Source organism: Artibeus jamaicensis, unplaced genomic scaffold (assembly GCF_021234435.1).
Source record: "Artibeus jamaicensis isolate MK-2021 breed Jamaican fruit bat unplaced genomic scaffold, CSHL_Jam_final contig_490, whole genome shotgun sequence".
Classification (NCBI taxonomy): domain Eukaryota; kingdom Metazoa; phylum Chordata; class Mammalia; order Chiroptera; family Phyllostomidae; genus Artibeus; species Artibeus jamaicensis.
In genome coordinates this window covers 12772913-12845001 of record NW_026521861.1, presented here as the reverse complement: position 1 = coordinate 12845001, position 72089 = coordinate 12772913, and the positions used below count along the sequence as shown (strand labels likewise).

Below are 72089 nucleotides of genomic sequence, written 5' to 3'. Positions count from 1 at the left end.
ATTTGACAGGAACATTCTTTTTAAAAATATGTATGTATTGACTTTAGAGGGAAAGAGAGGGAGGAAGAGATAGAGAGAAAGAGAGAGAGAGAGAAAATACTTATCCATTCAGCTATTCTATGTCTTTTGATTGGAGCATTTAATCCAATCCATTTATGCTTAAGGTTATTGATAGGTACTAAGTCATTGCCATTTTTGTACCTGTGTTCCTCTTTGTCTCTCTCTTTTCCTTCCTTTCCTTAAAGCAGTCCTTTTAGCATCTCTTGCAGAGCTGGTTTGGTGGAGGTGTATTCTTTTAGACTTCTTTTGTTTTGGGAGTTCTTTATTTGGCTTTCTCTATTGATTGAAAACCTTGCTGGGTAAAGTAGCATTGGTTGCAGGCCTCTGGTTCTCATTACTTGGAATATTTCTTGCCATTCTCTTCTTGCTTGGAGCGTTTCCATTGAGAAGTCAGCAGGTAATATTACTGGGTCTCACTTGTATGTTACTTCTTGTTTCTCCCTTGCTGCCTTTAAAACCACAATGAGATTCCACTTTACACTGGTCAGAACGGCCATCATAAACAAAGATACAAACAACAAGTGTTGGAGAGGTTGTAGAAAAAAGGGGACCCTAGTGCACTGTTGGTGGGATTGCAGACTGGTACAACTACTATGGAAAACAGTATGGAATTTTCTCAGAAAACTAAAAATGGATCTGCCTTTTGACCCAGCACTTCCATTGCTAGGATTATATCCTAAGAACCCTAAAACACCAATATAAAAGAATATATGCACCCCAATGTTTATAGCAGCACAATTTACAATAGCCAAGTGCTGGAAGCAACCTAGGTGCCCAGCAGTAAATGAATGGATCCAAAAATTATGGTACATTTACACAATGGAATTCTATGCAGCAGAAAGAAAGAAGGAGCTCCTACCCTTTGCAACAGCACAGATGGAACTGGAAAGCATTATGCTGAGTGAAATAAGCTGGGCAGTGAAAAACAAATACCATAAGATCTCACCTTTAACAGGAACCTAAATAACAAAATAAACAAGCAAACAAAATATAACCAAAGACACTGAAATAGAGAACAGGCTGACAGTGTCCAGAGGGAGGAGGGGAGGGAATTTCAGGGGAAAAGGGGAAGAAGTATTTACAGGAACAAGTATAAAGGGCACATGAACAAAAACTAAGGGGGGGGAGCACTGGGAGGGTGAGCTGGAATGGAAGTAAAAGACAGAAAACTGTATTTGAACAACAATAGAAAGAAAGAAAGAAAGAAAGAAAGAAAGAAAGAAAGAAAGAAAGAAAGAAAGAAAGAAAGAAAGAAAATACTGATTTGTTGTTCCACTTCTTTATGCATTCATTGGTTAAGTATTGTATGTGCTCTGACCAGGGATCAAACCCACAACCCTGGTGTATGTGTTGATGCTCTAACCAACTGAGCCACCCAGGTGACGTGATAGCAACATTCTTGAAAACAAATACTAAAAGCTTACCAGCTTAGGCAGTTCTTATAATCTTGCCTTACCCTCAAAGATAGTGAAATAGAGGCAATTCTTCAAGAGAGTTTATTCCTTTCAGGAAGGCACTTGGTATTTTATTTTAATAGCTCATAGAACTAGTTTATTTCTCAGTCATACCATGAAGAAAAGCACAAATGAACTGACAAAAGGAATTGAAGTTACTTCTAAGAACATAATGGTGAAACCAGTGATCCCTGCCATTAAGCGAAATCATGAAGAGGAGAGAAAAATAAATTTCAACTTGAAAAAAATGGTTTGGGAAACATAATCTGAAAGAGAAGTATTTGATAGGAAAGAACCGGGATACTTTCCGTTGGCGATTGTTTGCTTAAAATACATTTTCAAAAGATGGCAATGGCATAGCATAATTTTAAGAGGTTGTGGCCATTTAGCCTGACAGCTTCACACATGCAGACTAAGTCACTTGAAGTTGCCACAGTTGTAGGCCAAATAATTCAGTTCCCTGGCACAGTTTACGGCTGCAGAAAAAAAAATTGTTTGTATATGAGGAAAGTTCAAGAAAGTTGGGCAAGGGAAACGTTAAAATCAGGACAGAGGGCACAAGAAAGAATTTCATAGAGGGTACATGTAAGACCTTTAGCATATCCCTGTTGAATGAATGAACAAAGCAGCAAAGGAATGAAAATAAAAAGCAACTTCTATTGCATAATTGCTATAGTGAAAATGGCCTATACAACCTCATGGTAAAGGTCTGTCATTTTCTGAAGCTCTTTTTACTCAAAACAAGCAAGCAAACAAACAATCCCCCTCTCAAAAGTGAACTCATGTTTACTTTGAGGTTTATTATGAAGTAAAATATGTTTTTTGTGAATTGCCAAATAATTCACACAAAATTTCTGAGTTGGCATTTTAGAAAGCTTAATATTTAATCTATAATTCAGGTAACCTTTGTTCAATAGAAGCTGTAGAATTAGGACCAAAAGTCACCAAATTCTGAGACAGAAACTGGAGTACATGGGGAATTGTTTTATAAACCAAAATAGGTTCAAATTTTAGGAGGTTTTGGGAAGATTCATTTTCCCAAGTTGTTATAAAAGCAAAGAAGGGAATCATACATCAGCAGCAACCTATCAGGCGAGCTCTGGGTGAATGATATTTGAAATTCAATCTTGCCGAACCCTCTAGCTGGGTTGTACAATTTTCTCAACCCTGTTGTCTCCTTCAGACCACTAATGAGCTATCTGGGGCTGTTTATAGAGTATGTGGCAGAGGTTGGTGGCCTCTTCTCACATGGAACAGAACTAGACTCTATTGCCCAATCTCCCTTGCTGGGAAATGGACCACATGATCAACTTCCAGCCAATGAGCTGTGAGTGTCTAGATGTTGCACCAGTCCTAGTTTCTGCCATAGAAACTCACACGTGGTCCTCACATGCCTTGTCTTCCACTTCTTGATTCAGGTAAGTACATGGCCTTGAAGTACAGGCTGAGCTTGAAGGCCATTTGTTGAGGCCGACTCTTGAGAGTCACAAGATGGAGGGAGCCTTGTCTTCTCTGCTTAGAAAGAAGCCAGCCATCAACTGCAAAGACCCATTTTGAACTTTTAATGAGCAAGAAATAAATCCCCATTGTTTCAAGCCACTGATATTTCAGGGTTATAGCAACTAGCATTGCTTTAACCATTAGATTATTGTATTATATGACAATTTCTCCTACTTGCAAGAAGAGTTCAGAACCACACATTGAATCTTGCTCATAAAATCTTACCATGAGATATGGATGGAACTTACAGGTAACATTGATGCTTTGACAGATATTTTTCTAATTCTCGGCTTCAAAAACTCCCTTTCCTGCCACTTCCAGAATTACAAAAATTAACTGCTGAATTCTTCATTCTCTTTTTGCAGAGTTTAATTTTAAATGGGCATTTTCCAGTTCAGTCCTGACAGTGACCACTGTTTCACAAGAAATCTGAGGCCATAGGACACCTCAAGGTTTAGTGAAAATTTACCCTACATTGCCTGGGCCCCCAGCTGCAATGTATGTGTAATTGGAGCAGTTTAACCTGCTGGATACATAAGAGACTCCCAAACACCACAGGGAGGTGGGTGGCAGCTCCCACCAAAACTCCGCTCCCCACCAGCCTTTGTTTCTCCTTGCATTGCAGTACTGCAGGCTGGAAGGTGGGCCCTGTGGAAGGTGACAGAGCAAGGCAGTCCTTGGCCAGGTACTTCATGACCTAGAAAGTGGGTTGACTCTGAAACCTTGGACATTTAAAAATAAAAATCCCAAACTTGGAAGTTACTAATCCAATAGCTATGTTTGCAAAGGAGGTAAATATTTGATGTAAGTTTAGGTGCTAATTCTGGTAACCTTGTGATACCAAACTCCAGACAAGGGAAGGAAAGGCTCCGGGACACCTGTGCGGCCAGATGACCAGTGTGTGAACCAAACGCGGCACCATTTACTTAAGCTTCCAAGACTCCCGCCCTTATCCAGTGCAGTCTACTGCCAGGGCCATCGGTGGGAGGGAGAACCTGCTTGCCCAGGGAAGCCCCGCTTCCCTGAGCAGCAGGAGATTGTGATGATTCTGAGTTCCTGTGGCTGCACCCCTTCCAGAGCAACTGTGCTGTCAAATGTGAGGGGGTTCAGTTCACCCTGACTCAGGGCGTGAGACTGTAGTCAACCCTCCTCCGTGCTGCATGAAGATGTTTTGCTTTGTGGAACAGAATAACAAACATATCAAAATTTTGATAGGACTCATCCTTTAGTTTTATATACTTTCAAGGTTTTTGCATTTAATCTTCCACAGAACCTGAGAAATTTTTAGTGATTTTTCTTAGGAAAACAAAAAGACTCACAGTGTTTAAGCTTCCTGACCAAGGACACAGGGTTGGTAAGCAGCAGAGCTAAATCTGGAGGCCAGTTCTTTCCACTGGCCCCAGAAGACTGTGAAGCCACAGAAGGTCACGTTCTCCTGGGCCATGTTCGTCTAGACCTGAACTATAAACGTGGTCAGAGTGGGTGCAGCAGGAGATCTCAGGGTGTGTGTGTGTGTGTGTGTGTGCACATGTGGAAGACCAGGTATCTGCTCTTCCAGACAAGGTCACGCATATTTTAGGGCAACCTATTTTATTTCTATTTAGCTTCCGTACTACTAATGCAACAAAGGGCAATTTTATCACAGAAAAGTGTTATTTTATGACATTGAATATAATAATTATTTCCTTCCTGGGCCACCACAGTATTTTCCTGATTGCTTTTCTTGCCCATAGATGGCCCCCTCTTTTGTCTGTCCTCTATGCACTACTGGACAGTTAGGTTTAAATTGCAGACTGGCCATGTCCTTCTTAAAACCCCAGCCTCCTTTTCCTGCTTTCTACATCAGGACTGCCCCACAGAAACAAACAAACAAATAAATAGATGTTATATATATATGTTAATAGTGGATACACACACACACACATATATATATGAAGCCACATAAAGAAAAATACTTCAAGAATGTATGTAACCTAAAATATCACCCTTTCAACATGTGGCACTAGACACATTTTAAGGACTCAGTAGGCACTGTGGATAGTGTCAATTGTATTGGATAGTAAAATCCTAGGTCAAATTTACTTTCTCAATATCACAAATAAGATTTTAAGGATTTGGTTAGCTTCTCTGAGGTTTCTAACCTTGTTGTATAAACCTTTGACCCATTTTCCAGATACTCTGAACTCTTTTCAAGATATTAATGATGAAAGGGTTTGAATGGGATTCAGCAATATGGTACTTAGAGAATGGAGGGACCAGGTTTTCCAGATGTCACTGAGAAGGAAGAGAGAGCAAGTAGTTAGAGACATAAAATTCAACAGTCAGAGACCACAGCTTGGATACTGGGAGCTGTGATGAAAGCGGGGGAAGAGAGAGTGAGCAAAAGAAAGAGAAAATAGAAGGAAGGAAGGAAGGAAGGAAGAAAGGAAGGAAGGAAGGAAGGAAGGAAAAAGAAATTAAGCTTTTACTTTGTACCATGTTTTTGCTCCATACTTATGTTTTGGGGATCAATTTGAAATGACTTAAGGATCAGAGTGGCAGACAAAGCCAGAAGCTGTCTTACTACATGCATTTCTATAAACAACTTTGTGAGTCAAGTAGCAAAGTTCATTAAAACGTTATAAGCTGAGGGAGGTCTACTTTTAGCCATGGTGGAGCAACTGTCTTTTTACCATAAATAACAGAAAAACTAAAGAAAATATGTGAAGCAATCATTCTTAAAGATTGTACAATGACTAGTGCAGGACTGTGATGAATGAAAAAAAGAAAACCCATGGGGTAAGATCTCCAATCACTCTACCTATATGCCTGGAAGCATTTCCCGGACCCCAGCACAGGGGGTCATATTTCAGAACAAATATGACTGCATACTGCAGAACAAAGCAGACTTGGAACTGGGAAGAAAGAGAAGACTTTCTTCCTTGAGCTGGGAAGAAAGAGATCAGAGTTCAGGGAGGCTAGAGTAGTTAAGATTTGGAAAGCAGACTACTAGAGAGGAGGGAGCCACAAAGATGAAGAGCTTTAAAAATTGGCATGGTGGTCCCCTTGTGTCTTTTTGCATGAATGCTAAGTTGCACATGCAGAGTAAGAGTCCATGACGCTGGTCAAATAACAACTATCAGGGGAAGCCCAATTATTGGGAAATTTATAATTTAAACAACTCTTGGAGCTCACACACAATTGAGAGACATTCAGCCCAACAGAGTAAGATATTTCATTAAGTGACCAAGGCATTTAGTAGATACTTCCCAAGAGGCCATGCCTGGGGGGAGGGCTAATATAGCCCAAGAATAAAGGCTAACTCCAACCTAGTGTAACAAAACATAAAAACAAGCCTCAAAAAGATTAAACTAATCTACAAGTAAACTAACTGCCTGCCTTATCCAACTACAAAAATTTAAATTCATATTTTCTTTAGCAGAAGATGATAATGTACTGAATAGTGTAAAGCTATAAGTTCTCAGCATCTAATCCCAAATTACTAGGCATACAAAGAAGCAGAAAAATATCACTCATTAGTTAACAGAAGGAAATCCAGAACTGTTAGAGATGATAAAATTATCAGACAAGGACTTAAAAACAGCTATTATAAATATATTCAAGATTCAAAGAAAAACATGGACATTATGAGTTAAGGAATAGAAATGATTGAGAATGGATTTAATAGCAGATCATGCACTACAGAAGAAAAGATCAATAACCTGAAAACGTGGCAAGAGGAACTCTCCCAGTTGAAGTACAGAGAGAAGAGAAGGCTGAATGGCTAAACAGAGTCTTGGTGATCTGTGGGAGAATAACAAGCACTGGAGCACACACAAAACTGGATTCCTGCTGCAGGAGGTATGTAAAGCATCTGACAAAATCATGGCTGAGATCTCCAATATTGATTTTAAACAATGAACCCACATACCCAACAAACTCACCATACCTGAGTCGAAAAATTCCAATGAAAACCACAGAAAGGCACATTCTAGTAAAATTGTTGAAAGCCAATGATTAAAAAACAAATCTTAAAGGAAGAGGGGGATGGCGGAGACATTGGATGCTGGGAAAACAAAGATAAGAATGACTGCAGACTTCTGAACAGAAACAAATGAATAATGGCATACCTATCAGTATAATATTGATATTACACACAGCAGTTTCACAGCCCTAAAAATCCTCTGGGCTCTGCTTAGTTATTCCTCTTCCCACTCCCAACTCCTAGCAAACATTGCTCTTTTTACTGTCTCCATAGTTGGTACAATGGAGGCTAAAAGAAGAAAATGTTTCAAGGAGGACAGATGATCAATGTCTCACAGGTGAAGAATGAGAACGGACCATTTGAATGGAGAACATGAGTGGATGGAGCACGTTGGCCAGGTGGAGGCTGATAAAGAGAGAGTTCTATTGTGGTTACAATTTTCAATTTGCCCTTCAGCACTCAATCAGTGGCACAGGCATTTGGTGGACCACCAGCTGGTTTCTGAGACCCAGAATTTACGCTATTTTTTGTAACTTGAGAATCACTCTCTTCCCTGCTGCAAAGCCAGTGGTGTTCTCTCCTTACTTATCCCAAAGAATCTTTTTCAGGCTGTGTTAATGGCTCACAAAAATATCCATTATATGAATATTTAGTGATAAACAAGACAAAGAATGTGTAAAGCACACTTCCTTGTGCCAGGAATCAGTTTCTACTTTGCACACGAGTGAGGCCATCCAACTATAATTGTAAAATACAGGGTTGGCCAAGAAGTCCATTTGTTTTTTTCCATATAATGGCTCTAGTAGTGTTTAGTTGTCCTCAACTTCATTTGAAACACTCTCATTAGATTGTATTGTGACAGCTGTTATATCAGCATGCACTAAAAAAATGACCAACATTGGTGAATTTTTCTGCAGCCATTTTAATATTGAAGATGGAAAAAGATATGCAACATTTTTAGCATATTATGCTTTATTATTTGAAGAAAGGTAAAAAAACAACTGAAACACAAAAGTGAATTTGTGCAATGTACGGAGAAGGTGCTGTGACTGATTGAACATGTCAAAAGTGGTTTGCGAAGTTTCTTGGTGCTACTGATATTTTGGTCAAATAACTCTTTGCTGTGGGGCTGTCTTATGCATTAGAAGATGTTCAGCAGCATCCCTGGCCTCTAGAAGCCAATAGCGGGAGATAGCTGACATACTCAAAATATCCAAATCAATAAAGTTATTGGTGGAAAGGAAAAAACGTCTTATTTTTTGGGAAAAAAATACATGCTTTTTGGTCAACCCAGTATGTCTCTAGCACACTCAGTGAAAATTTCACATAGTGTGCCACTGATAATACGTAACATTCAACAATGTCATCTGATAAGGGCATTTGTCCAATTGCTCATTATTTTTCCATCCCAAAATACTATGCGTTGTTATCACTGTGGCTGATGGCTGGTTTCACAGGCCCCTGTGTGATAGTAGTTTTGCTGGTTCCAGACTCACAAAATTGATAAACTAGATTGTCACTGCAGTTTTTTCTCTTTAGGTGTGTGCACTTATCCTGAGCTATGGTATTTGTGTTAACTGTTTCTGTCATCAGCTTTTCTCGTCAGCGAACCACTTCTAAGCCACTGATTCTTATCCATGTGCGTGTGAAAGTGAGGATACAACTCTACAGAATCAGGATGACACAAAGTGCAAATTTAAAACAAATGTGAAACACATTAACCTACACATTTATGCGCATGCCTTTGAGTAGCAACATGATGCCATAGAGGATATCTTTCATCGTTACATAGAAGACAAGCATTGGAGAAAGTACACAAAAATGAACAAAAATGCCTGATGTCTCTGGTGTTTTGATTAGCTGGTCTGACCCCACTTCACCGGCCTCAGCACAAATGCATCAGCACAGTAGCCCATCTGGCTAATGAAAACAAGTGTTTTAATGAAGATGTATACATCTCCGGTATTTCACCTTCCCTGAGAATTAGAATAGCCTCTAGTGATCTCAATTTGGGAGGTAAAAAGCAATCTTAATAATGTTGAGAAAACATAAGTTATTGAAAGACGTTTTCCCAGCCAAGACGTGTGCAGAAGGAGTAGTTGTTCAGTGAGTATCGCCTGTCTACAGCGAGGGCACACAGATTTACAGCTCTGTTGACCCATAAGGCAAGGGGCTTTCCTAGGCACACTGCCCCCTGCTCCTCCAAGCCCACTCACACCTCGCCTCACTCCCAACCCAGCGTTCAGGAAGGTGTCCGCATGTCTCCAGTCCAAAGTCCCTGCCTGGTGACGATGGCGATGGGCAATGAGATTTTTGTCCTTTTCCTGGCTAAGTCCCTGAGAGAAGCAGCAGGTGCCTGCTGTACCCAGAAAACTCAGGCACAGCCCTGCCCTGCCTGATCTTATCTTTGCCCACTGCTTGGACCCCTCCCAGGAAAAGCAGGCTAGACACCCGCCCCTCTGTCTTGGTGTGCTCTTCACTTAATCACAGGGGGGCTTTCCCCAGGTGGCAACTCAGGATGATTGTTCTGCATTTCAGCTGCAATTCCAGTCTGGTCCTGGGAGGAGAGGAGTGTGACTCCCACCTACACTGGTGCCACCTGGAGTCCTTGCACCTGTGTTCCTCCTCACACTTTCATATTCACAAGGGTTCGCCCCACTGCCAGGGAACCTTCAGGGACAGATGTCCATTTTCATGGATCTGCAGATGCATTTGCTCAAATTCTGTGTTCTTTGTTCCCTCACTCCTGGTCCTACAGTAAGAGTTAGTGTATGTTTTTCAGTAAAGGGCCAGACAGTCAATACCTTTGGTTTTGTGGGCCTATGGCCTGTTGCTATTCCTCAGCTTGGCTGTTGTAACAGGGAGGCTGCCACAGACAATATGGAAACCAATGTGGTTTTTGTTCCAATAAAACTTTAGTTATGAACACTGGAATTTTTATTGTATATGATTTTATGTATTACAAAAATATTATTTTCTTCAATTAAAAAAATTCCTTACCCGAGGATATGTTTGATTTGAGAGACAGAGAGAAACATCCATCAGTTGCTTGCCACATGCACCCCAACTGGGGACCAAACCCACAACCTTTTCATATATAGGATGAAATTCTAACTAAACCACCAGGCCAGGGCTTTCTTTCAACCTTTAGAAAGTGTAAAAACGCCCCCCAGTTTGCGGGTTTCCGGGGGCAGATTTGGCCTGTGGGCCATAGTTCATAGCCCCCATTAAAGCAGGCAAGCTTTCTCCACTTCTGTGGTAAGAGGCATGCAGGCGCTGACCCCAGAAAGCCCAGGTGTGACCCCGACTCCGCGGTGGGCGGATGGGATCTTAGACTTGTGGCCTAAGTGCCTTGTATCTCAGTTTCCTCGTCTGTGAAATGGGAATGTGATAGAACTTACGTCACTGGGCCCGTGAGGAATAAAGGAGACAGGACGGGTTCAGCATGTGCAACAGAGGCTGGCACATAGTAGGCACTTCATAGATATTATGGTCATTCTGATGAATGTTTTCTGTTTTACTTGTGTTTTGATAAGGCTTTGCAGAATTTACTAACAATCTTTTATTTCTCCTAATTAAGCTCAATACTTTCTCTCCTCGAAACCAATAGATCTTGCCTGTGATTAATGCTACACACTTAACACATAACTTGATATTTTAATTGTGAAATGCTACATATCAAGTCTGAGTTTAATACATGCATTTAAAACTTGATTGTAAGAAATAACTAACATGTGATTAATAGCACGTGATAAAAATCAGTTAACAGAACACAAGATAACTAAACCAATTACATTTTTTTCATGTAAATGTTCACTATAACTTTGTTTAGAGAATATTAAACATGTAGATGAAAAATAAATATTTCAGATGAGGTGGTCATTTGCATAGCTGAAGTAATTAAATATAGTTTAAAGTTAAATTAGATTAGATTTCCTCTAAAATATCCTTTCCTGGACAAGCAGTTATATAAAGTATTGCTTAAGTGTATGAGAAAACTGCATGAGTCATAAAAATTACTGGAAATAATATCCCATTTTTTATGGGTGACATCATTCCCTAGTCACTGCCACACAATGACAAATACTCTTCTTGATTAAACATTCCAGGAAGGGCAAGGGCAGCCTGCAAAGGAAGGGTTGAGACGGCTACTGAAATGGCCACCTCTTCAGTGCTCACACACCACCGACTCTCTTATGACATCGGACTTGGTTACGCATTGGTGACAGTTGCTTCGTCTAGTTAGTGTCTGGGTTAGGGAACAACAATGTCACAGATTCCCACCGACTGAGTCGGGAACACATTGAGAGCAACACAGGCGCGGAGTGTAATTCATACCTTCTGAATCATTTTTCTAGTTCCCAAGAGCTTTTTCAAATAGATTATTTTAAAAAGTGTAAAAAACTTTTAGAAAAAGTATTTGATCCCTTTAGGCAAGTCAAACTCATTACTGGACAATCTGGATTCACTCAACATTAATTTCTCCAATAGTGCTGTCTTCTCTCTTCCTAGTACCATCCTCACAGAACACTGGACGTCTTGGGTATAATATTAAGTACTTTCATGTTAAAAAAAAGAACTAGATAACATAAAATATTTAGAAAGCTTAGCAAAACATAATGTCTTTCCCCAAAAGTCTCTCTATACCCATAAGGGTTGTATGGTCCCAGATGAAATGTCTGTCTCCAAAGTGTAAGAGAGAATTCTTTTTACATATGTTATTTTTTGCCCTCCATTTGGGAGGGATCTAGGCTTCTGCTGCTCAGAGGGTGATCCTTGGACCAGTAGCTTCAGCATCCTCTGGAAGCTAGCTTGTTAGGTACACCAAAGCCACCTGCACCGGCTGAGTCAGAGTCAGCATTTTCACAGGATCCGCAGGAAATTTTGAGGGCACATTCAAGTTTAAGAAACGCTGATCTAGATGGCCCCAATGTGGCACATTCCAAAACCTGACATACTTTGATAGGGAGGAGGGGAAGTTCATAAACTGACAACCAAAGAACAATAGCTGATCACCGTTGAAAATGGGTTGAGGAGCTCATCTACTTGGCCATTATGGGAACTGCCTGCCCAAATGTAGCATCAATGATTTCTCAGGTTTCTGGACCCTTGGCAGATCCAACCCTTAAACAAATATTTAACTGTCATGTTAATACCACAGGCGTGTGAATGCATTGGTTCATTGCCTTTTCTCAGTGAATGACAGTGCACATTAATACCAGGTCTGTCACTGGGTGTTTGTACGGGACAAGAGAAGTGTCATTTCCCCTGCCATCTGCTGAAGTGACATTTATATTTCAGAAGAAATCCACAGAATTTGCTTCTACCTCTCTGAACCTTGGCATTTTCCTCTGTAAAATGGGAATAGTAGCGATGATCTCATTGCAGGGTTATTGTGAGGAAAACATGAAATAACGCAGGCGAAGGCTCAGCACAGCCCCTGGTAGACAGTACGCACTCCACAAATGGCGGTTTCTGCAAATACCTAATGATTCCGGCCAATGACTGAGATTCTGCCCAAAGGGTGGGAGATGCTGGCCCCATAGAAGCAGCTCGACTGTGATGGAGAACTTCTCTCCAGCAAAGAAACCTGCTGGAAATTCCAAACACCAAATAGCTTTTCTAGGACCTCTGAAAACAACCAAATTTCCTGAACATGGATGACTTCAGGGCAGCCACACAGAGAGGACTTTAGAGGGAGATGGTTGGAGTTTCCTGAGACGTCCCTCAACCATTTAGAGATAATGGGAGCAGCATTCATGTGATCTGAATCTCCCAAGCTGACATCGCGAGCCAAGGTAAATCCCAGGCCCTGGATATCCTGCCAGGCCTCCAGCGCAGCCCACCTGGGGTTTAACTGAGTCTCCAGCACACGTGACCTAGACACTGACCCCTTTCCTTGACTGTTGGCACTGCCTAGCTTTGCCCTATTAGTTTAATTCTTCTGCAGTTGTGCTCTGAAGCTGGGACACTGGGACACATCCAGCTGAACGTGTGTGGATATGAACAAGGTCTATCCATGTCTCACTCATCTCCATATCTTTTAGGTTTACAGTCATACCTCGGTACTCATCGGCCTCAGAACTCGTCAAACCCTGTACTCATTGCATTGAGACAAGAAAAAAACCATGCCAGCCCTCAGGGCTTGCTCAGGACTCAGTACACTTGCTGAGACTAGTATGAGTCATGACACCGCCCCTGGAGAGAAAAGGCTTCCTTTGGTACTCATCAGTTTCGGCACTTGTCACAAGTTCCAGAACAAATTAGTGATGACTACCAAGGTACCACTGTATTTCTGGAATTCTACCTTGTTCTTTTCTTTGGAACATATTCCTTTGTTTCTTCCTTTTTCTTGCCTCTGCTTTTTGGTTTCTGGGTATAAGATAAAGCAGCCAACCTCTCTGAGTCTCCATGGAGTGGTCGCCCATAGCAGGTGCACCTTCTCGTTCAGCCAGGCCTGAGTTCTCAATTGTCCCTTGGCCTCTGTGATTGTCCAAGCCACCTTCTTTGTTCTTAGCGTCTCCCACTCGCTGAGGGTAGGCCATGACCTGAGCCAATGTGCAGGAGATGCTCAGCTGATTTCTTTCAGAGAGAATTGCTCCATGTACAGCTGCCGATTCGTGTGTCCATGGGATGAGGTGAGTTAGAGCCTCCGATGTCCCCATCTCAGGTGGGAGCCTACTGAATGGGGTTCAAAGGCATCTCATTACTCACTTTTGTGTCTCAGGTAATATTTCTGTGTGAACCACATGCTCCGGCCAACTCCAAAATTGGTATCAATGAAAAAAATGCTTACCACCACCCACTCTGCACTGGTTTTCTGTCCACGTGGGCCATGGTTGAAAACACTTGGGAACCACTCTCCCAGGCTAACTCGCAACTAACTCTCTGAAGTCCCCTTCTACCCGTGTTGCTTGCCTCCCTGGGGCTGCAGCGTGGGCACGCTGTGGTTTGCCTGATCCCCCCTCCCCCGCCTGCCTCCCAGCCTCTCCAGGAGAGTGGGGCCCAGCGGTCCCCAGGCATGTGAGCCTCAGAAGACAAGTGCCCCTTCTCGGAGAGTAAACTTTTCCAGATAAAATGCTGCCTGTGATGGGAACCACTCACCTCGATTTGTCAAGATAACATCACAGTAACATCAGCAGAGAAACTGTGGGGTTTGGGCCCAGTCAGAGGAAGATAGAAAGCATCCCCAATAATCATTAGCCACGACTTCTTCATCGTTACATGAGAAAACAAGAGTACATCTAACTCTAAAGATAGTTGTCGTGGGTTATTATCTTATCCTTCTCCTATGAAGATGGAGCTAAATTTAATGATGAGTCATTTTAGGAGCTATTAGAAAGAATTGCTTTAAAAACCAATTATGAAAGTAATTACTTTAGCTCCATGAAATTCAAGCCTGAGATACTTTTCCTAACCCCTTCCTGCTAAGTGAGTTTAGCTTTTTATTTGCTCCTGAGATTCACTTTAAAATGACCAGTTTGATGTTTTAGAGAAATTATATCGGTTTCTGAAAAGTAAAATGTACAATGCATGGAATTCAGTTTAAAGACCCAATTAATTGCTTAATGATATTGCCTTAGATATAGTTACATTTTTTTTAAAAGCAGAGCTGACTAGCAAATGGGGTCCAACTGACTTTCTAATGGAACTTGAAAATGTTTGTCATCCACAGTAGTGTTTTGTTCAGTTAGGGGGTGGGCCAACACAATAAGGAGAGAAGCATCCTTACTAATCATCACAGGTAACAAATTTGCTTTAGCACTAACTCTGGAGAGCAGAGCCTGCGGGGTCCTGTGGGATCCGGGGAGGTTACCTGAGGAACACCCAGGAAAGATGCTACATCGGTCCCACCGCCACCTGAGGGCCCTGACTTTATTTCCTTGGTGAGCTTTCTCAGCCGTCCACACAGATGTGTGCATCCCTTTCACCTGAAAAAGGCAGGCACTATGTAGGAAGGAAGGAAATCATTCAGGACCCAAGTGTCTTCTACTTTAATACATTTTGGGGGTAAAATAAAATTTTTCTCTATTTTAGACATCTCATGTACATGGTTAATCTAATAATGGTAATGAACCAAATACTTAGGATTGAAAAAATTAAATGTTATGATCCTACAATGTAGTATTATATATTTTAGTGTTGAATCCCAACTAAAAGGTTAACCTGACAACTTGAATATTTATAATTTTATTGTAATATAGGTATATATATATTTAATGTATAAAATGTAGTACCATGGGCTATAGTCTCTGTAAGGAGTTTAACTGTTGTAGTGCTATATGCAGGTCCTTCCACTAGAGGGCGCCTCAACTAAATCTATTGAAGGCAAGCGAGAAAGGTTTCTGTGTGTGTGTGTGTGTGTGTGTGTGTGTGTGTGTGTGTGTGTGTGTGTGTGATAAAAAGACAAAAAAAGTATCAAAAGGCTTTTGAACCTGAACTGTTAATATATGTTAGTAAAAAGTTATTTCACATGAAAACACACAGATATTCACCGAGAACTTTTATAAGGTGCGGAGTCTATGACCAGGGGCGAATGCCATAAGCAAAATTAAAAATGAAATCTTACAGGATTAGTGCTGGAAGGAAATGTTTAAAAACAACGAACAAAATCATGAATTTAGAAATAGGCTCATCTCATTCCAGATGTTTTTAAGGAAAAAAGTCTTAGGAACAATATTTAATATTGTAGCGAAATTGGAGAGGCTCCAAGAGGAAAATCCTTTGCCCAGGGCCAGAGCACCAGCTAGCATTCTGCACCAGGCTGCAGGCCCCCAGCCCCAGCTCTGTACTTTCCCCACTGTTCTCTAATGGAAAAGTGCTCTCCATCTCTATCAACACTGTCTGTGTTTTTCTGTCTGTGTAGAATGAATAATTAGCCTTCCGATTCTCAAGTCCAGGGAGAAGTTCCCACGCCTCCTGCCTTTGGGGCAGAGTGCCAGGGAGGAGGACTGCTGTTTTGATTGCTGGAACTTAAGTGAATGAAGCTTGCGTTTCAGGGCCTTTATGGACACAGTTCCTTCCGAGATTCTGTACCTAATTTTACATTCACAGGGTTGCATTATTCTTATTAGAACTTTTTCTTCTTCTCTTTTTTTAAATTGAGGTAAAATTGATACGTGACATTAGGTATACGATACAATGATTCAATACTATATGGCAGAATGATCACTGTAGTAAGTCTATCCAACATCTGTCCCCATACATAGTTATGAAGTATTTTTCCTTGTGATGAGGACTTTTAAGATCTACTCTCATAGCAGCTCTCAAATATGCAATATAGTGTTATTAACTCTAGCCACCCTGCTGTATATTACAGCCACAGGGCTTGCTTCCTAACTGGAAATTTGTACTTCTTGACCCCCTTGATCCATTTTGCACACCCTCCACCCCTGCCTCTGGCAACCACTCATCTATTCTCTGTACCCACAAGCTTGGATTGTGTTTTTGTTGTGTTTTTTAGTTTGTTTTAGGTTGCACATATAAGTGAGATCAAACAAATACCAAAGTGAGGTTTGGTATTTGTCTTTCTCTGCCTGACATATCACTCAGCTTACTGCCCTCAAAGTACATCCACATTGTGGCAAAGGCAAGATTTTATTCTTTAGTATGGCTATATAAATATTATTCATATATATAAATACTATAAATATATATAAATACTATATATGCATATGTATGCATAGGAGGGGCAAAAGTAGGTTTATAGTTGTGAGTACATGAAACAGTTTATTCTTGTATTATTATTTATTAATTATTGTATTATTTATTTGTATTACAACTGTAGACCTACTTTTGCCCATCCTTGTATATCACATTTCCTTATTCATTCATCCATTGATGGACAACTGGTTTTTGTATCTTTGCTGCTGTAACTAATGCTGCAATGAACATGGAGATGTATGTATCTTTTTGAGGTGGTATATCTGTTTTTATTTTACTTCAATCTTGAAGGATATTCTACTGGATATGGTTGTCTGGCTGCATGGCTTAACATTTTTAAAGACATTCTATTTTCTCTGTGGTTTCTGATGAGAAGTGAGCAGCCATTTACATCATACCTAATATGTTGTGGTTTTTTTTTCAGGCTGCTTTAAAGAGTTTCTCTCTGCCTCTGGCTCTCTGCAGTTTGATTACCTGGTGCCCAGGTGTAGCTTTCTTTGCAGTTACCCTTACTGCAGTTTGCCAAGCTTTCGGAGTCTGTAAATTTATGTCTTTCAACAAATTTGAGAGTTTTTCACTCATGATTTCTTCAACTATGTGCTCTGCACCATCTTTCTCCTCTTCTTTTATGACTCAAATGACAATAAGTATGAGAGTTTTTGATATTATCTCTGAGACTCCATTCTTTCTACTTCGTAAAATCTTTTCCTTTGTTCTCAAGATTGGATCCATTTTTAAGTTCTTCTCTCATCATCAATCTTCTATTAAGCCCATATGTGGAATTAAAAATTTTATATATTGTATGCTTTCATGCTAGCATAGTTTTTATTTCTATGTTGCGATTTCCTGTTTTTGTTGATTATGACATTATTTCTTTTATGCTCTTGAACATATAAGCATAATGAGAGAAATGCAGATTAAGATCACAATAGGATACCGATATACCCATCAGACTGGCTAAAATTTAAAAGACTGACAATACTAAGTGTTGATAAGAATGTGGAGAAACTGGAAAATATACTGCTGGTAGGAACATAATAAGATATAACCACTTAGGAAAAAAATGTCAGGTTCTTAATGCCCGCGGAAATGCAAATGATGCAGCTGCTATGGAAAACAATACAGAGGGTCCTCAAAAAAATTAAAAATAGCCCTAGCATAGGATTCAGTAATTTCACTTCTGGGAATTTATCCCGAAGAATTGAAATCAGGACCTCAAAGAGACATTAACACTCTCAAGTTCATTGCAGCCTTATTCACAGTAGCCATAATATAGAAACAAACTTTATCTTAACGCCACGGAGCATTTGACAGAGAGAGGCCCTCAGGTCACACTCGGGATCAACATAGAACTCATTCTGGAACGCTTTTCCACGTGATTGTCCATGAGGCATGATTCTGGAAAGATCTTTCCTCTCAGGAAGATATTAACATCTGATAGCAAGAGCAACTTTCTAATAAGACAACTTATTATTTTTGTGTTTAATGCCTGTGTATTTTATCTACTCACGGCGAAGTAAACTCGTAATGCCTTTTATGTATGATGCTGCAATTGTACTCTGATAACTCAGAACTATAATATATTTAAATTTAATTTAAATATAGATAAATAGGTATGAAAATTTTTACACACTTAAAAAGGTATTATAATATCTAGTTAAATAGGGTGCATTTTCCCAACTCACCAGGAGGTTTCTTATGTCATCCTGGAGTATAAAATGCATTTTGTAGGTAAATGTTACTTTTTGCCTATAGTTCCATACAAAAAGAAAAGATAAGGAAAGAGAAATGTTCCCAAGGATAAGTTTCCAATTTTAACCACTTAAAAGCTTGTATCAGCAACTATTGGGGGAAGGTCATAAATGTACACATAAAATTTATCTCTAAATCTGGGTAATCGACGCTTGAATGCATCACTACTTTAAAGCGGCGCTGTCTTAGTTCGCTTCTCAGAACGCGCGTGACTGCGGCTGCACGGGCGCTCTTACCCCACAGCCTCTTGGGGAACCCGCCAAACACACACTAAAAATCACCTGCCCACATGTTTTTTCGGTGAACAGCTTGTGTAACCCACAGCAAACCCAGGAACACAAAGTTCAAGATAATTCTTCACTGCTAGCCCAACAGAATCCAATCATTCTAGAAATAGGGGCATCATTTTGACGCGGAACGATGTGTGCCTGGGAGAAAAGGTGAGCTGGCCGATGGGGCTGCGCTGAAATCATAAAGGATCCGGTAAGTTCTGGGCTACCAGATGAAGCAATGAGAGGGTAAGCTGGGAGTCAGCTGGGAAAATTCCATCTAGGAAAAACATGGTCAGAAAAGGTCTCCTCGAGAGGAGAAGTGGCCATTAGGTATAATTCATTGTCTGTCTGGTCTCGAAGCTCATGCCCTCTGTGTGGGCAGCAGCAGGGCCTCTGGCGCATTACAAAGAAGGAGCCAGAGCCACGGAGGCCTGAATACGTGCCCCTACAATAAATGAGTCAGTGCTGAGACAACAGGTGCAGAAAGAAGAAAACAAGAGGGATAGGAGGGCAGAGACCTTTGCGTAGGAGGAAGGATCAGGAGGTTGGGTGAGTGATTTGCTTGTAAGGACCCAGCAGGAGGCACAGAACCAGTTCTGATAAAATCAGATCAGCCAGGGAAGAAGGAAGAGTGAGCTGTCTTGCGCCATGGGCCTGTTCACACCAGCTGCAGGTACAAGCTTGCCCAGGCATTTTAATGAGCTCTCATTATCTCAAAGCCGAGTTAAAACATCAGAGAACAGAGACTTCTAAGAACCAGAGTCCCGATTCTTCAAGGCATTTGGGTGTGTGAGTGTCAAAATAACCTTTCAGTCACAGCTGGAGACTGAATGTGGCCTCCTCACAGAGGGGAGTTCGGCACATCACCTCCTGGCCGCAATTTAGAAAACACAATATCGGATCCCTGAGGACACAGCCTTTGCTATTTAGACTCATGTTCCAATCTATTTTAGTAATTGAAACACTTAAATTGGACGTTCACCTCTTTCTCCCACCCCTATAAACCCATGGGGGAAAAAAGTAGAGAGAGGGACTCACTTTAGTCTCCAAAGAGCTTCTCAGACAATTAATGTGGAATTGTCATAAAAAGAATACTTATAAAATGTGTATGGTACAAATAATCATGATACAGTGACTGCTATGCCTTTGCTCAATACTCCCTCTTCTCTGTGCTGCATTTCTGAGATCTTTGGTATTTACCACCGGGTAATGAATATATCATTAATTAATTATACTTGCTGTCTATCTCGAAGCACCAGAAGTAAGCTCCAGAGAGTGGAATGTCTTTCTGTGCATTGCTCTCTCCCCTGGTACACAAAGGGCTGTAAGTAAATGTTTCTTAAACGTGTGTATGAGCAGACACACTTCTGTCCACCACTCGGCCGAAGCAACAGGACTAATCCCTGGCATGGCCTCTCCCCTCCCCGTCTGAGGCACCAGGAATCGAAATTTGCTTATCTCCCCGCTGCTTTCCTTTACCCTTTGTGTGTTTGAAACACGAGATGTGTTTGTAGCCTGAAAAGTATACTGTTTGGCTTTGCATAGTTTGGACTACCTGTCCATTCATACTATAGTACAGTCATACTATATGCATTTTTCTGTGATTATATTTTCACTCAACATTTTGTATCTGATGTTCGCCCAGGTTGTTTGATTCACTTGTGATCCTTGTATAGTATTCTATGGTCTGACTCTACCAGAATGAATCTGTGCATTTTGCTGCTTATGGACATTTGGGTTGTAAGGAGTTTGGGCATTACAAAAATTGTTGCTGGGAGCATTCTGATACACGACCCTGTACAAACTGTGCCAGGTTTTTGAGCTTGCCTGTGGAAGAGTGAACTTGATAAAATGTCACGTCTTTCGTTTGTAGCCTTTCTTAGATAGTGTCAAATTATTTCCAGAGTGACTGTTCTAATCTGTCTTTCCCTCAGCCCTGGCCAACCTTCCCAATTGCTCCACATTCTCACAGTAATCCGATGTTATCACTCATTTACATCTTTGCCAATCTGTTGGCAGTAAAACAATCCGCAGTTTCAACGAGCATTTCCGTAATTATTGATGACATTGAGCTTCTTTTGTTTATTTGGGGTTTTCCCTCTGTAAAATATCTCTGGACCATTTTTTTACTGGGTTATTTTTGTTTCTTATTTGTAAGCATCCCTCGCAAATCCTGGATAGAAATAGCTTGTCAGTTATATGTGTTGCAATATATTCTCCCAAGTTGTGAAACTGTGGGATTTTACTTTCTTTTTATTTTCTTTTCATGAACTGAAATTCTTAATTTTATTATAATTGAAGATATATTTTTTCCTTCCGGTATATGTATATATTTATATCTTTTAAAAGAAATCCCTCTCAACTCAGAAGTTATAAAGATATTTGATACTGTCTTCTAATTGTTTTAGTTCTCCCTTTCCCATTTGAGTGTTTACTCCACCTAGAACTGGCTTTTGTAAAGCCCAGCCTGGGGTAGAACATCCGTCTGCACCTGTGTAACTGATTGTTCCAGCGCTGTGTGTTGAAACTACCATCTGTTCTCACTGGCCTGCATCCAAGTCCATCAAGTATCATTTCTGCATTTGTGTGGGTCTGTGTCTTTGGTTCCAGGGGTCTCTTTGTCTCTCCTTTCACTCAATGTTTATTCTTTTCATTTAATTTCTTAATGTGATTGTGGTAAGAACACCTATCAGGAGAGCTACCCTCTTCGCAAAGTTGTGAGTGTGTAGCACAGATGGTTGGTGTCGTACAGACCCAACAGACCTGGAGGCCTTACTCATCTGCATAAATGAAACTTTGTACACATGGAGCAACAACACCCCATCTAAAAACACTTTGAAAAGTGAGAATGGAAGGCTAGTTCCCAACATGATAATAAGAATACTTCTGAGAAACCAATGCTTAATGGTGCAAAACCAGAAACGTTTTCATTTACACCAAATGAAAAAAGGGTTCTCGTTATTGATTATCATTTAAATTGTCCCAAATGTGCTAAATAATGCAGCAATTCAATAACAGTCAGCCAGCTGGGAAGAAGGAGGCAATGCCCCCTTATTTCCAGATGCTATCACTATATTTATGAAAAAACCATTGAAAACACTAAGAGAATCCTGTAAGGTGGTTCAGTTGTGAAATTTATATGCAAAAATCAACAGATTCCTTTCTCTGGAAACAGTATCATTACAGAAGAGATTCTACTCATGAAACCAGTAAAACACAATGAATCATTTTATGCCCACTTACTATTAAGATATCTTAAACAAAAACAACAACAAAATTCTAGGAAGACAGAAAATTCCTAGGAATCTCAATAGTAACTAATAATAAATACCTGCTAAAAGTGAGAGTTTTTTGACATTATCACTTAATTCTTAAAGCAAAATACAAGTAGGCTTTCAAATTATTACAACCATTTTGTAACTGAAAAACCTGAGATTCTGAAAAGTTTAATAGCTCCCCAAGGTCATTCACAGAGCACAGCAGAGTTGGGATTTGAACCCAAGATCATGATCGTAACCTCGAAGCAAGCAGACTGAGTCTCGCCTTCACAAAGATAACTGTCAGGATCCATGAGTCTGACTCATAAAACCCTCCAACTCAGTAGAGACAGGTTTTTTAGAGGATAGCTGCAAAGCATAAAGGGTGTCAGTTCTTATCGGCGTATATTTAAATTAAATGCAAACCCAATAAAGTCCTGATAATTTTTCATGTAACAATTTTATTGATATATAATTATTCATAGTAGGATTTTTCCCTTTATTTACCATATTACTCTAATTTCTGAGAGTTTAAACATGGAAATTCATTCAGAAAGAGTGTAACTTGCCCTCGCTGATACTAAAATATACTATAAAACCAGTTATTAAAATAATGAGGTGCTGGGAATGAAATGGGCCAGGTTCTCAACCTGGGCATCCTTCCCCTCAATGACATTTGGCAACGTCTGCAGATGCCTTTGACTGTTACTGAGGGGCAGGTGCTCTGGCGTCTGGTGGAGAGAGGTGAGCGGTGCCATTCAACAGCTTACAATGCACAGAACAGCCCCTCACTCTCTGCCCCGACCATAATGTGGCCCCAAATAAAGTATAACCTGGCCCCAAAATGTCAGTAGTGACAAATAAATAGAACCAAGTAGAGAATATGGCATAAAACCTAAATGTCATAGAAATATAATCTAATATAAAGGTGTCCTCAAACCTCCTTTCTCATACCAACTCTGACAGTGCCTAAAAATTAACAGCATTTCCATAGAACAAAAACAAAGGTGAAATGCAAACCATGACCTGTGGAAAATATTGGCGATGTATATACATCAGACCAAAAATAATTAGTATCTCTGATATGCAAAGAGTTTTTACAAATCAATAAGAAAAAGACAGCCCATACAGATAATATAGGCAAGGCACACAAACAGAATAGTCAGATATTAAAACCATATGTAAAATATAATGGAAAGTGAAAATTATATATAGACTATAACAGGTACAAACTATAATAAAATATAATAAAAATGCAAATTCAAATGAGATATCATTTTGGCAAGAACAAAAAAGAGCCAGCGAAGACCGAAGGCACAGAACTTCCATTCGGCCGGCCCGGGAATGACCCCGCGTGGCCTCTGTGACCGGCAGAAATAAGCATTACGAGCAACGACAGCTTTCCATTCTCCAATCTCGCAGCAAGCGGGGGAGGGGACTTGTGTGGACCAAACGTTGGATAAACAGCATTCTTTCAGATCGACTGACCTTGTGTGAGTGCGTAAATCTGTACAAATGCAATCTTCCTGGTGCACATTCACGGGCCGCAATATCGGGCCATTTTATTAGCTGTAATGATTTACTTGGGACTCCAGAGTGCCATTTATTTTCCAGTAGAAATGCAGTTGAGAGTATTTTAGTATTCACTGATTTTCCCCCAAAGTCCATTAAAAGTTAAAGTTAAAAAAGATCTCTTATTGGACTACAAACATCCCTAATGGTTTGGGCAGTACTTAAGAACACTTCTGAAGAAATAATATCTGTACATAACCCTAATATCTTAAAAGGAGCTATTCTATAAAAGAGTAGGGGAATCCCTTCCTAGCCTCTGCTCCTAAATCACCTGACATTCATGCTCTGGGAGAGCTCTCAAGTAGAATAGTTGTTATTTGTGAGGCCCATGGGAACTGTGACGCCCAGGCCTCACACCAAGGTCAAGTGTGGACTTCCCCAGTGCTGAGGGGTCCCCAGATGCCATTTCTGTGAAGCTCAAGCTTTGCCCACTGGGCCAGCACAGAACAGCACAGAACGCAGAAGGCACTCAAGTACCCCAGGTGGGCTGCTTGGATGTGCCGCCGACACCTGTCCTCCAGTTGCATGTCACATCTCGAGACAGCCTCATCACGATGACCAGTTGCCCAGCTCAGGTGCCCACTGGTCACAGACACCCACCGGAGGGAAGGCACATCTCTAGAATCTATCTGTTCTTTCTGAGCACAGGTTTCCCGTAAAGGCCTGTGGGTTGTGTGGACAAATGACTCAGAAACAGAAGCATTGAGGAAAGAAAAGAAGACATTCACTTGCAAACAAGTTACAAGGAAGTCATTCTCCAGAAGAACTGGCTTGTTGAATAAAATACCCAAAGGGAATTTAAAGGAAAAAAAACCAACCACATGTAAGACCCCCTCACCAGGTTACATCACTAGTTTGTTGATGGCAGACCTATTACAAAGCTGTGGACATTTCCATAGCCCTCACCTCTGCAGGAGTTAAGGGTAAGGTTATTCTGGTAGGGAGTTAGCTTACAGGGAATGCTCACAACCTCCCAGTGGTCTCCCAAACTCCGTGGAATGAGTTCCAAGTTCCTTACCGTGTCTTACCAGCTGGTCCCTTTGCTCGCTGATGTCATGTCCACTCACCTTTTGCCTGGCACTCTGGCTCTGGCCACACCGGTCCCTGTACCTTTCCTCCAACACACCCACACAGGCTCCTACCGAAGAAAACAGCGGTCGAATGAATGAATGAATGAGGAGGAGTTTGGAAGTCTGAGAAAGAAGGAATTGCAGGTAAACCAAGAGTTGTACCTTTGTCTTCCCATCAGGATCCCAGAGAGTTGGCAGTGACAATATTCCGAGAATGATGCTCAGCAGAGCAGTTGGGTTCCCCAAGACCCTGGGCCCGCAGGGTCCGCAGTCTCTCAGCTCTGCTCTCCCGTCCTTTTTGCTCAAGAAGAAGCTTCATCCCCTGCCTGCCCACACCTGACAACACTGGGGACCCTCCGTCACCAATGATCAATCCAGCTACACAGGCATTAAGTGTGTATTTGTACAGGAATTCCCTCCTGCGTACAAAATGTTGCTTTTTGAGACTCTTCTTCAGCCGAGCATCCTTATGCTATTTCTCCTCACTCTTTGAAGTACTCTTTGTTTAGCTGGTCGTTAGCTGTCCGAATATGTCTACCTGGTCAGGATTCCCTAGGGTGGGGCAGGCCGAGAGAAGGAGCCTTCCTTCACAGTATTCACAACCCAGCCGCAGTGACCTAAAGCCAGGCCACACCCCAGAGCCCCAAAGTGTAACCACAAGACTTCCCGATACTGCTAAAAGAGAGGCCGGTTCCTCAAAACCAGTGCAGGTAGCTTGATTGTTGTAAGACAGGATCAAATAAAAAACAAAGCTAAGCTAATAATGTGTGCCAAAGTCCTTCATTCTCTGAGATTGCTGTGTGACTGACCTTTGTAGCTCAGCCCTGGCTGGGCACTGGAATACCTTGGACATCTTTAAAGAAAGTGCTGCCACCTGGGGCCCACTTCCTGGGCAAATGAGGTCATTGGGCTGGAGAGAGGCCTGGATGTTAGGGTTTTTAAAATTCCCTAAGAGATTCTGGTGTGTCCTTTCCTATAACCGATCAGAATGATATGGTGCAATCATTTTTAGTGGTTTAGTGGTTTAGATAATGGTACAGTGTTCAATTCCCTTGCTCACCTGCTTGAACAATTGCAGTTGGCAAAGCATCTTTAAGGCCACTCAGAAGGATGTATTGAATCACTGTGTGTAGACATCAGTCAGTATGTTTGAACAGCAAGAAGAAAGAATATCTGAGGACCCAGTGATTCTAAACACGTTAAGCTGAAGATGCTAAGGAGGCTTCTTCTTTACTCTTAAAAATGTGCCTATTTGGGCCTGGCTGGTGTGGCTCAGTGGATTGAGTGCCAGCCTGCAAACCAAAGGATCGCCGGTTCTATTCCCATTTAGAGCACAGGCCTCGGTTGTGGGCCAGGTCCCCAGTAGGTTGCGTGTGAGAGGCAACCACACACTGATGTTTCTTTCCTTCTCTTTCTCCCTCCCTTCCCCTCTCTCTAAAAATGAATAAATAAAATTTAAAAAATAAAATAAATGTGTCTATTTGGTGCAGGAGAGGGGGTAGAGCAGGTGACGGGGACAATTATCCAGTGACAGGAAGGACTAAACCCTTAGAGATCAGGTAGTTCTCTGCCACAGTCTGCTCTTCTTAGAAATTCTAAAAATTATCATCAGCATTAAAAGTTGTATTTTACCCCAAGAGTGAGCATTTCAGGCTATTGATGTATGGCTGGGGCACCTCACCCGAAGTGCTGGAGTAGATATCGGGGGGGGGGGGGGGGGGGGGGCAGTGGGAGCAGGTATTGGAAACTGCTTTGCCTCCTTCACCTGAACACACCTCTCTCAGAATCCCAGCTCGCCTCTCCACACAGAGCACTAAAAACACCTCCCCTGGCCGCACACCGGTGCGGTCACAACCTCACCACCCTTTGAACATGGTGCCGGGATCAGAGGGCGTGCAGCCGACCGGCTGTGCTCGGTGGACTCAGCCACCCGTGCGCTTTCCTGTGATGTCGATGTGGTCACTTCGCTGCAAACACAGCTGCCGTCTGTCCGCACTGGTCCCAGCACACCTGTCCAGGTCATCGTATGGGCCACACACCAATCCATCATTTAGCTGGATGGAAACCTTTCCGCCCGCAGAATGGGCTTTCGGTGATAAAGCGGGGGAGTTGTCAAACGCCCCCGACACTGTGTTAGTATATAGATGGTGGTGCACAGCCACAGGCCTGTGGTGCGCATGCGCGGTAGTCATTCCAGGGGTGCGCTGTTGATGTTGATGGGGTGCGGGACATGCTGTCCCTAAATTTGGCACTGGGCCATATTGCACATTGTTCCTCTCCAGTTTCCTGCACTTCACTCGTACTCTGAAGGTGGCATCTTCCCATGACTTTCCACGCCTCATCAAACCCAGCCTAAAACCACTCATGTTTAACTGTTTCTTTTGGTCTTTGTCTTCTTATGGCTCTCCAGAGTCACAGAGACTTTAAAAAATAAATGTGTATACTTTCCTCTTGTTACTTTTTTGTGACCAGGGTCCTAGTTGAGAACATGAAGCCTAGAGAAAAAGGTATTTTTCCTTCCTTACAATATGGTGCAACATCCAACAATTCTATCTGATAAAAGGGATTTCACCAACAGCTTGCATTCTCTCCGAAATATTTGTCACTGACTTTGAAGCTGGTTTTAGGAGCGCCTCTGTGACCCTGTGACGTGCACCTGTTTCTGCTACAAGGAACGCAACACCAAACGGCACCTTTGTGTTCTGAGCTCACTCCCGATCAATCAACCTCGTACGTGAAAGTGTTATTTTTTGCTTGTTTTTAAAAAATACTCAATATGCTTAGCCAAGAGTTCACTCTATTCTGTTTAAAACATGTCGTGAGAACGTCAAGAACTTCATGCCAAATTTGGAGAATCATTTATGTACCAGGGACCGGACAGGAAATAGAGATTGTGGTGCTGTCTAATTTGTTCTTCCCATCCATCCAGTTACACCTGACCCTGAGCTGGTTTTAGGTGTGTTGTGCTGTTCTGTGCTGTGGTTTTCTGTTATTGTCACCTCTGATCTTCCATCTCAGCGAACCACTGTTGAGCCACTGAGCATTTTTAGTGAAATCAAGGATGCAACAAACACAGAAGTAACAAAAAATGATTTGAATTAGCGCAGGCAATTAAAGAATAAACCCACAAGTGATGCGAGAATCTGAGAAGAATTGCTCCTGTGGGGCCAGATCCCTGCTGAGACCAATGACATTGTTCCACTCCCCTTAACATGCTATGGGGCTTAAAGGGGAAAGCTGAGTTCAGTGGAAATCACAGCAAACGTTACATTTCACATTCGTCTGATGCACGTGAACAAAATCGCTTCAGCCCTCGGTTCCCTTGGAACTGCCAAACCTCATACTCAGCCCATGACGGAAGCGCCTCTGAGAATGTGGAACAGGGACCTCAGTGGGGCTAGGACCGCGTCTGGACTTCCTCCTCTGGGTGGCTGCCACCCGGCCTGGGACCTGGGCCTGGTCAGCTCTGTAGCTCCCTGTTGAAGCCAGGAGCATGTGGTCTTTACCAGTCACAGAGGCGCAACTCACCAATGATTTCTCCTGCTGTACCAACTTCTGCTCTCACCCCCCATGCATGTTCAGTAGGAGCAAACAAATGGCACTTTTCTGCCTGTTCCCAGTGCACGGAAGATGACAGTCACACCCTGAGGCAAAGATGACAAATGGTTTTTGACTTGTGTGTCAACACTAATGAGCAGGTAGTGCCTTCCTGTGGTAGCAGAGTGTGAAGGATTCTGAGGCCACATTGATTTCAATGGGGAAGAGAACAGTGATCAATTCCTAGTCAAGTGTACGGGTTGGGAGTGAACATGGCGTCCCATCGGCCATGTCTTTTCCATTTCCGTCTTTGGTTAGTTGTGCTGCCAGTGAAAAGCTAGACACTTTCATCGCTGCTGGTGGAAGTTAAGGTGCTAGCATGTGGTAGAGGAATGATTAACCTTTAGATGGAGTCTCCCAAAATCTCAATGCTTCATCTGCTTACAGCCAGCTCCATGCAGGAGACCATGTGAGGCTTTTGGGACAATAACCGACAGAAATTGGTGGTTCCCAGACCGGACTGAACACCTGGGGAACTTGATAAAATCAAGTCTTCAACGGAGACACTTTGGGTCCTATGCTCGGGGACAATATTTATGGTTTGATCTTTAGAAACACATCCTCGGATGGCTCGACGTACACACAAGTTTGGGAAACAGAGACAAAATCTACTAGGGAGAAACCAGAATCCTCCCCAGCAGATGCCTGGAAACTCTTGGCCAAAGTTGCTGCTCAGGGGTCCCATGCCCCGCCGCCAGGTAGCACATTCTAGACCGGCTCCCAGATATCTGGTCGCCTCTCTTTTCCTTATTTCAGCAGCTGTTGATAATCATTGTCTAGATGCCTTAATTTGTTACGGCATGAAAATAATGGTATTCTAACTGTATCATTCCCTTTTCCTGTGTTAGCTGGAATGTTTCTGTAAAAAGAACTGGAAACAAGCTAAGTGTCCATCAGCTGCAGAATAAATCCAGAAGTCGCCATGCAAGAGAATTGTATGCAGCACTGAAAATGATCAAACTGTTGCTCTTCACAACAATCGTATGGACATAATGTTGGACAAAGTAAGCATGAATAAACAGTATGTCGAGTCCGATAAACCAGCAAAACAAACTTATGGTAAAAGAAATCAGTTAGCAGTGACCTTTGTGTGAGGAAAGATTGAGAAACCATAGAGGAGATTCATGCAGTACCATCAATATTCTTTTTAAGAAATTTACATGGACATGTTGACTTTGAAAAAATACATTGAGCTGCACACTTGTGGTCTGTGCCCTTTCTTGTAGGTGTATCATCCTTCAATAAAAAGAAGTTAAATGAAAGCGAACTGTGGCTTCCTAGGGGTTGCCTGGCAACATGGCAGCCCAGGCTACTCCATGCACGCTGACATCTGTCACCCTCTTTCCCACCCGGTGAACCACCCACTGGCCCAGTTATCCTCCCTGTAGCAGGCGTGGCCATGTGGGAGCCCAGCCCATTGTCGGTGGCAGGAACAACACAGGGCGAGGACATGAAGTGTCAGGATTAAAGATGCAGAAACCTCTGCAAACAGTTCCTCCAGTGACAGGAACCAGAAGAACATGCCAGGGCTTTGCCCCAGGCGGTGCAAGAAGAATCAGCACTCAAAGATTCATTAGTCATGCAATTCCCATAGTTGTGTAAGAAGGGAAATGCATCTGACTTTACATCGGCTGCCAGAGGACTAGCTATTGTCCTCCTGCTGGGAGGAGTGATCTAAATTTAATACGAAGAGTTGTTACAGGAACTCACATCAAATGCTGCTCTGCAAAATGTGAGTCAAGGGAATTATTTAACTCCATGACATGCTGTACCTCTTCCCAGCTTTCTGTTCACTCATAATGCTCTCTGTACAACCGATGTGATATTTTGGATGAATGCGTGTATTGATGTATTCAAATTAAAATCAATAACTGGTGTGATTCTGTTTAGGAAAAACAACTTTGTTGCTTGACCAAAATGCTTTTGTCATTTTTTAGAAATGAAACTGACCTATTCATTGTAGTCAGTTGGTTTGTGGACGTAGCTTGAATATTTCCTCACAAGCTCTCGGTTGCTGTTTGGCCAAGTGGAAAGTTCCGCCTCCAGACAGAGATATCTTCCTTGATTAAAACGACAGCCACGGTTACATTGGAAGACCTGTGAGTCTGCACACAACCCGATGACAGACACCCAAAGAACTTCCGGATGTGAGTCGTCTGCCCCCTGCCGGTGATATTCTGCGAAGCCAGTGTCTTCCGGATAGTTGGGGCTCACCTGCCTGTTCCACAGTTTCAGTCGCTTGTCCCTTGGAACAGGTGGGGGCGTGGGGACATACACAGTGAACCAGCGAGTAGCCCAGGACCCCCAGGGCCCTCTTTCTAACTGACGGGAATGCAGGCACTTGGCCAACACAGTGCAAGGCCGCTTGCGTTTCTCTTAGCCCGGAGTGCACTCTGCTCCGAGAGTAACAATCGACATTCAGGAGAGGTTTCCAAAAGATGATATTCCACATGTTGTTACACATGTTGTTATTATTATTCATTTTAGCCAGGCACCTTTTTTTTTTTTTAATTTCACCAAAACCATTTGTTTTCTTTGTGAAAAATAAGATGACATCAAAGAACAAATTGTGGAAATGACTAGGTGGAAGTTAATGACAATGTTAGCCAGGATGAGAGATTGAGATCTTGAGATCTTGAGAATTAAGATTTTCATTTCACACAGCACAGAGGTCTGAATGGTTAAAAATGAGTATCATGTTGCACAGTGGTTTGTTGATTGGTCTGTCCAAGAACATGCTCGTTCTTCCACTAGAGGGCGTTGAAATACAGCATGGGGCAAAAGTGGGTTTACAATTGTTCATATGGAAAATAACACAATAATTAGTGAATAATATAATAAACTGTGTGTTTTCTGTACTCATGATTATAAATCTACTTTTGTTTCACCACATATTTAAAACTCAAGTAAGCAGGCTTTTGAAAGACAAAGACAAGTCAAACTTTAGGAAACATAAATTAATTAGGTATAATCAGTGTACATCATTAAAACATATAAATACCTAATTAGAGCTTTATACAGTTGGGGAGAATTATGAGCACACAAGAAAATTCAAACCTTATTTTTTATTGATTGACTCACACATCTATCTACTCATTCATGTATTCATACCCTCATCTAATTAGCCAAAGGTTTTACGAGTGGGAAAGCAATCCCAGACGTCATAAACGTGTCTTTGTTTTAGAGGTGGACACGCTGAAGCGCAAAGGGGAGAAGTCATTTGCCCGAGTTCATTTCGTTAATTCATTCTGGAATCACAACCAGACTTCCGATCCTCTGATTCACAGTTCTCTGCTCTTTCACTACATTAAGTTTAAAATATTGTAGAAATTACAAAAGAAGCTTCTGTTTCTGAGGTTTCAGAAAATGTCTCTGCATTGTTGGTACAAAACAGTACGTGCCTCATTTTCCATTTGTCTTCTGCCTTTTTCTTTTTCCCAAGTCATGTGTGTAGACTCCTTGGGCCTGTCTCTTGCTCTTTGTGAGAACCAATGGAACCAGCTTCCGGCCTTGGAAGTCCCTGTGGAGTATTACGCTATGTGAAGTGATCCAGTGAGATAAAGATAAATACCGTATGATCTCACTTATATGTGGAATCTAATGAACAACATAAATGAACAAATAAAATAGAGACAGACTCGTGGAAACAGAGAATAGACTGGCGGCTGTAAGAGGGGTGTGGGTTTGGGGAGCCGGGTGAACAAAGGTGAAGGGAATAAGGAAAAAATACCCCTCAGAGACACAGAGGACAGTATGGTGATTACCAGGGGGAAAGAAAGGAGGGTGGGGGCAGGTAGAAGAGGTAAATGATGATGGGAGGAGACTTTGGGGGGTGAACACAATACAATATACAGATGATGTGTTATAGAATTGTGTATCTGAAACCTATATAATTTTATTAACCAATGTTATCCTAATCAATTCAATAAAAACAAAAAACCCTAAAATGATAAGAAATAAATAAAAAAAAGAAAGTGCATGAGCCTTTGTAGGTGCTGGTAAAAGAAACCTCTGCAAACAAGTCAGAGAAAACCTTGCCCTTTCCCCTGTAGCTTCGGGGAAAAAACCAAATGGCCTGGTGCACAGTGAGGATGCTGTTTGCCAAACACCTGGTGTTAGTGATGTTAGAGCCGGTGGAGGTGCCTCCCACCCTATACAAAAGATCTAAGTCTCATGGGTTGACTTGAAAATGTTTTCTTGTGGGAATAAAATTGGAATTCTTTTCAGCTCTCCAGATGCCATATATACGCATACCTTTTCATTTTTAAGCCAGAGGAAATTGCTAACACTTCTGTTTTCTTACACTTGCATGTGGAGTTATGATTTGGATAGAGTTCTTATTGAAACAAAGAGCTTGAGAGTGTTGTCTCCCAGAAATGAACGGCATCCAGAAGCTTCGCCTGCTGCCCACGTGTTCTTTAAGCCGAGTCAGGAAATAGTGGTGTTTCCTTCCCTTTTAACTGGCCTTCTCGTCCTCCTCCACGTGATCCCACTTTCCTAGCCTAAGTTGCTGTGAGTGTTACATTCGCGGGGGTTATGCCTAAATGATGGGTTCAGGTTTGGTAACTACGTGTGTCTCCCTGATTGACGGGCATCGTCCTGCTGTTGACGCAGTTAGGACTGCTGGACGGTGTCAGAAACAGCCCAAGATGAGTGGACCAGGCTGCCTCTGCTTGGCATCATCCTCAATCTAGTGGGCATGGCCTTTCCCCCCCTTCCTGGGACCCTCAAGGAAATTTTTGTCCTCTGGCTGCAGCTGAGGTCAGTAGATCCTTGATGGGCAAGTGTTCGTGACTATGGGTGAGTGTGGTATCACCTCTATTCCTCCAGGGCCATAGCTACCGGAAAATAAAGAACACTGAATTCCAAAATGGGATCACTTGTAGCCCTAGACGGGGTAACCACAGATCTCAGAAGTGGAAACCCACTGGTTTCTCTCTCCGTCATCATTGCTTTCACAGGAGATCGGTGAGCAGAGGATGAAGGTTATAAGAGTGGTAATCGAGTCAACTGGTTCTTTTCTCTGCTGCTCTCCTCCTGTGTCTGCTTCTCTCATGTTTCTTGCCGTGATGTACTATGATCAGTGACTTCCTTTCCTGCATCCACCTCAGTGGCCTGCACACCTCAAGACCAGGGACCACCTCTTAATACGGTGGCTTTTGTATAACCTTGTGATTTAGCACGATGCCTGACACAGAAGGAAAACTCAGTAAATAATTGTTGAGTGGATAAATGAAAAGCCTAAAAAATATATGACTATGTAAATGCTAAATATTTACAAAATTCAAACATAGAAAATAGACCATGTAAAAAATTAAACATTTAACTCTCGTATTGGAATAAAGGCTGATAGAAAGATGCCATTCTTCAAAGACTTAAATCACTTAGCACACAACTCCTAGAGAAGCATGCTCAAAAAATTTTAAAGCCTATCTGCTATTACAATATCAGTATGTGTTTGAGGGGAAAATAACAAAACACGCCTATCATTTTTATTAGAACAGTCTACAGCGAGTAAAGATTTACAAGATCTTTCTGGCCAGAGGGTACTTTGAAAAGATTGATTTTCCCCAAGTGGGGTAGTAAACCCCCAGGAGGGGCAGGAAACTTTTATGTTTATCTAACATGAGCTCAGGTTTTAAGAGGCTGGGAAACCACAACTTGGCAGAAATTCTGCTGCTGTTCCTGAGGCTTGTTCTGAGGAGTGCAGAGTCACCGGAGCCCGAGCGCTCTATTAACCAGGGCCACTTCCACTGTCCACTCTGTGCCGAGGAGCCTGGGGCAGTGGTCTGCACAATTCAGCCAGGCATCTGCATTTGCCTGAGCCTCACCTGGAGCACTGACTACCTGCCTCCTCCAGCCCTAGGCCTAGTGCTGCACTCGGTGCCTCTGCCATAATCGGATCTTTAGAAACCACGGGCCCCTCCTCCAGTCCCTTTGGAGCATAAATCCTAGGAAACCTTCACATGGGCACCTTGCTCCTCTCCCCCTGCCGTTTAACAATTAGATGCCAAACCATCCAACATTCTGTTTTACTTGTAGCTCTTATTGGTACAGCCCTTTCAGATTTATAAAGTGTTACTACCTACATGATCCTCGACATTAAAAAAAAAAGGAAGGCAAAGCAGTCAACTTGAGAGCTGTAAGGCAGGTGTGGAAGCTGCCCATCCCACAGACCAGCGGGTAGATGGGTGTTCAGCAGAGAGGACCCTGACACTCCTCAGTCCCCCCGCCTATGTGCTAGTTCACAAGAAACGAACGGGGTAGAGAAGAGTGCTGAGTGCTGCAAGGGGGCCCCGCGGTTCAGTGTCAGAACTGTCACAGGATAGATGGCCTGGTTTATCCAACAATGTGGTGTGGAAAAGGGAGGGGGGAACTGTTACAAATGAGAAGAGACTTAGGGACCAGGCCATCAGAGGCAACGTGTGGGTCTTGCTTGGGTCCCAAATTTCACAAACTCAATGGCCAAAGGACATTTGTCAGACGATTTGGGAAGTTTAAATACAATCCGAATAGAAGATGATATTAAGACCTTGTTGTTAATTTTTTAAGTTAACCTTGAATTCATTTGAACATGATTATTAACTTTCATAAATGGATATTTTGTTATGTTAAACAAAGTTGTGATTTAGAATTCCTTACTGAAGTATGTACACCAGAGAAATAGCATTATGTGTAGGATTTGCTTTGACGTACTCCAGCAAAAACAAAAAAAAACAGACGTGTGTGTGTTTTCATATGTACTCATCAAGTAGAACTGGCAAATATGAACATTGTTAAGTTCTTTGACACGTATTCCCTGCTGCTGAGAATATTGAAAAATTTCCACAGTAAAAAGTAAAAAGAAAAAATATCTTAATTTTGAAAAGACAGAAAAAGCAGGAGGGACCCACAGCATTTAATTCTGAGGAGGGACAGAATGAAGGGTAAAAATCTCCCGTTTGGCTCAGAGATCGGCATTTAGGGGAAATCTCCGTGAGAGTGGTTCTGAGGTCAGACCAAAGTAGAGGGGAGTTTAGGGCTGACAATGACTTTTCTCCCAAAGGAAGGGACTTAGACTTTTTAAAACTGGATGCAGTGAGAGCTTGAATATACAAAAGAAAGAAAATGTAGCCAATAGGGCAAGGGTCCCAAGAAAGGAGGACAGGGTGAAAACGGACAGGCAGGCCCTGGCCTTAGAGAGGAGAATGGGAAGCTGTCCTAGCAGAAGGAAGAAAGGTCAGTGTCGATGCAGACGTAGGTACTTGGTATGTTTGGGTCAAAAAGAGAAGAGATTTGTTCTCTTGATGACCTTGGTCTTCTGTACAAAGTAGGAGGAGATTCGGGATAGGAAGTGCATAAAAACCAAAATTCAAAAGCCAAAAAAAGAACAGGCAAAGTTTTTGGACAGTGTTGTTGATTAATTTACAGCCGTGCATGTCCTCCTGTGATGTGATTGTCCCCATAGCACTCAACTGTTTGGGCGCTGAGTCAGAGAGAAAGAAAAACACTGGGTGCATTCAGTTGGAGGTTTTATCTGACTGGAGGAAAAAAAAACTAGGGCGTTTAGGGCACTGGTAGGCATTGTAACCAGACTAAGTAATCACGCCTACACTGAGTATAGAAGGAAATGGGCCGGTGGATTCCAAGAACATGGAAGTGTATGTGATCAGAAGTCACAAAGAGGTCTGAGAATGTCACCTCGTGAGCCTAAAGGGCGGCTGTTCTGGTTGGAGAGGGGGCCGTTCAACTAGCAAGTTTGGAGGTGGGCGTTCGTGGCTGATACAATGACAAGGTATGAGTGAGAATCAGTGGTGATGGGGAGTGGAGGAAGTATAAATGGCTAAGTGGATTGGAAGTCACTTTTATCATTAATGGCAATCATTCAAGAAGCAGTAGGACTTTCTGTCAGACTGTCCCAGACCTTCGCAGGCGCCAGATGCTGAGCTACCATAGCACAGGGAACTCAGACAGGAAGTGGTACATGGTCCTGAGAGCTGTCCGAGGCCCGGTGCGCACAGACAGTAGGGTCCTCCCCCTTGAGCTTTCGGAGTCCGTTTGCCTAGACAGCCTGTGCACTGTCTGTCATCTGCACAATATTCGTATAATGCAAAGAAAGGGAAGGATATTAAGAACTATGGGTCAGAAAGTCCACATTTTATTAAAATAGGGTTCCCAGAAACTGACTCTCAGTTATCTTTTCAAGCTTCGAGAGAGTTGGCCAGGAGGCCTCCTGGGCAAGGAGGCAGGCCAGGACTCACGGAGCCCAATGCCCCGTCCTCCTGCTGGTGAGCCGTCCCCCAAAGGAGGACCGGGCCTGCAGAGAGTAGTGCAGGCCCAGGTCAGCTGCTCTCACGGTAAGGTCGTCGCCACTGGAACCAGCTCCAGCTTGACAGGGTGCGGGGTTGCCACAGAGCAGGGCTCAGACCCTCCCAGTGGGGGTGCTCATGGCCACCTGGTCCGGGCTGGCCTAGGCTTTGGGCTACTGTGCCCATCGGGGAGGGACCCTCAGCCAGGTCATGCCAAAGGAGTCCCATCTCGCTTCCTCCTTTCACCAATGAGTCTCCTGTCTCCTTCTTGCCAGTGGTAAAGAGCCAGCCACTTGGTTCTCTGCTTTATGCCACAGCTCAAGCTGATGTCCACCTGGGGGTCTCTTTGTAGGGTTCGGTTGGCAGCGAGGCACCAAGGAGAGTCAAGAAACACTCCGCAGAGTGTCTGCTGACTCTTCTTTTCAATAGTCCTTACAGCCAGCGCTGCCAGCTGAGCGCTGAGCCCAGTGAGAGAAAGCGGACTGATAAAATAGTCACCTTTCTTTTCCTTTTTTAAGTTAACTCATTTTTATTGTTATTCCGTTACAGTCGCCCCAGTTTTTCCCCCTTTGCCCTCCTCCGCCCATCCACCCCCCCGCTCCCACAGTCCATTCTCAGTGTTGTCTGTGTCCGTGGGTCATTCACACGTGTTCTCTGACTAGTCCCTTCCCCTTCTTTCCACCGTTACCCCCTCCCCCTCCTCTCTGGTCACTGTCAGTCTGTCCCCTCTTTCCATGCCTGTGGTTCTATTTTGTTGGATAAGGACAATTGAATTAGAAGAAACTGAAGCAAAATAAAAGAAAAAAATGCAGATGACACATTTAAATATAACAGGATTGTTATTGCACACACAAAGCGTTAGGCAGGTGCTTTACAAATGAATGCTGCCTTCAGGCTAAATAATTGGTATCGTGGCCTCCACAGCCCAGGGAGTTGAGTACTTCTGCCTCAGGAGGGTTCTAGAAGGGGCCGATGAGCCTCAGGCCCATTAGCTACTGATACACACACTGAAGATAAACTCCAAAACCTATGTTGTCCCACATATACCCTGAAGACCAAGGAAAACCTCGGAGATACTAATGTATTCCCATTGGTTTCACTATTAATAGGTAAACATTATCAACCCATAGGGTTATAATATATATATATCATGAACTCTAGTCATAATTTGTCATGCAAGGTTTAAAAACATAATATTCTTTAAATCACTTTAGAATAATTGATTATTCTACCTGAAAATACTCAAAACCTGCTTCACTCAGCCAAGGAGCCCCCCTTTTGCCCAGGGGGTTCACAACACTGCGGCATCACCCCTTCTCTTTCCGGGAACTTTGGGCGCCTCTCTGTTTTGTCCCTAATTTCCAGATCCCCGTGGGCCATAGCCCTATCCTCTGTCCTACGGTCCAGGCTATTTTTAAAGCACATACAAAAGTTTATCACTGAGAAAAATATTCTATACAGAAAAAAAAACAACTATACCATTCTACCTCATTTACAAAGGCCAAGCTGAGTCCGATGACCAACTAAAAGGAGGTTATTTTTCATGCTCCCATTAAATAACTCCATGGAGCCTGTATCTGGGGTTAGCATCGTTTCAGGATCTGAGCAATCGTAGGTCCCGTGATGTCCTGGCCACAGAAGGTAGATCTGAAAGATGCAAAGGGGAAAAAAATATTAATATGACCCCGGGGAGGGGGGAGAGACATTGGTCGATCTTTTAAGTAAGAAGTTACTAGTATCTTGTAAACACTTTTGCAAATAGAGTGTTGATTAGATGATACTTCTCTTTAGTTGCAAAATTTCACGATGTACAGTTTTATACTAGTTGCAAATTTCAAATTATATATGGGTTTCAAACACCACTTCCAAAACTTAAACTATGCTTTAAGATGCAAAGAGAAAAATAATACTTACTCATATCCATATTTTCCAGATACATCTACCACCGTGTCTGCTCCCAACTTATTCTGAGACCTTCCAGAGGAATGGTCCTTCCAAATGAACTCGATGCTTGTAACGTTGCCAACATTGACATCCACGTCAATTAGTTTCGTGTAACTCATGCCCGGATGAAGTGTTCCACTGTGGACAGAAAGTAAGACTCATAATCTTGTCCTGGGTCGCTGCCATGCTGAAGTGAAAGGCACCTGCGTGTGTACCTTGGAAGAGAAATCTGTGTTTGCTGGCATTTTCTCGTAGGAGATTTATTCTTTCTATTCATCTAAGTCATTGTTCTCAGAAGAGCGTGGTTTCGAAGCTTGAGGGAAGAGTGAGGTACATGGGAAGCTGGACCAGTTGATTTGGGGGGAGGCCTAGACATACAATATCTCGATGAGGTCTCCATAGTGACAGTTCAGGTCTTAGCTTTGTAGTACCAGAAACCATATTTTATTGACATCAGGAAATAATGATACTGTCAATAATGGATAAATTCACCCCAAATTGATTCATAACTACAACACTGTTTATTGGTTTGTAATGGACAAATATTTCCTTTTATTAATGAGAATGTTCTCCTAGTCCTTCTCTGGTACCCTCTTTATCTTTGTCAAAAGAACTGAGAATCAAAAGATGTTTTGGTGGGCGTGGCGCTAGAGCAGAGAGAAGTGGATGACCTGTGGCCCGTGGCGCATTTTACCGGAGCTGACGCTAGAGCTTTCCTGTTCCGCTCTTTCCCTGTTCCTTTGGTAACTGATCGCCCATCTCCTCTAAGTGGGGCATAAGCTCCATGAGGGCAGGGCTGTGTCTATATCCCCAGCAATTAGAACAATTCCTGGCACACAGTAGGCATTTAAATGCTTCAGATCCAGACTTGAAGCTTGACTGAAGACTAGGCACAGGCTAGCTTACCAGGTCATTTAGCTGACTTCATTCTAAGATCAAACATTTAGTGTGAACCCCAAATGATTGATGGTTCTTAAAACAGGATCGGGTGACTACATAGCAACATTACAAACAGCTTCTTCACACATCAGAAGTACAGAAACGCCAAAGCACTCCCACAAGCCCTAACAAGGAATGGAACTGCATATGTGTCCCCACCTGGCCCAGACCAGGTGCCTTCCTGCAGGTCACCAACCACACAGCCTTGGACAGTGTGTCCTGGTCTCAGAGCCACAGGCACACGACTGTGTTGGGGGCTTACAGAGACATGAAAAACAGGTAGAAATGAGATGCTAAGCCAGGGCAGGGTATCTGGAACAAAGGAGCAGCAAAGGTGAAGACGAGCAGGGAAAAAATCACAGGGATCTATTCAACGCTGGGCGGTGCAGCCAGGGAAACCTCGGTGAGCTGGGGGAGACCTGGGTGAGCTGCGGTCGGGAAAACCTGGAGGAGAAGCAGCCACGCACAGCAGAGGTGGCCAGGCAGGTGCGCTGGGCCTGGGCATTAACCAGGATCCAGACGACACTGGTGACCCCACGTCTGCAGGCAGTTGCTCCAATGCAGCATAATGTGCAGACTCTGCCAGAATGATTGATCTGATGCATCCTTCACGTGGGAAAATAACCACAAAGCCTCTGCCCAATATTTGAAGGTGATGAAAGTCAAAGAGGCAAAACATTTAATCCATCGGTTTGCAAAAGGGTAACATCTACTTAGTGTGTAATGTTAATTCTAAAATGAATTACAGAATTATATAATGAAAGGGCAATATGTAATACAAAGTTCTAAAGGCTGATCAAAGCAAAGATTAAAGGAAACTTGAGATAGAAGGGGACTGTAGCCCTAGACACACAGGTGACTGTCTCTACTGAGAGATTTGTACCTGTGACTGTCCCAACATATGTCTTATATCTGTGGGTACCACCAAGGTAGCTTATTAGAAGTTTGGAAATTGATATAAATGTCTTATTTTATAAGTCATTTGAAACCTCCGCAAATAAAAATATATGCCAAATTTTATAATATTAGAAGGATAGAATAACAAGATAACAAGAATAACAAGCCTGTCAGCTTTTTCCTACTTGCTTTATTATCTAGATCAGTATTTTCATGGTATCATTTCCTAACATTTTCTGTTTGTAGCTGGAACTGTGGAGAAAATATGTACTGTGATTTCTGTTTTATATCTGGAAATTATGAAGCAAAAGGGCAAGTCAGAGGTAGCATGACAGACTGGTGTTACAGGAAAACACCAGGCGGAGCTGCTCGCCGAGCCGTCACTCACCTGGCCACCCCGAACTCCGCCGTCTTCCCAGCTGTTCCTCTTACACGGAGAAAAATGCTCCCTTGAGTGGCATTGTTTCCGCTGAGTCTGACAGACAATTTGTGCCTCCAGCCTTGAAAGAAAGAAAAACAGAGGGTTAAACATGTGCGAAAAGCATGACAGCCTGAGCATTTAACATACAGGCAACTTTGTAACTTTCAGCAGCGTACAAGGGGAACAAGGCTGTTGACGTTCATGAAAAAAAAATTCAACTTTTGATAGTTTGAGTGAATTTGGTGAAAAACCATGTTTAAAAATACATATAAGAGTTCACATTCCCATTTTCCACAAGTCAGTGGTTTCACGATATTTTACAAAGAAAATCCTACAATTTTCCAGGCACTTTAGGACTTTTTAAAATGGAAGCTGCGCGTCTTCTTCCATTCATTTCCTTTGTACTCTGCGGCGTGTGTTCCCATCCACAGCCAGGTTTTTCATAGGCCAGAGTCTGACCACGGACCCAGAAAAAATCTAGAAAAGCCATTGGGCAGGAAGCTCTGTGCCATGCAATCAGTTTAGAGGCGAAGTGAACTGTCTCGTCCTCTCCTGCAGGGGGCGTGCTAGCGATGCCCCGGTGGAACAGGTCTGGGTGGGCACAGACCCGCCAGCAGGATTAATCCCTTGCAAATGGTCAAGTGTAACATTTTTAAAGTCGTAGAGCTAAACAGATTTTTCATTCTGAACTCTGTAATTGTTGCATGCTTTATAACACATTGGGGAAAAAAGGAATTCTTCAAGTTGTTTGGAAAGTATTGGGAAGGGGAAAACCCTTCCAGAGAGAACTTCCAGTTCGTGAGTCATTGCCCAAGAGCTCTCTTTCCTTCCTCCGCCCGGCCCACAGCAATGAGGCTCCCTCCGTCCCTTCTCCAATGACACCACTGTCCCCAAGCTCGCCAGTGGCGAAATGCATGCTTCGTCCCATGAACCCCTTCGGGCCCTGCCTCCTTTGACCTCTCAGCACACTGGGTGCAGGGACTGCACCCCCTTCCTCCTCGTCTTTCTTTTCTCGGCTCCTTCACTGCTGCCCACACCGACTCTGCTTCTCCCTCTGTGCCCACAGCCATCTCCGGAGGCCGCGCCCCGCATCTCCAACCACCCAGAGGGCAAATCGTAAAGGCATCTCAAGGCCAGCACGTTAGAAAATGAGACCCTCGACATACTCCAGACCTGCTCTTTCCTTGTGTTACCAAGTTCAGAAACTGGCCCGCCATCCACTCAGCCAGCACCACCTTGACTTCTCCATCTCCTGCATCCCTCAGATCCATTCACCAAGCTCGTTTTTGCTGCTGCCTCTCAACCACCTCTCTGCTCTCTCCACGTCTCTTGACCTTTCTGCCCGGATTGCTGCAACAACTGTCTTTTCTCTTTCTTCTCCCAGCCTTGTCGAGATAAAATTTACACGTAACACTGGGGAACTTTACAGCGTATGACATGACGATTTGGTATACCACAGATACGGTGAAATGGCGACCACAATGAAGTTAGCCAACACACAGTGGGGACAGAACACTGCTCTAACAGGCCACTCTACCTCGCCCTGTTTCTGTCTAATCCATGCAGCAACTAACTAGTGCGGTTCTCCTAAAAAACACAGCCTGATGGTGCACAATTTCATGATCTGACCCATCTATCTCTTCAGCCGCATCTCATCTTACTCTCCTCCTGGTCTCAGCCCTCTCTGACCTTCACACAGTTCCTCTGCTAATGCTACTCCCCATTTCCTCCCCCTGCCTGTAGTCTTTCAGGAGGCAGCTCAGAAATCATCTTCTCTCAAGAGGCGCTCCTTGGTCTGGTTGTGGATGTTCCTCCTTTGTCTCCTACCACAAGGTTTGCTGAAGCTGAGGCTTTTATTTTTTCTTGGCTCTCTATTCTCCACGAGTCTACACTTACCCAGTTGTTCCTCTCTGCATCCTCAAAGTCTGCCCACCGCCCACTTACTTAGTAGGCCCTCAGTAAAAACTGTCAAAATTGAAAAGATAACTACCTTAAGGCATTACAATAAAACTTAGTTATAATACTTACGGGCAAATGGGGAAAGAGGCCCAGTGTTTAAAAAATAATAGGATCTATTAGGCTTCCTATTTGTGAGGTGAAATCTATCAGCAAAATGACCCATCGTCGGGCAGCCATCTTTGGGACAATGGAAGCAGTTTCCCTGGTGACAGAAAAGATGTAGTCAGAAATATAGTTAGAAATGCCTTTTGGTAAACACGATACAGTGTTAAACAGCAATAAATCTTTGGAATTTAAATAAAGTATATGCATTTAAAAATGACAAAGTTGCCCAACAGGCTCTCCCGCTTGTTTTAAAAGCAAAACAAAGTAAGACAAAAACTGACAGACAAAGAAAAATGGCCTTGTCCTGGCTGGTATGGCTCAGTGGACTGAGCGCGGGCCTGTGAACCAAAGCATCACCGGTTTGATCCCCTGGGTTGCAGGCCAGTTCCCAGTATGGGGTGTGCTAGAGGCAACCACACATTGATGTTTCACTCCCTCTTTTTCTCCCTCCCTTCCCCATCTCTCTAAAATAAATAAATAAAATCTTAAAAAAAAAAAAAAAAAGAAAAATGGCCTTTTAGAGAAATGGGTAAACAACGAGACTAGACAACCCACACAGAAAAGGAAACTCAGATAGTCAATACTCCGTAAAAAGATGTTCAATCTTGCTCGCTGTCAGGGATGTGCTAATTAAAACAACATGCAATTTCATACTCAGCAGATTTGCAAAAATTCAAACAACTGGCCAGTGTGAGCGCTGGGGAAGACACTGAGTGGGGGGTTCTCATGTGCTTCTGATGAGAATATTAATTCACAGAAACTGCAGGCAGCCCCTCGGTGCTGTCTAATAAAGATGGAGATGCGCATACGCTCTGACAATCTCACGCCTGTCACCCGTGTACGTCACCAAGGTACTTCCACCCAGGTGCACGGGAGACATGCGGAGGTGGTTGTGGCCAAACTGCTTTCAATGACAAACCACTGGAAACCATCAAAATGCACATTTAGTGGGCGAATGAATAAATAAACTGGGGCCAATTCCTACGGCCGATTCCTACAAAATAAATATATAGATCTAGCTACATCAATATAGATGTCAAATTTATAAAATTTAACCAAAAAAAAGCAAATCCAGAAAGATACTTATAGTATGCTACTATTTATTGGATATAAATCTGATTCATGTCAAATGCTGCTTTGGGGGAGGCAGCGAGGAAATGTAAGGAACTTAAATTCTTTAATTTTATTTGTATGTTTTAAAATCTAAAGCAAAACTAATGAGATGTTAACTTTAAAAAGTCTTGGGTGGTACTTTTTAAGTATTAGCAATTTTAGATTTATCTGTATATTTGGGCTAGAACTATAGTAAAACACCCCATGTAAACCTTCATTTTTAACATAGAAAAATTCTAACAAAAAAATAGTGACTCACGCATCCTGGGTGCTTACCAGGTGCCAGGCACTGTTCTAAGCCCTTTCTGTGCATTTCACTCAACCCATCCTCACAAAGTCCCTTATTATTCTAGTGTTTTTAGCCTCTCTCTTTTTTTTTACAGATGCAGAAAGTGTAGTGCAGGGAAGTTAAACAATTTGTCCGATGCTGCACATCTGGTAAGTGATGAAACCAGAACGTGGACTGGAGCAGCTTGATGCTAGAAACCCTCTTTATTTTATTTTATTATTTTATTTGGTTCTGTTTTATTTTTATGACTCTTTGGATAAAAACACCATAAAACATGCCAAGGAAATTGACTGTTCTCTAAGAGTGTGACTGTAACCTGCATCACACGGACCAGGAACCCAAGTTCCTCCAATCTGGCGGATGGACCCCCATTATCTCTGAATATACCTTGAGTCCAAGGGTCTGCTCCCACCTGAATAATAAATGCCAGGACCTCTCAGCTACTCAGAGCAGCATCTGGGTGGTAGAAGGGGGGAGTAGGGGGGAAGGATATTATAGGGGGACTGTCAGTGTTCGGCTGTCAAGCTTTCTGAGAACAGAAGTTCACCAGGGCACCTTCAGCACAAGGACAACTGGCTCAGGAAAACGAGAAAACAGCCTGAGGGCATCCACTCACCTTACTCTGGGACAGGAGAGAAATGCTAACTCCTGCCCCAACCCCGCACCTATTCACAAAGCGCTATTCCTGACCATGAACTTCAGATGGAGCCCTTCCATGTTTTTCTGCCCTGACTGAAGAGTGATCTCTGAACACAGGAGGGAAAATCTTTGCATTTCCCACTCCAAAATAGATTTTCCTTCTCGTTTTCGGAGTGATAACCAAATGAAAAATGTGCTCAGCTCAGATCTGGCACTGCGGGCTTCGTGACTCAAGTAAAATCAGATTTGGTATTTTGTCATATTGATCTCTCCGTGTGGAATGCCTGTGAGCTGTCTGTGCCCTAGTTCTGCTCTGTATAAATAATTAAACTTTAATAAAATAATTTTAATGTTCCAAGGGAACAGTAACATGTTTGGTTGCAGCTATCGACTGGTTCAGCTTTCTTGGGGCATTTTTGAAGATGACATTTAAAATATATACATAGAAAAATGTTTGCCCTGGACTTATTTCAGTCACACAATAGCATCTAATTACTGCATAACAAATGGCCGAAAAAGAAAAATTGGATATAATGTTCAAAAGAGCTGAAACAACCAGAATACAAATTGTTGGTTTACTTATTTAAGCCTTTCAGTGCCCTCAGTCGCTGCTCAGTACTCAGGACAGAATTTGCTATTTCCCAAAGTGGCGGGTGCCCTTTCTTTTTAAACCACAAACTCAAAGCCCTAATTTTTAGTTGGCTGATCATGCCTCAAAAAATGGCTTGCTAATTAAATTCCACTGCAAAATGCTTTACTTACGGCTTTAAAAGATTCGTAGGATCTGCAAGGATAAGCAATAAAGGCATCAGGGTTGAGAATGCTTTCCATATAAAAGCGGTGACTTCGGGCATGGTTGCAGTCGAAGAAGGAAGCCATTTCTGTGAAAACAATATACAATTAACTGGTAGCAACGAACGGGTTAACTGGTAACTGAGAGTATGAGCCACTTCTTTACATAAGTGACTTTCAATGACAGTGTCTTGACCTGCCGTCTAGACACTTGGATATTGCACATGTATCAATACTACATAGCATTTCCTCTGTGCCAAAGGATTCTTTGTGTGACTCTAAAGGGACATTCAAACAGGGCAAGGAAACAACTGCAAATGTAGATGACTCGTTGCTCTGACAGGAATACCCTCCAAACTCCCCAGATCTCTGGCGTTGCACTCAGAGCTTGGAGCAGCCCTGCGCATAGAGCATCTCCTTAGACCCATTACTCTTGTCTCCTTGTCTCTGCAGGAAGGACCAGATTCCCTCCTACTCAAACACTCGCAGCTGGCAATGTTAACCTGGGCACGCCTTCCGCTGAGCTTCCAGGTGCAACAGGTGGGAGGTGTTATCAAGGATGCTACAGAACAATTAGTTTTGTTATTGTTGGGCATAACATTATTGCCACCGGTATTTAGGATTATCGCAATAGTTAAGAAGATAGATCTAAATACACGTGTGCATTCTGAAGACTCTCTTCACCTCACGTAGCATTTTCACTGTATGGCATGCACTGTTGGTCCAGTGGCCTGCACTGCTCGGCTGAACTTTGAGAAACTAGGTTTTGGTTTCAGTGTAGGTGGTGGCACGTCATTACTCTCTGGCAGCAGCCTCCAGTGAAGCACTTTTTCCTAGGTCCTCGTCCTTCCGCAACACATGCCGCCATTCCCCTTGTTCAGGGGATGGAGCCTATATTTTCACCCCCCTGGGCTGCAGGCAAGTCTTGTGACTTGATTTGACCAATAGGAAGAGGAAGAACTGACATTGTGCCTGTTCTAGGGCCTTGGTCTTAGGAGACTTTCCAGCATCCATTCTTGCTCTTTTGGAACCCAGCCTCCAGGTTAAGAATCCAGGGTAACTGTTTGGGGAGGGAGGCCCTGAAGAATAACTTAAAGAGGAGAACAGGTACCAAGACCCTGGACGTGGAAGGCCACCTTGGGCCTCCCCACCCAGCCCAGCCCTCCGCAGGTCCCCTCCCATGAGTAACCCCACAGGACACGTGGCCAAGTAGAGTCTCTGTGGAGCTCAGCCTGAACCCTGAGCCTCGGAACCTTGGGCATAAAACCACTGCTGTTTTAGACACTATGGTTTGTTATGCAATTGGTAACTGAGACAGCAAAATTTAACAAATGCAATAATTGGTTATCCTTTTTCTAAATGGGGAATTCTTCTACATAAGGTCTCTTTATATACAGACTTATATTCATAATTAATTGTGATTCAGACAAGATAGTTCATTAGAATACAGAGAACTCTGAATTTTAAAAGTAATGAACTTTAAGTAATAAATATAAAACGGAATATCTTAAAATCTTAAAACTCACTTAAAGACCAAACATGATTTATAAATGTGTTTTTAATCCAATAGAGTTGCAGAAAATCTAATGTGTCAAAATGATAGCTTACAACAAATATACGTTCTACTTGAATTAATTCTTCACAGGATTTCAAATGCTGTGTGTATACATATTATACTTATATATTACTTATATATACATATATACTTAATATATACTTATATATTACTTACTATAATTATATAAAGGAGTCTTATGATCTATTTTATCCTAACAGGAAGGATTTCAAATCATAATATGGAAAATAAGAGAAGCAAGTTTTATATAGGCCTGTTTTGAATAAATATTGCTTATCAGTATCAGTGGGGCTGGCTTTAATTCTGACTTTGAGTATCCATACATTCTGATTTTTTTACATAGTCATTGCAAACAGGTACTTTTAATCACATTTCCTCTCTGAGAACAGATATTAAAGCTTTTGTAATTCATCTCCAGTGAAGAAGAAATCTGAGCTCCTCTCAACGGCACGGTTTATGTACTTTTCCTTCTATCAGCCAAATAGAAGCTCAAATAATTACATCATCTAGATATTCTGACTACGTGGGATTATGTGGTGAGATATGTAGAATCACCCAGATGATTATCATATCATCATACATGATTATATATCATTGTATGTTATATGTAATATGTTTTATTATGTACATGGTAATGATACAGAGACATGGGGAGGAATGGAATTCCCAAATAACAATTGTTTGGTGCCTTTTCACTAAGTGACCTATAGGGATGTTATTATTATTATTGGAAGCCATATTATCATAAAAGGTCTAGTATGATTTATTTCGCTTATGAATAATTTAATTTGTGATCCAGTGTGATTCTGTTAAAAAGTAGTCGAACCACTCCCCTCTTCTGCTCAAACCCCCCTTGCCTCCCAGCCCCTTGGAGTTCGAGCTGAGGTCTTCTCCAGCGTCCCCAAGGCCCTGTGCCTGCCGCCTCTGTCACTGCTCCCTTTCTGACCTCATGCCCTACTACTCTCCTCTTTCCCACTTCACTCCGCCACGAGCAAGCTCCTCACGGCCATGACCCTCCCAGGCAGGCTCCTGCCCCAGGCCCTTTGCACTTGCTATCTCCACCCCTCAGCCTGGAACGCTTTCCCCCAGGTATCCACTAGGCTAGTTCCTTTAGGTAATCTTTCCAGCAAGGACTCCCTGGCCACCCTATCAAAAACTCTCCTCTCCCCATCTCGCCCCACTCTCAGCAACACATCACAGCCTCATTCCAGGATTTATTTTGTTTCCTTAGCATTTATTCTGTTACTGTTTTTCTAGCAAACTAGACCATCAGCTTCATCAGAAAAAGATTTTTGTCTTTTCATTCCTACACCTGCTGTTCCTAGAATAACGCCTGGCACCTAGTAAGCACTCGACACACAGTTGTTGAATGAAGGGACCCTCCTTGTCTACGCTGAGTGACTACAATATGCTGGACATGCTGTGAAGCCCTGAGTATCCAAAGGCAACTAGACAGGAATACTGGCCTTGCAGATCTCACCACTAGGGGGAGCTCCGAGAGCGGGACTCTGGGTCTAAATTATATTTTTATATCATATCGTACTGTATTATACACAATAGGATGCCGATCCTGTACAAGGAAGGAGCTGAGTGAATGTGTAAATACAGCCTTCACATTTCAGAAAGTATTTACCTTCCTTGTAAGCATTGAAGTTAAATGTAAATAAAGGTGTGATTAAGTCATCACATCCTGGCATGTGTTTCCCTCCGTTTGGGTAAAAGTCAAGGTGTCCACAAGCGTTGATGGTGCCGGCACCTGAAACACAGGAAGAGCAGGACGAATGCCTCTGAAATTCTCCTCTTTGCACCAGTGTGGTTTCTGCCTGTGTTAACCACCTACCAAACTCAAAGAGGAAGCGGACCGCATTGGTGTGAATGACATCGACCAGGTCGGCGTCCGAGGGGTCCAGTCTGACCTCGTTGGGAGTGTTGTGGAAACACGGCCCGGCCGGGTCCAGCCCTAGAAAAAAGCACAATGCCTGTTGAACCGAGTCACGTCCTACTCCAGAGTACACTGACGGGGTTGCTGTTATGGAAGGGAAGATATCCGTTCACGTGTGCACTCACTGACACATTCAGCAATTATTTCTGAAGGACTCACTGTGTGTCAGGGGCTAGAGCATAACCATTTGGGGCCTGAGTGTGTTAGTGCACATGGATTTGAGCGCATCGGGGGGGGGTGTCAGCAGAGAGGGGTTAATCTCCTCTCAACTAGGAAAATCATGGATGCTCTTTACAGATTAAAAAAGAAACCTGAATCAGCCGAGCGGCCCCCAAGCTGTTGTCATTTATAGTCATCCATGACAACTGCCCGTCCTGTGCAGATAATTACCACATAGAATCTTACCATTGTCTTAAAATCCATCAAGTCAATGTTGTCCTAAACTAGTTTATTACAAAGTTAAGATCTTTCTTGAGGTCTCAGTTCCTTTGTTACTCAAGGAACATGATTATTTCAAAATCTAACCATTTAGAAAGAATATAAATTGCAACATCCAAATTAAGTAAATTCTTTGGGCATTCAGGGAGACTTAAAAAATTTATTGTTTTCTATTTACTCAACAGGATAATTCACTTGGCAGGGAAAAAACTGGAATTATATGGTATCTGATGTTTGAAATAAGAATTAAGAGAGAGACAAATCTTCATGGATTTATTGTAACCCGGTATGAATTTTTAATGCATGTAGGGCAACATTCTTCCCCTTAATTTATGGCTTAAATGCCCTACCGACTGTGTAGGCCCCATGAGGGTCTACCTTCAGAAACTGTGTGTTCTTCTCCCCCCCGGACTTGAAAACTTAGAGAAGGGGGGGACTTTCACCACCCAGTGACTTCAGAATAAAAACACCATCTCATTAGCCTAAATAGGAATGACGGGGATGGGCTGGGGGAGAAGCTGTGATCAGAGAGCTGGGAAACAAGGAAGCCTTCAGCAGGGAGCCCTGTTATATCAAGAGACTGCAGAGGCAAAATATTTTGAATCCAACTTGAAATGCTTCACTCTTTCTATAAAAAATATTTTTTAATTGAAATTTGAATTTGCAGCATATGTGTGTGCACCTACTATGTGCCAAGTTTGGGGTAGCGGGTGGAGTAAGAGAGGCTAAGTAGTTCAATGTCTATTGAAAATAACAAGCACATGAAATGACAAGACAATATTTGTATTTTCAAGTGATATATTTGTACAGGCAGGAGATACAATATTTGTAGAGTAGGAGATACAATATTTGTATTTTCAAGTATAATAGAGGCACATTGCAACGAGTCTGGGAAGCTCAGAGAATGAACCGTGCCTGAGGAGGACACGTTTGAGTTGGATCTTGGAGGACAAAGAGTGGATGTTCAGGGTGAGGGTCAAGAGCATGGAAGAGGCACAGACATAGGGAAAAACACGAGGAAACGTGAAATGTTACGGGACAAGCTAAGAAGCTCTAGGCAATGGGAAGTCTCAGGCAGTGGAGGGACCCTGCCTGTGTTTAGAGAGATGACGCCCTGGCAGTTCTTGGGAAGACTGGGCTGGGGCGCCAGCCATGATGGCCAAAGTCCAGGCGAGAGATAGAGAAGGCACAGGACAAGGCCAGGTCCTGGAGAGGCACAGGTGGATGAAGGAGACGTGGGACTTGTGGGCTGACTGTCGTGGGGGATGCAGAGGAGGGAGGGCCAGCCCAGCTGGTCCACGACGTAGCTGATACTTTGATCTCCATCCGTCTGACTCAATTGTCTTGGAAGTCAGAATGCAGGGAAGGGGTGGGATTAATTTTCATTCTCAAAAGCCTAATTCATAGTATAGGTCTTACTTTGTAACTTCTTTTTAGACTTAACAGTATACCCAGGGGTAATGTTAGACCTTGTGGCAGCAGGAACAGCACGGCACTGGCCTTAAGCACACCAGTCTGGTCCTGCTGGCGCACCCTGAGTAAGCTATGACCCAGCCATGTCACAGACATGCCTCTGGCACCATCGGTGGGCTCCTAACTCTTTCTTTGTATCTGCAGGAATGGAACTGCAAAGCCTGGGGTGTGTCATAATTCTTTCAATCGCCCCCTAGAGGAGGCCCATCACCTGCTCCCCATTACTTTGCCACTACAGACAATGCTGCGGTGAACAAATGCCCTTGAATGTGGATCTGCACACTCGTGCTCTGAAAGCAGGTCCGTCTTTCGGTTTAGGAGAGTCACATTGCCTCGTATTTTATACTTGCTTCTGGTGCTTCATTTGGTGTTCAGATACTTAATTTTGTGTGTAAAAAAGCAGGCACACAAATCCAAGGCCCAACTCACCGGTTATTCGCCCAAGGCCTGGCGTCCTTGACCCAGCTTCGCCCGCCAGATGGGCTCCCAAGCTGTGGCCGATCAAGTGCACTTTAGAGGGGGAATATCCAAACTGTTTCTGATGGGTTTTTCGAAAAAGAGAAACAGAACAAATATTTTTAAAAGAGCAGGCAGAGTGGCTTAAGTATGCATAAAATAAGAAAGGAGCTGGATGTTTCTCTCACATACAGGATGGGGACTAGCGAAGTGACAAAGCGACCCCGTGTCCACCCATGTCCTTGCCTGGTGGAAGGACAGCGCGCCAGGCGGGCCTGGAGGAATGCCTTCCGTCAGAGGCCCTCCCCTGTGCGAAGGGGCCTGACCGCCCTTGGGTGCAGGGCAACAGCCCAGGGACAGCACCTGTGGCTTCCGGCCCACGCCCGTCCTCCCGGAGACCCGATCCTTCCTGCATGGCCCAGCACGGGTCAAAGGCCACTCATTCGCGTGCTGTCAGCCACCTCACCCAGGGCTGCCTCCTTCAATTTAAGGATGCTCTTGAAAATGTCTGGGGTGACACGGGGCTTGGAGGGGCCCATGGATTAATGAAGACCCCAGGGTCAACGCAGAAGCTCACAAGAACTTGTGGCTGGTTTTTCTCCGATTGCATTCTTAAGTGCACAAAGACCCACTCTAACAGCCTCCTTAGGATCCACTCCCCCCCCCAACAGATGGGGGCAGGGGAGACGAGTGGGGGGACAAGGGGAGCACTGGGCTCCCTGATTCTTCTCCGGGCTGTTTCCTGACTGTGCCCCATGCTCCAGCATCACTGTCCCTGGCCTCCCATCTAAGCAGCCAATCAGGCCACTCTCGTCCCATTGCCTTGGGTTCGCTCGTAGCACGGTGCCTACACCCTGTCGGAGCAGACACGCTGTCCCGTTCGCCCTGTACCTTCAGTGCCCAGAATAGTGCCCGGCTCGCAGAAAGCACAAGGTTAAATATTTGTTGGATAAATGGGTGAACCCTCTTAAAAATCTGAAAGGGTCATAAATCTTTAGATTGTACTTGGCTGCATTTTATGGTAGGAAGTTACTTTCTATAAGGGTAGAGCATTTGGAAATTTATAAGTGTCTCTGGGTATATCCCTTATAAATTGCAAAATCTATTCTATTCATTTACATGTATATGTAAGGTGTATAGGTTAAAGAGTTTGTGCCTGGACTTGCGTCCAGACCTCATTCCCTGCCATGGAACATAATTTCTGTAAGAAAATGCACTTCACGTTCTCAACAAGAGGTATTTATAAGCTGGAAATGGTTAATCATCATTAAGGGTAGGTTTACAATGTGATGGAAACTAACAGCGATGGTCCTACAGGCAGATTAAGGTAATGACCTTGATCGGGGAGAAGGCCTGGGGAAGCCTTTGGTGAGGAGCCCGTGAAGGAACACTGCCACCATGTGGCGCTTTGTATAACTGCAGGCACTTGGACAAAACGTTACTTCCCTTTCCTGGCTCCCACACATGAATGCTTACTATTTCGCGTGTTCAGTACTTGTGTAAGCTAGCAAAAAGAACATACACTTGCCCCAAATTTTTGGTGTTATGATGCAGAACCAGTTAAACATAATTTACAAATGGTAACTCTTCTTACCACGAGAACATCAATAAAATAGGCCACCTCGGCTCCCGCCACGCGGAGGTTGTTCACAGCGTGGATGTACTCCAGTGAGCCGTTTATCCAGTCCACGTTAATGCAGTTCACGTCTTCCACTTTCAGCAGCACCTGGTATGAGGGGTTAGCGCAAGTGGTAAGAAACTAGGATGAAAGGAGACCAAAGCACCTGAATAATTGACTCGAGACGAATAACACAGGCAGCAGGGCCTCCTTCGCACCAGGCCTGGTGCTAACCCTTTTATGCATGTGAACTTATTCGATCCTCAGTTACAGATAAGGAAACTGAGGCAGCCAGGTTAATTAACTTGCCCGTGATCACAGGGCCAGTAAGCAGATCCATGGTATGAATTCAGACAACCCGACTCTACCACACTAGGAGGCCTCATAAGTAATTGCTTGCTATGTTAACCTGTATTTAATCTTGAGTGTAAGAGAGGAAACTTAATTTCTTGAAGTGAACTTAGACGTTTTTTTCCCTTAAATTAAACAAGAAATTGATCCTACCATTCAACTTTTTGGTGAAAGGTGAGAATGATCCAATAGTAATTTAGAAATACGCTCCCATTATAGCTTATGCAACCCATAATAAGTGAAAATAAGTGGGAAATGGGTCATTCATTTCAGGCTTTGGAACACGGACGGTGTGAATAACCAAACGGAGGCTTCACGATCATGCACCGATACCCCGCACAGGGCATTCACGTTACACGCAAACTTTCCAACTATGGGAGACTTTGCTCCCAACGTACGTTGCACATGTCTCGCTGCCATTTTCCATCCGATTTCCACCCAGGTATGTTGATGTGAGTCGTCCTGTCTGTGCTGAAGTGTGAGTCTTGGATAGTGAGATAATGAACCGCACTGATCTCCTGTTCCAAGTGAAAAGAGATTAAGGTGAAATAACAATTCAATTATGTAATATTTAGTAGAATCATTCTGAATCTGCTAAAAATATTTCACTAAATTTAATTTCTAACAACCTCCTTTCATACATTTTTACCAAAGAGATAGTCACTAATGCATATTGCAAAAGTGCAAAAAAGTTATTAATACATTATAAAATGCACTATACAAATTTAATCCCGAGGAAAGGAAATAACAAGTTTGGTTTTGAGGCAATGTTTCAATGTTGGGCCAGTTTCCGTCAGAACTTCAGTAAGCCCTGATGTGTGTAGTACTCCTCACTTGCCAATGTAACTCATGGGACTTGTCTTCTTCGAGACTTAGAAGCCTGTTACTAGGGTGGTGGCGTGGATCGTACACCCCACTTTATGAGTGAGGAATACAGGTTAGAATCTTACCACATGAAAGACAGCAGCATATTAAAGACAATTGTATCTGGTTACATTAAATATTCTTTTGTATTTCTTCTATTTTGTGGCCTTGGTTTTATAACCAAATTCTCAAAAGACTTTGAAATACTACAATTTTGTTATTAAGAGGAAGACTAACAAGCACAAGGACAAGCAATTCTCTAAGACAAAAAAAGGATGATTAGCAAATAGCGAGTCCAGCAACAGTGAACCTTATCCCCGAGAAGCCGCACATGTAGGCACCTCTGGAACGTAAACACAGAGCCTGTCACTAGCTGCCTGTCTGAACGCTGTTACATCATTAATCATACAACTTGCTGGTTGAAGTGTCTCCAAGACTGTAAACACATGGTAAGAATCAGAAGTTGGTTTACATGGTAATTACAATAGGGCTGACACGCTTATCAGTTTATGGGTCAGGAATTGTTCAAAGAACTTTATAGGGGAGCCCATTTACCCTTTGCAACGCAGTGAGGTAGGTACCAATTTAACAAACCAGGAGAGGGGGGTGCAACAACAGATGCCAAGGCACTTGTGCAAAAGCACTGTAGCTAATGAGCGTTGAACGGGGTTAAAATATGTGCTCAGTCGCCGGGCTCTCAGGCTGTGAGGGGATGACAGTGTTCCCTGCTGATGGGGCCCAGACCAGATGTGGGACCTGCCAAGGCAGGTAACAAAATCAACTGTGTGCAGGCTCTGTTGGAAGTGTGTCTCTACTAAGTAATGGGATGCAAGGGCAAAACATTTGTCCATCTCTGCGTCTAAAAGAACCCAGAAGTCCATTTCAGCTCCAGCTGTAGCCCCCTAAACACCTACTATATTCCTGTTTCCACAACCAAAAAACCCACTTCAGGGAGGGATTTAGTAGAAAAATTTGTTTGGTCTTTCCCTGTCAAGAGAACAGTCGGAAGAAAGGGGGTCCTAAGCGAGTGGCCATCAGACAAATATTGTGGGATCGGAGCACCCTCCACTGTCACGAGAGCCACTGAGGAATTTAATAAAGGAGGGAGGCAGAAAAATGTGTTGTTCACTTTTCATTCCATCTGCGACACACCCGTAAGATGGCACAGTGACCTAGACAGTGGGGAACACCACACATTGTGGAGTTGAAACAAGGCAACTGGGATTCTGCTGCCCCAAGGGCAGAAACTAAAAAAGGTGTCAGAACAGGCTATCCAGAGAAAGGGCTACTTAAAGCGTCGATGGTCAGCAGGGTGCCACACCTTTCCTCTGAATGCTCTTATCTTGGAGGTGTCACGGAGCCTCGTTGGCAGGAGACCAACCCCTTCCATGACTGCTGACTACCTCACAGGTGATCTCAGTTCCAGTACGTCAAAAATAGTCACCGCTTAGGTATGTTCCAGCCTTGACAGTGGCCATAGGCACAGAAACCACCATAATTATGCAAGAAGAACATCACTCAGGTGTCTGCACCGGCCACTCAGGTAAAGAGTCATGGGTTCGAGGGGGAAGTGGGTCATGTTATCCTTGCAGAAAGGTGACTGTGAAGACCTCGGACTCTCCGATGACTACGTCCATTGCACCATGTCCCCCGGAACGTTCCTCCCTCTGGGAAAAGAGGATGTTAAACCTTTGCACGTCCACTCCTACGTGCTCATAAACAAAGGCAGGCAAAGCATGTTGTATAGCATCTGGGCCAAGCCTATGGCCATCCTTTTTGGTTTGTAGTGTAACACCTTGGGTCCATCCTGTGTCCTAGCTGTTGTTAAAAAACACTGTAACAAAGTAACACCTGCAGGCTCTCAGTGCTTAATGGACAACTTTTACATGGTCAAAATTAAAGTGTATTAACTTTGGTAAGACTCAACTTCTTGGGATTTCATCTCTCAAGTTTGGTAAGGAGCCAGCAGAATTATCTTTTTTGGTTCCAGTCATCTAAAGATAATACAAATTTGTTTAATAATGCTCCAAATGATAGAGCAATTAAATTATTTTACATATGTTAAGAATGTTGGAATTATGGAATGAAGTTATTTTGTCATTTTTCAAAAAAAATGTAGCAACACTGTAGCAACACACCCTTGGGCTTCTATGTACTACAAGACTCAGGTCGAGTCTAGTTTGTCACATGTGGGTCTCTCCAACGGAAAGGCGTGGAGGGGACCCGAGAAATGCTGCTTGTCGGGTTGCTTTATTAGGGACGTACTGGTTTTGGATGTTCTCTTCAATGCCTGCAGGGCCCAGCCTTGCCTTAAGACCAGTCTTCTTCGTCTTCCGTGTTAGTGCCTGTGCTCTACAAGGTCCAAGTGCATGACCACTGTGCAGAAGCACGAAGGACCAGTGAGTCCTATGAGGACTCAGGGTCAAGAGCAGGAGATGTAGTTGGCCCTGAATGCACACATACCCAGGAACTCCTAAACCGACAAAGGCACTCCAAACGTCTGTATTCAACATAGGTTTTCGGTCTTTTAGAAATTATGGTAAAATACACATAACATAAAAGTTAAAGAAAATTGTGTTGCATTTTTCCATTCCTGAAAATTTACCATGTAAACCATTTTTACACATGCAGTTCAGTAGCATAAACCAGTCTCGATGTTGCGTGACCATGACCTCCATCCCTCTCTGGAACCTGCCCGTCATCCCACCGTGAAATTCTGTGTTGTTAAGCACTGATCCCATGGCGCCCCACCCCTCACCTCTAGGGATTACCCTCCTACTTTCTGTCTCCGTGAATTCGGTCACTCGAGGGACCCTGTCCAACTACAGTCATACAGCATTTGTCCCTGTGCATCTGGTTTATTTAATTTAGCAACATGTTTACAAGGGGTATCCATGGAACAGCCGCTATCAGAACATTTCTTTTTACAACTGAGTAATATAAAAAATCAAACTTTCGATAACATTTTCCTTATAAGTTTCTCTGTACTCACAATGAGGACTCTGCTTCTTTGGTGTCCATAGAGTTGTCACCTACAGAGCAGGTGGCACGTGTGTGTCTGGGAAGCAGACGGCTACAAAGCGGATTGTGTTGCATGAAGTGCAGGCAGAGCGGAAGGCTGTCTCAGCTGGCGAGGCCAGCCTTGCACGCGACGGGCCCCATGGGAAGCCAGCCTCTGGGTCATGACACAGCAGAGACCGGAAACCATTTCACTGTGGGGAGTGTTCCTTCTCCGACCCCTTTCCCTCCTGCTCCCTAAATACAGATGCTTCACGGTTGGGGCGGGGGCTAGTCTCCTGCTTCTCCTCTGTCCCAAGACTGCAACTGTTCTTTGGGTTTCAGCTTTCACCTCTGGGTAAAAGGCTCTGAACCCCTTCCCCAGCTCTGCACTGGCCCCTGAGGTATAGGACGAAAATCTCCAAAAGCCTGCCCCAGCCTGACCTGTCCACAGTGTAACTCATTCTCGTTCACCCCCGAACGTTCGGACGAGAGGGTCGTTAGTCTTCCGATCACTTCCGATCACTGGGACATGTGAAGTCCCAGGGCAGCTGACGATGTCGATCGTGTCGGTTGTCTGGTGTCACGTTCACAGCGGGACCCCGGTTCAGCTCGTGCCCTGTGCCTGATCCACTGCACTAGAGCCTTCCACCCACGGAACTCCACTCCGTGGTCACGGAAACGCTGTGTGCACCGACCGACGCGGCCGCCCCCGGCCACGCGTGGCTATCAAAGGTGGAGGATGTGGTGCTGTCACTCGGCAGTTTTCACCTCGTGGCACACATACGCCAGTTACTAAAATCCTGTGGCACGCCAAAAACTGTGTTTGCTGCTGATGTGACCAGAAATAGGTATAATCTTGCCTCATTCACACTGGGTGGCGAGTGGCTGTGTAGCCGGTGTCATTTCTTTCACTCCACAATCTCAGGCAAAGGAGGTCAGTGCCCCTGACTAAATAGTCAGATTCTGCGTGTTTTAGAAATTCTTGTGGCTCACCACCTGACCATCGCTGGTGTAGCCGATGAACTGAATTTTTAATTTCATTCCATTTTAATACCTGCACGCAGCCAGTGGCTACTGGGTTGGATGGCACAATATGGAGGGGTCCGGCTGTCACCTCCAGGCTTTCGGAGGGTACACTCCACTCAGCCAGGGTAACTGTCCTACAGCCTCTTTGAAAACTCTCAGCGGGGCTCCGGGGGTGAAATCCAAAGTCCATGGGGAGCAGTTACGTGATTCCTTTCTGTCTGCTTTGCTAACCAACTCTACCTTTGATGACCTCCTTTCTGTCCCTAGTCAAACCCAGCATTTGTCCACGTCACTTTCTTTGTCATCTCCCTGTCTGCGTCTCCATATAAGGACCCTGACCATCCTCAGGACACACCTCCAATGCGTGTCCCCTTCAAAGCCTTTCCCAGTCCCCATCTTCACCCCCCAGGGGAAGGCAAGCCCCTCCTCACTGTGTTCCCGGAGCTTAGACCCATTGCGGTAAAGGCACGGGTTTCTACTCCTGTTCCCCTAATACAATACACTTCAGGCAGCGTCTTGCTTACTCAATCCAGTACGAGTACTGAACAGGTACTGTGGCTGGATCCCAGCCTCGCCTGTGGAAGGCTCTCCGTGTATTAACTGGGCAAAATACCAGATTGACCGCATATGAAACATATTCAGAGGCATTTGCATATTTAAATACTAGGATAAATAATATGAGAAGAAAACCTGGCTCACAATTGTAAAAATAAATCTTGTACTTGTCTTGAAATCAATAGTTTACACCAGCACAGGTTACCACATCTGCTGTCTATATCCGTGGCCACAGCTTCTGTTTTGGAATAATCTATCGTGAAGGCCGAGAGTTGGGTTACCTGAGAGGCTGTGGGGTTGCTTCTCGTGTAGAGCAGGAAGCGGGTGTTTACCTCCTCCGGTGGCCAGGGCAAGCCCGCGAACTGCCTTGACAGAGTCCCAGTCCATGGTAAACCATCTTTAAAGCACCCCACCCTTTCATAGCAAACTTCTTTTCCTGCAACAAGAACAGGGGGTGTCGGTGGAGTGGGAACCAGGCCCACAGAGGGGCTGTGTTTCCCACTCTGAAGGTTAATTGAAATCAGTCTTTAAGTCAAACGAGTCTGTCTCAAGGAGCGTCTCTTCAAAATATACCCTCTCCTTCCCATTTATGACCATGACCTTGGAGATTGCAATGCGGCAGATGAGAGAGCACGGGCTTTGGAATCAGACACTCCTGGCTTTGGGCGATTATTTCAATCTATTTTTTGAGTCTCATTTTCCTCCTCTGCAAAATGAGGATCACACCGCTTACCTTACAGCCTTGTCATGAGCGCCGAGCGACCTACAACACGGGAAGCCCTTGTGAACGGGCTTGAAACGCAAAGTGAGGTGCTGAGCTTCTGCCTTTTCTTGTTGGGCTGAAAGCGCTTGATCAGAGGGGTCCCATCCCCAGAGCTTAGGCATCTAATGTACCTTTCTTGAGAGCATAAATGAGAGCAAAGTCTCATGAAGCTTTAGCCAAATTCCTTCTTTCTGGCGCTAACTTTACCCATCCCTAAAATGAGGAACCTTGAGGAAACCCAGGCTTCATTACTTCTGTCATTCACTGACTCTAATTTGTTCCGCCACGCTGACCTTTTGTTTTCATTCATTTAATACTCAAAAACAAATAACTTCATTTCAGGGTGTTTTATGGAGGGATAGATCAATTTATTCAATCATGGTTATAATTTACAATTATTTATCCACTTTGTGATTGAATTATTTATTCAATTTAGTATTATTTATTACATTTATTATAATCTATTTACTTCATGATCATTTCTTAGTTTTTGTTAAAGCTGTGTGAAGACTTGAATTTGAGGATTTTCTTTCATCGCTTAATAAAAAATACTAAATAAGCCTTTAACTCTCCAAGCCACCAACTTTTAACTTAATTTTAGGAGACTTCGCATTCTCAAGAATGAGATTCCACGTAAATGTAAAGAGGCAGAGTAGAAAATTAAAATTATTTTTTAAATCAAATAAACGCTTGTACATTGCAAACAACTGTACAAATGGGCAGCGTCCCTGCCCACCCCTGCCCCCAGCCCTCTTCCCAGAGCCAGCCACTTAAAATGTAAGTTCCTGTGGTCCCCCCACATATCTGTAAAATGTGCTAACACAACCGAGTTGCAATTAATTTATCAGCTTTAGTCACCATGATCTATTACCTTGTTGCAGTAATAAATGAGGGTTTAAGCCACCTACTCAGCCAAAATCAGGACAAGAGACAGAATCCACACCAGTTATTTTAACTGTGTGAGTCTAATATAATGATGGTTATGCATCAGGCTCTTTGGAGAACTGAAGACAACAGGGGCCCCTGTGAGCAGCTGGGAGGGAGTAGCTGCAGGGAGCAGCCACGAGCGCCAAGGCGAGTGGAGATGTGGAAGAGGTTGAGTTATTCAGAAGTGGAAACTTGAGGGCAGGGCTGTTGGGTTGGGGAGGGGGTGCTGGTTCTCCAGAACTGAGGTTTGGGCCCCTGAGGTGGGGTGCTAACTCGCTATGGCTGGCATCATTGTGCGGTGGAACCAACGCCTGCTACTGGAATGGCTGTACTGGAGTGAGAAGCCACTGATGGAAACATGCCGACTGGAACCAGGAGCAAACAGGAAGGAAGACCTCCCTTCTGCCCCCAGGAGCATCCGTGTCCCCCAAGGGTCCCACTGACAGTGTCTCTGAGGCCATGGCTGAAATAATCGCCCTGTCCCAGTGCTAGCAAAGCAGTGGCTACTTGAAGCCGAGGGACAAGAGCTCAACCAACAGCCAGCCCGTCCTGCCCTCCACTTTTCCTCAACTCCTTCTCCTGCACCATCAGCAACACTGTTTCCAGCTCATTTATTGACTTCCGCTGCAAACTTAAACAGTAATCTTCGGGTTAGGTAGTCCATACTTCGTGTTCCTGTAAACCTGACTCCCTGGCTTTGCAACATGAACTTGAAAGTGCGGCTGCCTCTCCCTGCTGTCCTCCCTTTCACCTTCCCAGGTGTGTCAGCTGCACTTCTGCTTTCACACCGTCAACACTGAGAACACTCTGACTTTGTTCTGTAATCGTAATTAAGTCCTCCATGTTTTATCTGTAGGCTGACTCCACAAATAAATAAACAGAATTTATATGATTATGACTAGACAAATATTTTTCCTTCCGGAGCCAGCTAGCGTGCTATAATTATATTTCCTTCTCCACACGTCCGTTGCTCAGATTCCAATCCCTTCAAAGGAGGATATTTGCATGAATTATCTTTTCTTACATGTGGATTGCTCAAGGTCAGTGTCATTTTAGTTTGCTTCCTATTGGAGTCATGGCTTTCTTGTGCCAGTTTTGTTTTCCTGGTTTCTCTGGTTGCCTTTGTTTTTCTCTTGTTGGAATTGTAAACATGCCTCCTTCAATACATCCCTCATTCAGCTTCCCACCAATACACCTCCTGCCTGCAATCCACTCTGTTTTGTCTTTTGAAGCATACATATAGCCAGCTCCAGTTTGGATCAATAATTTCACATTTGAATTTTGCCTTTCTAATACCACCTTCAGTTTTTCCTAGAAAATCCAGCTGCCTTTAGTTTTTTCATTCCTTGGCTTTACCCCTAAGTTCTCAACTACACTATCTGGTCTATGGAAGAGAGTTTGGACTTTGAAATGAAGACTGTTATTAATGTTGTATGTTTTCTATGTTTGTAACTTACCAGGATTATTGGTTACCATGATTTTTCTCATGAGGAAATACCATAAAGGGGGCATAACGTTAGAATAAACTAGATGTGATGCCAGAGACTAACATCGTAGGTACTAAAGCTCCTTAGGAAAAAAATAACATGTTTGCTATAAAATTGGACCACTAACTTAATGGCAAATATAGCAAAGGATAGGTACAATACTGAACTTGGGTGGTAAGAGCAAACAAAACCAATAACTAGCACAGAGTCAATGCATGAGAAGACCACAACATAAAGAACACAAACCAATGAATATTGAGTTCATGTGTAAGAAATGTCCACAGACCAATATTCCTTCTCAAAAGTCATAACACAAATGGAAAAAAATAATGTGGAAGTTCCAATCAGCATTAACCACTTTGTTCATTCACTCATTCATTCAAACATTTATTGAGCATCTAACTGTGAGTCAGGTACTGAAATCAGAAATGTGCGTTTTCTCATTTACTGTCACAAATCCACCTTGGAAGTGAAGAAATTAAGGCTTCAATGGGTCAGTTACTTGACCAAGGCCAGTAAGTGGCAGATCAAGGAGCCAAGCACAAGACTACCTGGAAACTTCGATATTATTGGAAACAGATGCTTCACAATGGCTCTTCAGATTCATGCAGTATTACAAAATCGACGCATTTTCCTCAGATAACTTTATGACAAATGAATCAATATATAAACGGAACCCACAGTTCAAAGCCCATGCCAATTACATTTGGGATGTGAATACACTCATTTTTAAGGAATTTATTATAAGTTATGAGGCTTACCTGTTGATGTGCCAAAGAGTAAGAATGTAGCGATCCAAATTCCGAACATCTAAGTCGATTTTTAAAAATCACATAAAATCTTCCTGAAGCTTTTTACTTGTGAAGTCACCTTGCTATAAAATATTCAGCAGTTTTCTTCAAAACGACACCACTCACTGTTGAAGCTGCAGATCCAGAAGAGCACAGGGCTAACAGCACCTTGAATTCCAGGCCCCGCAAAGTGAATGTATCATAGCCAGACACCCACATTAAGAGAGATAATTAGCGGGGTGTGTCTTGCGTTGTATACTGGTAATTAATTGTATGACATTTTTCTGTTTCATCATTAGTAATATTTTGGTTAGGCATGACCAAGTCTCTCTCGAAAGTTATTATTTATTTTATTTATTCATTTTTTATTTATGTTTCAAGCAACAGAAATTCATTTTAGGGCTTTGATAACAAACATTTAAAAGGTCAAAATTTTCCAAACCAGGATTACACATGCTGACCATTTTTCCCCTAACTCATTCCTGAGTACAAACATCCATTTAATGCAAACAGACCCTGCTAAAATCTGAGTTCAGTGATGCACACGGCTAATCTGCCTGTCTTACCTGTGTGGTAACAGAACACACTCTGGAGCCCGATCACATGGGCCCAAATTCTGGTTCCGCCACTCATTAGCAGTGACTTGGGGCCAGTGAGCCTAGCTGAGCCCTTCCTCTCCTATAAAATGGGGTATTTGTGGTTGAGTCACAGAATCATTTAGGTGATTGAATTCCTTATTCTGTGAATAGTAACCAGTATATAGCGAGTACTATATATTTCTGTTAATTTAATTATTGTCGTTTTTCAACTATGCTAATGGCTATAAGACCAAATTTATGTTCAGATTTGTTAACATAAATGTATGTTCAACACACCTTCACATGATTGTACATAGACTTCATAATACACTTTGATGCAAAGCCAACTTACCTTTTGGCCACTACCATTAACTTAAATGGTGAGCAATTCAATCCATAGATATCCTTAGTCCATTTCTCAATATTTCAATGTTCACAAAAGATGGCTGAAGGTATTTCTTGATTTTTCTTACTTTTACACTCTCACCATAAAAACATTAAACATTTTAAGTGTTCGTGAGGCAGTTGGCCTCTTTGTAAGAACCTTGAGACATTATTCAAAAATCAAAGACAAGATCATGAACAAGAGTAGGTACGAGTCTTGGGTGCTTTATTTGGTCGAAATACTTCCTGGAACTTACAGCCACCAGTCGACCTGGCATTGACATGCGGTGACTAATAGAGACGAGACTGTTCCGCAGTGATGGCTTGAGCCTGGCCTGTGAAGTGTCCGGTAACTGCCCCACGGAAAAGGCACGCTCTTAACGCTCTGCCAGTTACAACTGGTCATTTTAAAAGCGGCACTTCGAGAATCAATGTTTGTGGCCACATGTGTAGGGTCAGCATGAATAATATAATCATTAGTAGCACCCGAGAAGATGGCATTTCACTCATGTCTACATGCCAGGGGACAAGCACAATGCCTAGAACTTTGTAAGAGCTTAATAAACATTTAAAAAATTAAAAAAGCACAAAGATCTACAATGATAATATAGAAATTTTTTAAATCTTCACTCGAGGACATGTTTATATATCTTAAAGAGAGGGGAAGGGACAGAGAGACAGAGGGAGAGAAACATCCATCAGTTGCCTCTCCTACAGGCCTTGACTGGGGACTGAACCTGCAACCTAGGCATGTGCCCTGACCAGGAACCGAGCCTGCAATCTTTTGGTCTGCAGGGTGATGTTTTAACCAACTGAGCCATGCTGCCCAGAGCAGGATTAAAAAAAAAAAACTCCACTTTTTCTTCCATGTTTTTGCAACACTTTTCATTAAATTTACTATAGCACTTATTGTATCTTAGAATTGCTAGGTATTTACCTATTAGTCTTCTCCCTTAGACTGAATGCTTCGGGGACAAGGATTGGTTATTGTTCATCGCTGAGAGCTCAGTATCTAGTGATAAGTCTGTCATAGCAGACACTTGGTCAATATTTGTCGAAAGAAAGAAAATAGTATTAGATTTCCTAGGTCTCACATCATTCAAGGAAATTCTTACTCTAGAGATGAGGACTCATGAGACTTTAATAATAATATTTAATGAGGATCAGATACCGGTGAATCCATAGACGCTGAAATGATGCCTGTTCTGCCTGGAAAATGTCACACAGACTAGTTAACAAAGCCTTTAAAAGTTCATCACAAAGATCAAAGCTGTGCTTATAGATGATAGCACATCAAAATGAGGAAAAACGGATCAGTTAAATTCTTGATTCAACAGTAGAGAATAATGCAGTTAGTTTTGTCCCTGATACGACAAATTACCATGAGGCTTTAGAAGGCATAGAACCTTTCAAGGTGCCATGATATTTCAATATTAATGTCAGAACTCTGGAGAATATGGCTATAATTTTTAAAAACGCTTTTTAGGCTATTTCTTAATTCATAGCTCTTTAAATAATCCCAGATTTCAAGAAGGCTGGCATCATGGCTGTTCTGGGGAGGTGAAGAAAGAGTGCAACACCAAGAGAAACACTCGTGTAATCTCAGCATCCGTTTATTCATTTCCCAAGAATCTGAGCGGCTCCTCCATGGCGGGCACCATTCCAGTGTCTAATCATACATCAGGGCACAAAACAGATAATGAAAACCCCACTCTCTTGCATATTCCAACCGGAGGAAGCAGCCAATAAACACAGTGAACAAACAGACTGAGTGTGTGAGAGGTGGTTTAAGTGTGACGGCAGAAAAGTAAAGAGAGTAAAGGAGATTGGGGGATTGGGGATTTGAATGGAGGGAGGGCTGTTATTACTTTGGGTGATCTGGGAAGGTCTCATTGAGTAGGTGACATCTGAAAAAAGACTCAAGGGAGATAAGAAAAGTATGTATGTGAAGTGTCCAGGCAGAGGGACAGGTGAGCCCAGGCCAAGTCAGGAGTGTGGTGGGACTGGTGAGAGAGAAAGCAGGAGAAGAATAGAGGATGAGGTCACAGAGACACTTGAGGGCCAGAGTGGGCAAGGTCATTGTCATTGTAACAACTCCAGCTTTTCCTTTCAGAGAGAAAAGAGCCATTGGAAGGAACCTGTTTGATTTTGGCTTTAACTGGGTCATTCTGGCTGCTCTGTTGCCAATAGACTGAAGTAGAGCAAGGGTGGACTCGTGAAGACCCGTTAGGAGGCTACCGCAGTGATGCAGGAGAGAGATGAAGGTGGCTTGGACCAAGGGGGAACCTGGGGAGGTCGTGAGACTCAGGACCCAGGTTGAAGATAGAGTGGACAGGGTTTCCTTTGTTATTATGTCTTTAACTGAGCACTTGAAGAACACAATGATTTAGGGGAGTCTTCGGGGCATTTTGCAGAGGTAGAAAAATTTGCACTTTATTTTCCTGTTTTATTCTTAAATAACAGATTTTTGTTTCATGAATAATTCTTATGACGCAGGTCAAATCCTACTTAGTGGCCTTGTCTACTCCCTCTGGCTGCTTTCCTTGTGAGTATATGGAGGTGACAATACCACCTCACGGTGTTTTCCTGTGACCTAAGTGCAGATGAAAGCCTTATGGACCGGAGGAAGCCGTCAGTAACAGCAGCTGTTTTCACTCCGCTGCCTGAGGAATGGACTGAAATTGGCCTGAAGAAGTTATTCCAGTGGTTTCCTTTAAAAACCGACTGCTGTGCGGAGAAACCATTCTCTGGGGGAACCCCAAGAAGGCTGCACTTTAGAGAACTGGAGTTATGTCCTCGCTTCACAGAGGCTCAAAGACAGGCGGACCTGGGGAAGGGTTTCTAGGGGACGGAAAAAGGCAGAACCACGGGTCCAGGCCCCGGGGTGACAAAGGAGAATGGGGTTCTGGGCCGTCATCTTTATGTTCACGAGCATCCCCCGAGCCAAGTAGTATTTAGTGAATGCCTTGGAAGTGTTGTCGGGTCCCCCAGCGAGGGAGGGATATCAGGAAACAAAGAGGCAATTAGCTCGGTGAGGAAATGCAATGCTAAGTTTCACGCTGTCAACAAAAATCTCTACAGCCCTGGAATGACCATTCTCCCTGCATTTCTGATCCCAGACACTGGTGAAATACCCACCAGGGAAATATTGTTGTAAAGTATGACTTTGTGAACTACAGACTATAATTAGACAGTCATCACATACTTGTTAAATTATACACAATAAAAACACACATAGCTTCAACACAATTCATTATAATTATAAGTTACTCAAGGCTACTTGAAGTTTCCAAGTACCACACTTTTCAGAATAGTTATATACTACACTAGAATGCGGTATATTGAAACGACACTTTGAAAAATGAATTTAAATTCTTCCACGCGCAGCAAAGAAATCTCAATGATATAGGAGAGAAAAACATCACCATCCAAGAGGCAACCGCAAGGAAAGGAGAGGGGTTAGGATTTCTACCTGTGTCTAGAATTGGCAAATCGCGTGGGGGCCTTCAACCCAATTTGAAGAGTCCTGATTTCTAGAAGCAGGCTCTGGCAGGAGCACAGTAGGGTGATTTGGGACTTGGACTTCAGAACTGGACGTGGGTTCAGAGCCTGGCAGGACCTCTTCAGCTGCGTGACTTCCGGCCACTTATTCAATGTCTTGGAGCCTCGCTTTCCTCAAGCATGATATCAAGGTCACGTACCGCGAGTATTATTGTGAAATGAGACCATGCTCATGAAAAGCTTAGCCCAGCATGTGGTACAAAGTAAACACTCAATAAACGGGAGCTCTAATAATTATCATTTTATTAGGTCCAACCCCGTCTCCTGTTGCGTGTGGAGTGGTGCTCAATGAATGTCACTGGGAGAGGCGGGGCTGCCTGTCCAAACACGGCCCGGAGACAGGCAGAAGCGGAAGCTGGAGTCGTGAACAGGCAGGTCTTCGGTGGGAGAGTAAGGACGGCAGGGAAGTCCGGCTGTGAACAGCTGTGTAATTACGAAGGAATGGTGGGCGCAGGACAGTGACGACAGGGAGACAGAGAACAGGCGCATGAGGAAGCCTGACTAACTAGTTATATATAGATGAGGAAAGGGATGATTGCTGGGTGGGGCTGAGGACAGGCAGGAAGAAAAGTACATTCAAGAGCAGGGAAGCTGAAGGTGACTTACAGGTGAGAGCGTGGAGGGAGGCTGCAGGTTGGTTTCAGTGCTGATAAATCTTGGTCCTATGATGTTCTTGTTCCGTGGCCAACAGCACTCCCAACCTTTGGCTGGAGGTTCTGTCGCATGCTTCCGCTCATCTCAAAAAAAACCAGAGCATGAGTAGATTGGTGTAAATCTGCCAAACACACTGTAATGCAGCTCAAATGCTCATCTATAGAAGGGTTTGTCATAAGTTTCAAGACTCCTCACTAGCACAGGCCATTTCAGGGGCCCCGAAGGGGCCTGAGTAATGCTTCACTTTGCTAAGGTATTTTGACTGCAGTTGCTTTCAGCTCTTAAGTCTCTTCACATTCTGTCTTCTCTCACACTTCCCCTTGTGTGGGTGGTGCTAGAGCAGTGGTGGGTGTTTCTGGGATCCAGCTAAGGGAGATTTAGGGGAACGTTTCGTAAGAAAGAGCCTCACTCTATTTTCTGAGGTTCAATTGCTGACAGCATCTAAACCTCACCCTTACCTCTTTCCTTTCTGCCCTTCATCTGGGCAAGCTGATAGAGGAGACTGGGTGTTCCCTCTTAGGGACAGAAGGAAAGTCCATGCCGTGCAAACCCCTGCCCACATGTGCGGGAACCCTCGCTCCAGCCTCACGTCCTGACAACAACGAACACCCCAAGCCAATATCCTTCCTCTCCTCTCTCCAGCCATCTTTAGACCAGCGTGGGAGTCTTCCCTGCTCTGTCCAGAAAGACTCATGATATAAGTACGAAACCTTTTCATGTCCTCTCAGTGTGTGTGTGTGTGTGTGTGATCATTAAGCTTGACATCCCAAACAAATTTTGGGTGGGGGACCATCCTGTCAATCTAAGATGATTGAACCACATCCAGTTCTGGTTTTAACAGAAATATGCGTGGTCCCAGGTATGAGAATCCCCATTCCCAGGCCCGGCGCGTTGGCAGACCCTGGTAAGCAAACGCAGACACACCTGTCCGCTCCCTGACACACAGGTGAGCACCCCTGTTGTCGGTGTGGCCCAGTGGGTGAGTCTACACCTCCACTCTCGTGACCGACACTGTTCGGGCGCAGGTAAACACTTCACATTTATTGCCCTGGGTCCTCAAAATAAAAAGTGACTCAACCTAAATGCTCTGAACCTCGGTGGGTTGTGTCGTTAAAGACATCGGGGCGGTGCACTGCTTCAGGGTATGGGAGGGTTTGAGTGGTGGAAATTCTTAGATTCTTAAAAAGATGAACTAATGTACTTGACAAATCCTCCCTCTCAGGTAAGCAGAGTTTTGCATAACTATGCATCATTTCCTAGTGATGCTTAATCACTAGGAATTCATTTTATTGTTTCACTGACTATCCCACAGATTTCAGAGTTACTCACAAAGTAGCAGTTTTACAAAAGTTGTATATGATGGGGAGGAACACTTTAGCATACATTTTTTTGTTTTTTTTTAATTGTGGCAACTAAATAGACTGAACTCTAGAGCTGTTAATAGTTATTTTTTATTAAGAATTAAAATAAGGACTTCTAGTCAAGATAGTGGCGTAGGCAGACATGGCTCCCTTCTTCACACAACTGCATCAAAATTACAACTAAAATATAGAAAAACCATCACTCAGAACCATCAGAAATCGAGTTGAATGGAAGTCTGACAATTACAGAATTAAAGAAACCACATCCATCCTGACTGGTAGGAGAGATTCAGACGCAAAATGAGCTGGTCCCTCACTCACATCTGGTGGATAAAAGTTCAGGAGGGCTATCTCAGGACTGAGGAGTCCCAGACCCACACCAGAACCCCTAGCCCAGGGTTCCAGTGCCAGGAAGATAAGTCCCCACAACTTCTGGCTGCAAAAACCAGCGGGGATTGAATCGGTGGAAGAAACCTCTGGAGCCTTAAGCAGTTCCTCTTAAAGAACCTGCACATGGACTCACCTACTCAGATTCACTCCCTCTGAGCTCCAGCACCTTGAAAAGGGTAGCAGCTTGAAAGGCTCCAGTGGAAAACAGGGAGAAACTGAAATGTCTGCCATCGAGGTGAACAGAAGCCATTGTCCCTTCTCTAAACTCTCCCCCCACTGAGCCCACAAGCTGGTGCCATATCTGAGACTCCATCAACCTGGTTAACACTGTTTAAAAATCCTTGGAGATCCCCAGAGACTCTTCCCCATGCAACTTGCAGTCCCACCCAAGCTGCTTTTCCATATGAATAGTCTGGGCTCATGTTTCATAACTTCCTAAATCCTCTCAAATAAGCAACAGCTGGCCTTAGTGAGCCTCAGGCTTGGCACTAGCAGCAGCCGGTGTAGCTTCACAGCTTGGCTTTGCCTGAAAATCTTCAAACTCAGCACAAGTAGCAGCCATTTCAGATTGCTTTATAGCTCAGGCAGGGTGGTCAGGGCAAAACACAGGTAGGGGCTGACCTTGTCCTGCACCATCCAGGAAACCCCATGGCCAGCATACCCAGTCGACAGCTACAAACCATGTTGGAGCACCACCACCCTGCCCCTGCACAGCTGATCCTCCACAGAGGGTGGAGGTTGGTGGTCAGTGGTCATAGCTGTCCTTGCTGCTGACTGGCCTGGGTAAATCCCTCCCACTGATTTGCCAACAGCAACCAAGACTCAACTGCAAGAGAAGGGTGTACTCAGTCCACGGGAGGGGCGCACCTCAAGTATCCAGCTTGGGTGATTGGAAAGGCTATGCCATTGGACCCTACAGGACCCCTACTACATTAGGCCACGTTACCAAGATACACAGTCAAAGCAGCTCTACTTAATACACAGAAACAAATACAGAGAGGCTACCAAGATGAGAAGACAAAGAAATGTGGCCCCAATGAAAGAACAGATAAAAACTCCAGAAAAAGAGCTAAGTGAAATGGAGGTAAGCAATCTATCAGATGCAGAGTTCAAATCACTGGTTTTAAGGATGCTCAAGAAACTTAGTGAGGACCTCATCAGCATAAAAAAGACCCAGTCAGAAATGAAGGATACACTAATTGAAATAAATGACAATTTATAGGGAAACAACAGTAGAGTGAATGGAGCTATGAATCAAATCAATGATTTAGAATATAAGGAAGCAACAAAACAACAAGAAGACAAACAAAATCAGAACAAGAAGAAAAAAGAATCTCCCCCAAATGAAGATAGTATCAGCAGCCCCTGGGACAACTTTAAGAGATCCCATATTCATGTCAGAGGGGAGCCAGAAGGAGAAGAGAAAAAGCAAGAAATTGGAAATCTATTTGAAAAAACTGTGAAAGAAAAGTTCCCTCATTTGATGAAGGAAATAGACACGCAAGTGTAGGAAGCACAGAAAGTTCCAAACAACATGGATGCAAAGAGGCCCACTCTAAGAAACATCATAATTTAAATGCCAACACTTAAAGATGAAATGAGAATCTTGAAAGCAGCAAGAGAAGAGAAGTTAGTTACCTACAGGGGAGTTCCCATTAGACTGTCAGCTGTTTCTCAAAAGAAACTTTGCAGGCTAGAAGGTATTGGCAAGAAATATTCACAGTCATGAAAAGTGGGGACCTACAGCCAAGACTGCTCTACTCAGCAAAGCTATCATTTAGAATCGAAGAACAGATAAAGAGCTTTCCAGACAGGAGAGAACTAAAGGAGTTCATCATCACCAAATCATTATTATATGAATATTAAAGGAACTTATTTAATAGAAGATCAAAACTATGAACAATAAAATGGCAATAAATTTATATCTATCAACAATTGAATCTAAAAAACAAAGTAAGCAAACAAGAAAAACAGAGAATCATGAATAGGGAGAGCATTTTGATGGTTGCTAGATGAGAGGGGGCTGTGGGGGAATGGGTGAGGAGGTGAGGGGATTAACTACAAATAGGTAGTTACAGAGTAGCCATGGGAGTGTAAAGTACAGTATAGGAAATGGAGTAGCCAAAGAACTTATATGCATGACCCACGGACATGAACAATGGTGGGGGGACTGCCTGAGGGAGTGGGGAGGTGCTGGGTAAAGGGGGACAAAGAGGGAACAATCAGAGCAATGTAATAGCATAATCAATAAAACATAATAACAAATATAAAAATTAAAATGAAATTTAGTTAAATGTAAATAATTATTATGATTAATGTATAATTTGCCACTTGAAAAAATTATTTA

The 72089-nt window shown here is 43.3% G+C and overlaps 1 protein-coding gene across 1 annotated transcript; it reads right to left on the bottom strand.

Annotated features, from left to right (window-relative positions):
• Positions 1–38032: 38032 nt before the first annotated feature.
• Positions 38033–62833, bottom strand: PNLIPRP3 (pancreatic lipase related protein 3). Its single transcript, XM_037132835.2, has 12 exons — positions 62785–62833; positions 59128–59282; positions 53800–53919; positions 53027–53158; positions 51406–51514; positions 48964–49083; positions 48757–48879; positions 45518–45636; positions 42679–42811; positions 40618–40729; positions 38364–38531; positions 38033–38096 (listed from the first exon to the last, which is right to left on the bottom strand). The coding sequence occupies exons 1-12, from the start codon at positions 62831–62833 to the stop codon at positions 38033–38035; spliced, it is 1404 nt and encodes a 467-aa protein (XP_036988730.2).
• Between the last annotated feature and the right edge of the window lie 9256 nt (positions 62834–72089).

Coding starts and splice junctions, on each gene's coding strand:
- PNLIPRP3 (XM_037132835.2), bottom strand. CDS start 62,833: ATGTTCGGAATTTGGATCGCTACATTCTTACTCTTTGGCACATCAACA. Junction 53,159..53,799: donor GGCAGCGAGACATGTGCAAC/GTACGTTGGGAG, acceptor CCCTCATACCAG/GTGCTGCTGAAAGTGGAAGA. Junction 51,515..53,026: donor ATTTTATTGATGTTCTCGTG/GTAAGAAGAGTT, acceptor AAAACCCATCAG/AAACAGTTTGGATATTCCCC.